The sequence below is a fragment of the Diadema setosum genome, chromosome 12, assembly GCF_964275005.1.
Source record: "Diadema setosum chromosome 12, eeDiaSeto1, whole genome shotgun sequence".
In the NCBI taxonomy this organism is placed as follows: Eukaryota; Metazoa; Echinodermata; class Echinoidea; order Diadematoida; family Diadematidae; genus Diadema; species Diadema setosum.
The window spans coordinates 31,821,993-31,894,081 of NC_092696.1; the positions used below are offsets into that span (position 1 = coordinate 31,821,993).

The 72,089-nt window shown below is 36.9% G+C and overlaps 1 protein-coding gene and 1 pseudogene across 1 annotated transcript; one reads left to right on the forward strand and one right to left on the reverse strand.

The window, feature by feature from the left end:
- The first annotated feature begins 7,814 nt into the window (after window positions 1-7,814).
- LOC140235890 (uncharacterized) lies at window positions 7,815-47,582 on the forward strand. Its single transcript, XM_072315882.1, has 11 exons — window positions 7,815-7,887; window positions 10,365-10,676; window positions 17,394-17,735; window positions 19,445-19,576; window positions 20,067-20,141; window positions 20,510-22,056; window positions 25,910-26,071; window positions 32,997-33,182; window positions 40,807-40,992; window positions 45,711-45,779; window positions 47,481-47,582. Exons 1-11 carry the CDS (start codon window positions 7,815-7,817, stop codon window positions 47,580-47,582), a joined length of 3,186 nt encoding a protein of 1,061 aa, XP_072171983.1.
- Window positions 47,583-51,597: 4,015 nt separating this feature from the next.
- The window catches only part of LOC140235891 (uncharacterized), a 22,478-nt pseudogene continuing 1,986 nt past the window's right edge, over window positions 51,598-72,089 (reverse strand).

Sequence of the window (72,089 nt, forward strand, 5' to 3'; positions counted from 1 at the left end):
CCTCAAGGGCCATGCTGACCGCTATGGATGTCTGCTTCTCTCTTTTTTCTTTTCTTTTCTGGAAATATTTGCTAATTTCAGAGAGAAAACCAAAGAAATTTGTACATTCCTTTGTGTTTAAAATCATATTCAAAAGAAAATAATAATTATATGAGTTCATTACAAATGGCACCATCAACGTCCATGGCAGCCATTTTCCAAATGACCACTATAGATGCTATCTATTTCTTGAAAATATGATAATGCCACAAGAAGACAATATAATTTCTTGTGCAAATTGACAAAAGACATTCAAATAAATTCAAGTTTGAATTTGAATTTAAATTTAAAATGAAGATATTGAGCCACCATTTAAACATCGTCCCAACGGCTATGGCAGCTCTTCGGCAAAATGGCTTCCACACAATCCTTATTCTTATTTGCTTATTCCAGAAGGAGAAAGCAATAGAATACTGCTAAACAGCCATTATATCTAATGCAATCTGGTGTTCAAAGAAATTTGAATTTTAAAAAAGGTTTTATTGATGTGTTAGTTCTAAATTCATGTTTTCAGTTTAGTCCTAATTGCAGTATTCGTGTGTGACGGCTAACAGTATGGATATCAAAGGTATGTGTTTTATGGAAACATAGCAAGTAGATTAACTTTTATCGTAAAGTAAAAAGCCACTTTTTCGTATCTGTTTTAAGAATATTTAGGAAGTTACATTTTAGAATAGATACACGTCATATATCCCATATGTGACCGTGCACCTCAAAACGAACATAAAGTCGCACACACTGATTTTGCGTGAGGACTGAAAATAAGTGAAATGGGTCAACCTAGCCGATCTTGACTTTTTCATATTTTCTGAAAGAGCGGATCTTCTTTTACATTATGCTAAAATTTGGTATCATAAAACGGGCAGGAAAGTGTGTTTTTTAAGCAGTTTATCTCGAACATTTTTGGTAGAATAGAGTGGTTATGTGTGTCTTTAGAATCCTTTTTTCATTTCTGAAAACCCTTGTCCACACTCTTCACTTCCAACTCTAGTAACTTTTGAAAGGATAGTGCTACTGCTTTGAAAGTTGGCATTGATTATGGACAGAATGTGTTAATGAGGCATGCTCAATTTCAGTTCAATCTGATAATCCCTTCATTGTTGTTACTCTGGTGGTTTACTTCCTGTTTTTTGTCCCATTCATCGCACAGCCAGCACGGTTTAGTTAAGATTAAGCGCTTGAATAGACACTGTACTTCAGAGCCTCTTTTCTCAGTTTACACTTTTCCTGAGTTTGTGCTTTCTTTCCAACATTTAGATAGGTTAGGAGAGTCCATTTGATTTGAGTTATACATCATTTTAAAGCTTAAAGTCTGCTCTTTCAGAATATGGACTTAACTAAAAATTCATGTCTGGCGACTTTTTGTTTGTTTTGAGGTGCACTGTCACATATATTCAATGATATGGTGTTACTGTCAAAGTTAACAAATGGCGCCATTATCCCTGGATATTCATATTACTCTTTTTTGGAAATCTTTTATGTTTGCCACCTAAAATATGCATTCATCATTGGTGAGATATAATTGCTAAGCATTTGCCTTGTTTATTTCAAATGTTCCTCAAATGATTTCCGTAACACCATATTTCAGATTATATAATGTCTCTGTGAGTATTCTACTGTCCTCTCCTTCTGAAGTTAAAGCAAATTTTCAAGACGAAAAAGAAGATGACTGTATTGTAGCCATTTTGACAAATAGCTGAAATAGCCAATGAGAACACAGTTTATGATGGCCCAATGTCTAAACTTCTTTATATGTATTGTCAACTTGCGCAAAAAAAAATGTTAACTGTCTTCTTCTGGCATTAGGACATCTTCATTAAAGAAAAATGGCATCTATGACAGCCATTTTGGAAAATGGCTGCAATTACCGTTATAAGCATTTTTTTTTTTCCTTTTGAAAATTTGCGAAGGAACAATTTCTAGAGTTAATGCAATCTAGATATATTGTTTGTTTTTAATCATGATTTTTAATTTATGTACACATTTGTTGACTTTTCTTCCTGAAATTACCATTTACCATTAAAACAAAATGATTATGACAATGGCAGCAATTTTGGCATATCGCGGCCATTGCCGTTGACAGCAGTATTCATAATAATCTAATACAAATATCTATTTCAAACATAGTTTTCAAATTGTGTGCAAAATCTTATTGACTTTTCCTTTTGTTAAATCAGGAAACAAAAGAAAATGGAATCCATGGTGGTCATTTTGAAAATGGCTGCAATGGCCATTGAGGGCGCTATTTACAATAATGTTATACATAGGCGCAAGATATATTTCAAACGAAAATTTTAAATTGAGTGCAAGATCTCACTGTCTTTTCCTTCTGGAATTAGTAAATTCGGAGAAAAAGGTGGTATTTATGGCAGCCAATTTTAAACATGGCTGCCATTGGCGCTGAGGGTGCAATTTGCGATGGCCACACATCTAAATATATTTCGAATTCTGTTTTCAGCTCGTTTGCAAAATCTTGTTGATTTTCCTTTCTGAAATGTTTGATTTTTTTTTTTGCGAAAATTTGCGTTTATGGCGACCATTTATGAAAAAAAAATGGCTGCCATGACCGTTAGGGGGCGCAATTTGCGATGGCCCAATATCTAAATTTATTTAAAATGTTATATCTCACTCGTTGGCAAAATCTTATTGATTTTCCCTTCTGAAATGTGTAAAATTTATGAAAACTGGCATTTATGGCGGCCTTTTTGAAAAATCCCTGTCATTGCCGTTGAGGGCGCAATTTGCGATGGCCCAATATCTGAACTTTTTTTTAATGCTATGTATGACACGTTTGCAAAATCCTATTGATTTTCCCTTCTGAAATTTGTAAATTTTTACTAAATAATGGCATTTAAGGCGGCCATTTTGAAAAATGGCTGCTATTGCCGGTGAGGGTGCTATTTTCGATGGCCCAATATCTAAATTTATCTGAAATGTTATTTTCCACTTGTTTGCAAAATCTTACTGATTTTCCCTTATGAACTTTGTGATTTTTTTGCGAAAAATGGCATTTATGGCGGCCATTTTGAAAAATGGCTGCCATTACCGTTGAGGGCGTAATTTACGATGGCCCGATATCTGAATTTATTTTGAATGTTTTTTCCCACTTGTTTGCAAAATCTTATTTATTTTCCCTTCTGAAATTTGTAAATTTTTACGAAAAATGACATTTATGGCGGCCATTTTGAAAAATGGCTGCCATGGCCGTTGAGGGCGCTATTTTTGATGGCCCAATATCTGAATTTTTTTCTAATGTAATTGTCAACATGCGTGCGAAATTTGGTGCTTTTATCATAAAAGGCACAATTCCTCTAATTGTTCAAGCTATGCCGCTCCACTAATTTAATGTATGGGTCGCAGGAAGTTAATTTTGATTCACACATGTATAACCTCTGACATTCTTTACACCTTTTACATTTTTACCTGTGTATTTCTTTTAATTTAACCTCTGACATCTTTACACTAAACCAGTTAACATAATTATTTTTTGGAAAAAGCTTCAAGATCACGTAGGTCATGATCATCTATACAGGTACATTGTATTAGCTGATATGTGATGGAATATAACATTCTTTGGACCGCCAGGGAGTTACATTTTCCCAAGGGAAAACAGTCACAACCAGGGAGAATATGACATTTACGATTCACGTAAACAGTAGCCTTTGACGATTTGTTGACAAATCACATCCTAGTAATTGTAAAAGCCATCGAATTAACTCTTTCATCGCTATGGACATATTATTATTTCTGCTTTGATTTATGGTTGAAATTGACTGATTTTAAGTCAGAGACTGAGATTATTTAACTTAAAGTACATGTATAACATCTCCTTTATTGTTCACATGATAAGTTTTGCATATTATTGCCATATCAAAATGTTATTGTGTATACATTTCTTAGCATAGTTCCCATGCAATAGTAGCTCACAGTATACTGAGTTAACATTTTTTTTCCAGAAACAGACTTTGTTTCTAACTCAAGCTTGTAAGTTCTTAATAGGCATTTTCACATCAGCCCGATAAAAATCCAAGCTAGAGATATTTTTCGCAGAAAATAGTTAGCAAAATAGCGTGCTATTTCGAAATATCAGGCTGATGTGAAAACGCCTATTGTGTGCAGCTACCCTTGCATCCACATAATTTGCACAATCAGTCTGATGTAAAATGCCTCTTATTCGCTTGATGGCCTAGAAAATTAGAATTCACACTTTCACTATGGTAGTATTTTTTGTAATGATTTTCTAACCATGACATCAGTTGTGTACTGTTTGCAAGGGAAACACAGTCCTTTTGTAAGCAATATTGTTCCAATTTGCATCTGTTCATATATAGGCTCTACTGTTAGATTTGCATAATCATATTTAAAGAGTGTCACTATCGATTGTTATTTTTCCACCCTGCAAAGCATTCATGCAATGAGGGAAAGTTGCTAGCAAAAATCATTTCAAAGATCAATATGTTTTGAAATTTCACGTGTGGAGTACTTATTTACATAATTTATGCTTAAAATGCCTAAGTTAATTAAACATCATGGAAACAATTTAAGCAACTGAAAAGTGTTGCTGTGAGAATATTGTCTTATTCTATTAGCTTTTTGGATATTAAGTTCAAAGCGATTTAAGACATTGTCACATTAAGGCTTATTGTTTGTTCTGATTATCTGTAGATGTGTAGGTGTTGATATGCATATTATGCAAATAACAGGCTGTTTGCATAGAGACAGTTTGTCTCTTCAGATGAATCGTTTACTTTTGACCCAAGGAACATCCATCCCAGGTTCAAACTTTGTACTACAAGATCCAGTGCTTAATAGTTTAGAATTTCTCTCAAAAATGCAGATTTTTGCACAATAACTTGCGTAATTATGCAAATTTTATGTTGATTTACATAGGTATGAAATCAATTTTAGCAGGAATTGTTTCCACTTACTCAATAGAATTTTTTTGCCAAACTAGATATTTCCGCTGGATGCACATATATTTTTAAACGATTTTTATATGTAATTTTGCATAAATTATGCAAATTAAGGCTTATTTGCATAGATACAGATTGTCTCTTTAGATGAAAATTTTTCAATTGCCCTAGGGAACATCTGTGCCAAGTAGGACATTTGTACTAAAAAATACAGCGTTTATCCCCTTAGCAAGTCTACTACAATGATTATGTCAAGAATAATGTTACCACCAAAAATTTGCTTCGAGGGCGGGCTGTGCCGTCAGCCCCATGCATAGTTTGTCGTCTGTTTCAGGTGGCAACAATTTGTGCCGGGGCGAAAATTTGTCTCATCCATACTGCCACTACCTGGTATGGCATGGAAATTAGCTAATCGAAACAGTGTTTACTCCAACAGAGATTTTTGTTTCCCCTGAAATGGCCCCATCAGATAGATTGTGTGACGTTATTATATACATATACCAACCTTTTATTTTTCACCTGCTCCAATAATTCATAACGTTTCTGGGTCTGACATTATGGTTTCATGACAAAATAGAAACAAAAACAAAACAAAACAAAACATAAAAACTCTTGGAGTTCTACATCTTTCTCACGATATGCTTGCGTTCATGTAAGATTATTAAAGGGGATGGCTAGTAATTGATCAGTGGGGATCAGTGGGAATGCTGGGGGACGATTGTTCCAATCCTTGTGGGATTCATTTAAGAGTATACATTATATATCTATATATCTATATTCAAGTAATGTGCAGTTTGATGTTTCCAGATTAGCATGCCTGTACACTGGTGGGGCATTAAACTGCACATTTCTTAAATATGAGACGGTTCTGAAGCAAATATTTTTCACACAACAATAGATATGTAAAGAACTCACAAGAATTGGAACAATCATCCCCCAGCATTCCCACTGATTCCCACTTATCAGTTACTAGAATTCCCCTTTTACTGTTCTATCGGTTTGGGCATTTGATTTCATGTTGGCCCTAAGTCAATCTGACATGGATTGAAGTAGATAATCCTTTAGTTCCTTATTACGCCCTGTGATCACATGACCACTGAGACGACTCTCGGAGCTCCTAACGGATAAGAGGTTATGATGTGCACGCTGTTAGAAACCTGTTGGTTGATTCGATTCAAAATCTCTGATGTTATTCAAAACTGTGACAACCGCTGGGTACAAAGTTCATGCAGGGATAATACATCTTTGTATTCGTTATCATCCTGCCATTATACAAACGTAAATTCAAGGACCTCTTCTTCTTTTCTTTTTTTTTACCTATTACCATGTCACACATATTCAATTCAATTCAATTCAAAGTTTATTTCATTTTTCGACAAAACATATAAGTCACACTTCTTTTGACAACAGAGAATAAGGTAAACAGAACATTATGTATCATACTTTACTGCTTGGACTTTTCTACACTCTGTAGATATGGGACACTTATACATAAAGGCATTTGGTGTTGCCTATACCCACGCATGCTCACAATTAATGTAAAAAATATTTCATAAAAATTGTTTATGTCAATGTCAGTACTAGGAGCAAGCTTGAAGTAATCACTGCGTTCCTATCCATTTTCTCGTTTTTAAGATCTCGTCCATTTCCTCACTGATCATCCCCCTCTCGAGTGTGTGAGGAAAACAACAAAGGAGACGAGTGAAAGTTTTCCCCGAAAGACGCTAACGCAAAATATGCATATTAATGACAATGTCACTGGAAATGTCACGAGCGATTGGTTATTATACCTGTGGAGATTCAGGAGTATTTATATTACTTGTGGATAAAACAGCAACAAAAACGACAACGACGACAACAACAACAACAACAACAACAACCACAACAACAACGACGACAACCACAAACCAAATGGCATACTTGTCTACCAGGCTCCTTATTTCATGACATGGCATATTTTCTTTTTCGATTTCGTTAGGGTTTTATCCGAGGACTAATCCTATAACACGTGTTATGAGGCAACATTTGTGAAATGTGTTTATAAAATGTGTTTATAATGCCCCTAGCAATATCATATCAATTGACAAATTGAAGCCATTTGATTTGTTTCAATAACATCATGTCGGCCAAAACATTATTTCTTCTTCCGTAAAAAGTTTAGGTTCAATCATTTGTATGAATGATGAAGTGTGTGGTGAAGATACTGTCGTATTCGTTACATGTGGATATGATTTGCTATCAGATGAGCCACGGTTATGCCAGTGTCCTGTTCGGGCAAATCTGATTCAGAAAAAAAAAAAGATGAGTAAATGTGTATGCATGATATTTCCGTTGTAAGCCACTGAACCTCTACCATTACATTCATCATAACTACTATAGTAAATTGGATGCTGAGGTGCCCTGCGCTAAATTGAAGACTCCACGCAATCCAATTGTACAGATAGCACTTCTGTATATTCAGATTGGAGGCCTGCCTTTGGATTTGGGAAAAGAATGTGTGTATTGTACAATGTCATTCATGCATGATATGAGCAAACAGTCATGTCTCCTACGAACTGAATTGTGCCAAGAGTATCAGCGGTAAAGGACATAACATGCGAGACATGCTAGTATAAAGAATTCACAAACATGTCAGCGAGCAAACGGCTTCCGTCAAAGGTAGGAGCATTGCACTATTAAACTCCCACGCACTCACTCAACAAAAGAGTTCGGTCCGTCTAGCATTAAGTTGGGTGTGTGTGCAATCGTCGCCATTTTTAGTAGTATGAGTGTGATTACCTGCCAGTCTGCTGAGACAGTACGATAATAACGCGCATTCAATTAATTATCTTAATTAATTATCTCAGTCTTTGAGTACCTGTGATGGATAGAAGATACTGCCTCGTCCTCCTGTCATCATTGACTACTGCTGTGTTCCGTGGCCACTCTGGAGAAGGTAAGCGCTTGGACCTGCTATATAATTACACTGCATATAAACACTAATCGCTCGTAAATTAATTCGTGCACATGTCCTGTTTCTATAGTAGTGCAATAATATGATTTTCCTACTTTAATCTCATTATGTCCACCGATGTCCAGTCTTGATAAAAACAAGTCGGCTCTTCGAGAACTGTCATTTTTCTACATTTGCAGAAGATCATTACTCACCAGCATAAACCATAAAAACCTTTTAGGCAGATACAATTTGGGTATTGAGAAATAACCTTTCGGCGATATTTCATATGCGAAATGTAGGTATTTTACAAGGGAATACATATAATCAAGCAGTTCAGAGATTGTAAGAGGTAATCTTTCTGTTATCACTTTTCGTTCATTGTTTCAAAAGCCCCGTGCCTTTAAACAAGGCTAAAATGGGGATACGATACTTTTTTCTCTTTTTTTTTTTTGGTACAGTTATGACCCAAAAATGCCTGATGTTTGTTTGGTTTTTTTTTTTTCACTCCATGTGCCATCATAACCTGACACATCATAAAATTCCAACAAAACCGTCACTACTCCAATAGCATTTGCTAAGAAGCGTACTAGTTCAGCAGACATCTATCCATACAGGTCCAAGTTTCTACAACTTCCTTTTTATGGACAACAAATATGCGCCTTCATTGAATTCGTTTAAAACAAGATCGAAACTGTTTCATTGGAAAAAAAATGATGTAATGGAAAGAAATACATTTTCATTAACGGGCCGTTAACGATCGCCACGTCACTGTACAGGCATGCTTACCTGGAGACATTAATCTGCACATTACTTGAATATGAGACCATTCTGAAGCAAATAATGTTCACATAACAATACATATAAAATATACACTTAATTGAATCATACAAGGATTGGAACAATCACCCCGAAACATTCCCACTGATTGTCACTGCTCAGTTACTAGCCATCCCCTTTCAACCATTTGAAATTCAGCCAAATAAAGACACAACCCTCGTGTTGTAGACTTAAATAATAAAGTTTCTTCAGTTCAACGTATCAAATTTAACTTGAACAATGAGTGTGTTCGCTTCAATTCTTTACCAGGTATCAGTCCTAGATAAAGGCGAACAGCAATCTATTCAAAGTTACATGTTTATCACGTTTGGGGCCCAAATGTGGGCAAAAGGGACAGTCCTTAAGCCTCTGCTTGCTACATGTGTGTGAAATTTGTGCATATTTTACTCATTAACACAGAAAGGGTTAAATGGTTTATATTATGACCATAAGCTGCTTATGATTATAAGGGTAAGGATTAGAGTAGAATGTAGTTTCATGATTTCCAGGTAAACGTTCGTGGTGTTTCAACGAAAAATTATAACATTATTGACTTTAATTAGGATTTACCTTTACCTTTTCAATTACGTCACGATTTTTACTTTTTTCACCGGACAATATTTCAAATTTTATTTGAGGACACTGTTGGTTGATTTCAAATCGTGCAAGAGTAGATTGGTAACATGACTATCTGCTATGATGTCATTTGTGTCGTATTATTCTTATATCATATCCTTATGATCATTATTCACTTTAATTAGGATTAAACCTGTTACCATTTCAAATGGAGAGGAGAAAAATAATGTTTATATTCATTAGGACAACATAGATTATTTAGATTTAAGGTAAGATTACCTATTATTTTCCATTCTTACGGACAATAATGATTAAATTTGAAATTTATCATCTGTATAGCCTTTACATTTAAATGATTGAAAGAGTAAGGACATTGAGTGAACCCCTTTTCACTAGTTTCTTCACTTTAAGTTGTCTCCCTCTACAAATTAAATTTGTTAAGATCGCAACTGCTGATCTGTAATTTAACAAACCAGTGGGACTCGAACTTGTCATCTACTGCTTTCCGGGCAGCGACACTACCACCAGGCTTTCCCTGATTGACGGCAGTGACACGATGAATATGTAACAAATACCCAAGCTCCGAAACTCGCACCTGAACTTTCACCCCTCCGAATGATCTGTCTTTCATTAATATGCCTTCTTTGCCTTGGACTACTAAACATGACAATGTCGGAATTTCGGAGCTTGGGTATTTTTTCGATGTTCATGTGTCACTTCCGGCAACCAGGGACGGCCTGGTGGTAGTGCCGCTGCCCGGAAAGCAGTAGATGACAGGTTCGAGTTCCACCGGTTCCTTTTTTCGACATGTTTGTCGGAAAAACTCGCACCTGAACCTTCACACCTCTGAATAACATCCTTCTTTCAACTTTTCACTAGTTATACCAGACAAACTGGGGTATCAAAATAATAGTAATAATGATAAGAAAAACAATCTGATCTCTTTGCGGCATCTCCCCGAATTTTCTGGTGGGGGGGGGGGTGAAGACAGGCATCATGCATACAACACGTTTAGAGTAGAAAGCCGTATGTATGAAGTTCAATGCATGCATACAATCACGCGAACTCAAATTTCTGCCGTCTAGCGTCAGTGGTAGGCACTGCCCCCAACGTTCAAGGATGGAAAGGAGAAGACATCCTATTGCCGTGTGACATCAAGGAGGAGCCCCTCACAGTGTACTGGGATAAGGATAGCATCTTACATCCGGACCAGAAGACGCCTAAGGCTGAGTATTTCGATGGAAATTTTGAGAGCTTGGAGGAACGGTTCGACATAGACAAGAACTTCAGTCTCGTCATCACCGACTTGGAGGTGGCGGATGAAGGTCGTTACTATTGTCAGGTGCTGCTGAAGAACACTCAAAGTTTTGACAGTTTCACTATCTTGACGATTAGCTGTGAGTAACATCTGTCTCTATTCATGTCATAATTAGTGAGATGGAAAACATATTGTTATGAATTATATAGGTAACCAGTAAATAGAACAAAGAAGAAACTTTAGACACTCAAGTTACCTGAAACGAAGGAGACGAATGAACGACATGTCAGTGACAGTTCATCACAACAAGTGCCACATTGACTTAAGATAATGCTACCAGTTAAGCCAATATCAAGAGAAATCGTGGTGATAGATAACTGAGACTAATTGCAATCAAACCTTTTGCTTGACAGAAATGCAACACGACACATAAAGTATATAAAAATTGTTAGAACAGGTTTGCATATTGTGCATTTTTTCACAAGGACACTGAACCTTCCGTTTAGTTTCTTTTTGATAAAGCATTACATTAACTATCAGATTTGCTCCAACGACATATCTGAAGATTTTCATATCACAAGTTTCACAGCAAACAGATAAATCAAGATAGTAGAGACTTACTAGAACTTTGTAAAGAAAAGAAGTATACATAATAATTGTGTGTCAGAGAGAAACAAATTACATTAGAATTTTTTTAAGCAGGTGGACCTTGTCTTTATTTTTTCTATTTTATATATATATATATATATATATTTTTTTTTTTTTTTTTGGTAGGGGAACACATTTCCACATTGTGATGTCATTGCAACTGTCCTATTTGACATTACTGTTATGCCTTAAAACAAAACAGATGTAGTCTCCGAACAGTTAAGCAACGTTTACACTTTGGCGAGTTGGAGTCGCGAGTCGTGCGCGAGCTGTGCGAGCTCCAACTCGCGTTAACTCGCACAAACTCGCGCGAAATGTATCTTTTTTTTCTGGAATTTGCATGAGTGATATAAGACTCAACGCCGAGTTCACTACGCTCGCTGTACGAGTAAACCGAGCTTGAAACGAGACATACCGAGCTTAGTATGAGTTGCAGTGACCTTTATACGACTTAAAGCGAGCTTTAAACGAGTTGTCAAGACTTTATTACGAGTAATAAGAGTTTTATACGATCGAGGGGCGGGAAATGCACATTTTTGGCGCTCAAAGATGGATGCCAGAAGCTTTTTCGCTCTGCTTGAAGAAGAAGAGACCCTGATCTTCTGCACGATTGGTGCGATCCTGTTGTCAAGGAGGCGCCGCAGAAAAAGAGATGCTCAAGAGAGGACCAAAATGCTTCAAAGGAGGTTTTGGACAAGTCCCTGGTTGTTGAGGAGGCCAAAGTACGGACACTATGAGACGCTGATGGCGGAGTTAGCTGGTGAAGACCTGGACGGTCTTGCGGGGAGAGATGACAAGGCGAAAGAAGACCTTCGTAGATCTCTGACCTCATCTGCTCGCTGGAGGAGCTACAACATAATAAAAGGATACCAGTCACTTCAATACTCATAAGGGTACATCGTTTATATTTCATCATGTTGCACAAAAGTAGTATAAGTTATTGAGCAGTTAACCAGGGATTATACGGTATCACGAAATTATCTCGAGAGTACTGAAACAAAAACAAAAAATCACAGTTAACCAAAATGTTCTGCACACGTAATAAAACATATTTTGAGATCTTGAGATTAATGACAGTAATGTAACACTTTACTGTTCCTTTTCTTTAATACAGAACAATGTTCATTATCATAATGTTTAATCACCTATTAATGTATCCCAGAAAAACCTCAAGAACTGAATAAATTTAGTAATAACTTTGTGCGTTATTTTAATTCATGTTAGTGTATGGGACAATGCCGGATCAAAATTTTTGTTTACTGCAACACTTAGTGTTCAAAGCTTGTTTTAATATCGAGTGTTAAAATGTACTTGCGAATCTTTATTCCTTAACATCTGCCATATTAATTCAAACATAATTATGCAGGTGAATAAATACAAAACTACAATATCAGCGAAATTGAGAACAGTTTGAAATTCACATGTTAAAAGTAAGTAACTCCTTTATAACATTGAGAATAAATATTTTCAATCACTCGGATACAACTGGTTGACGAAAATGTAAATTTAAAGAAATGCCTATCGTGAAAGCATGCATATAATTTTACCTTGACGGAGTTAACTCAAACAAATAAGGTTTGTGTATGGTCGAGATGAAATGTCCAAATCGCAATTTACGTGTTTAATCTCTTGTTTTGATGTTAGAGGTAATACATGTATTTAACATTATGTTCAGTTAAAAAAATGAGCTGCATGTAAAAGTGCTTTCAGAATATATGTTTGGATGTAAAAGTTAACTTTAAACATAATTATGCTTCACAGTAAGCATTCTGTCCTTCCAGAGTGAAAACCTAAAACTTCACTTCATGGACAACTGTACAGGAATTATCATTCTAGCAGATGATAATTACAATTTTTATTAAAAAAAAATCTGGGCTGCACGTCCTTAAATGTTTTCAGAATATATGTTGGGATGTAAAAGTTAACCTTCGAAAAAAATTATGCTTCACAGGAATCATTTAGTGCTTCAAAAGGTGAAAACCTAAAACTTCACCCCAATGTGCTGGAATTATTATTGTAGCAGATGATAATAAAAAAAAAAATATATATATATATATATATATAAACATCTTGGAAGTGAATGTGTGTCGTTCGTTATTTTCCTATTCTTGGTTGTTTTTTATCAATCTGAACATAATTAGACAGGCCATGCAGCTCATTTTAAGAATATTTTTAAAAATCGATCAACCACAATGTTGCAGTGGCCTTAATGTACGCGTTGAGTATCCTTTTCATCGGTTTTATATCATGGCGTTATCATGATAAACACACAGTTTTACCCTCTAACAATATGGTGGATTAGTCATTTTTGTTATTCGTGCATGTACATGTATTAAAATATAAGTGTTCATAAAATACATGTATTACTCGATCCGTACTGTCTTTTCTTTACAACAATTCACATTCACCTTTTCCAGCAGTTCTCTGTCCTTGGCTTCTTCAGAGGCCACCTTGAGGGTTGTACACCTCCCTTTCATTTTGCCCTTGCCCTTGCCAACAATTGATAAGTTGGTGTGAGGAACCAGCTTCATGCTCTGCTGGGGGTCATCAGCTTCTTGGGTGGTCTGGTCATTCTCACTGCTGTCATCATGCCCATCAGTCTCAGTATCCTGGTCGGGGGAAGAGCATATAATTCGTCTTCTCTTGGTTGGGATGCTACTTGTCCTTCAGAGGTCTGCAAAAAATAAATAAATCACTCGATCAACACCTTTTACAAGAAAGACACACGATGGCGATTTCTATATTTTGTTTAAATGTAGCTTATTACAGATCTTAATAAAATCAAAATTAGTGCATATTTACCCTTCCCAATGTTCTTCCTTTCATCCTCACAATATGTCCCTCCAGGAAGCGGAATGTATTGAGAATCCACTGATCTCTCTCACTATAAGGTGTGTCTCTGGTCCACTTTCCAGACTTTGGGTTCGTCAGACGGCTGTACTGTGTCCTCATAGACTTGAGGAAATTGTTCAGCTGTTCAACTGAAAAAAAAAAAAAATCGAACACTGGGAATTTAGATCACATAAATTAATGGAAAGAAACAAACAACTTTATCAAATTCTTGTTTCTCATACAATGAAGTATATAGCTAACGGGATAAACGAAATGTGGGGGTCAAAATTTTCAGGACTAAATATTATGCATGTCATGTAGTCATTTGAAGACCTGAATATGAAAACGACCCAAGTCCAATTTTTGGCCAAATTCAGTTTGACATGGGAAATTGTAGCTTATGCATGGACTCATCTTGTGTATAAATGATAAATCCTAATTACCCCCGGAAGTGCCTGAAATGAATGAGTTAAGAAGGACTTGGGTCATTCTTACTATAGTACCGCCCTCTCTCATCCTTCTCTCATCTCTATAGCAGAGTATCATGTATATGAATCAAAGAACGACCCAAGTCCATATGAATCAAAGAACGACCCAAGTCCACCACACAAAATGGCCTCTCCACAATTAATGTAAATGTTAATTGTCATAAATATGTTTTAATTTGTATATACAATGTTGCCTTCCCATCACAGTTGAATAGAATATTAATGGACAAATAAAAAATATATGAAGATTTCTTTAGTTTACTCGAAATGGTCTTCCATGGACTTGGGTCGTTCTTATATTCATATACTCAGTTGTTGACAGGATTTTCGATAATTATGGCAATCATAATCATAGTAGTAATCATGGTAATGAATTCAACAAAAATATATTTAGCGAAACTCCGTTTTGCCGCCAGAGGCCCCCTCCCCCCACCTAAATAATAGATATTAATATTCATCTTCACTTACCGAAGCACACCGGATCGTACTCCTTGGCCTTCTCTTCGATTAACCTAATTGTCTTCTTTGCAGTATCCTTGTATGACTTTAGTCGCCTGTTCTACAGACAATTGTGATCTATGTACCACTCTGCTAATTGAGTATATGAATATAAGAACGACCCAAGTCCATGGAAGAACATTTCGAGTAAACTAAAAAAAACTTCATATCTTTTTTATTTGTCCAATAATACTCTATTCAACTGTGATGGGAAGGCAACATTGTATATACAAATTAGAACATATATTATTATGACAATTAACATTTACATTAATTGTGGAGAGGCCATTTTGTGTGGTGGACTTGGGTCGTTCTTTGATTCATATGGACTTGGGTCGTTCTTTGATTCATATACATGATATTCTGCTATAGAGATGGGAGAAGGATGAGAGAGGGCGCTATTATATGAATGTAAGAATGACCCAAGTCCTTCATTCTTACATTGATATAAGATTTAACTCATTCATTTCAGGCACTTCCGGGGGTAATTAGGATTTATCATTTACACACAAGATGAGTCCATGCATAAGCTACAATTTCCCATGTCAAACTAAATTTGGCCAAAAATTGGACTTGGGTCGTTCTTATATTCATATACTCAATTCTACTTCTTGCTCTTCAGTGAATGTGTATGCAGTGAGGTGTTTTTCGTCTCTTCGGGGTGGACTTCTTAGGGGTGGACTTCTTTGTTCTTTTTTTCGTCTTCCCTGGGGTGCCAGACGGAGAACCTTGCGAGTTGAGAAAAATGGGTTCATTTTCCTCCCCAACCAGTTCGACAGGCGAGGCCTGATGCTCAGTAGTTTGAGCTTGGACCTGGTCTAGTTTGGTGTCTTGTTCTTTTACCTGATCTCCTCTTCCGTCTCCATTCTCTCTTCCTGCACTTCTTCTACTTCTACCCTTGTTTGAATGACATTATTCTTTCGGTGTTTAACTACCTGAATGGCCACAACTCTTGGATCTCTTGGGTCGGGGCATATTCCTCTCCTATTTTTGCTAGTTGTAATAGTACAGTGACAATGGCCGTTTTAAAAGTACGTTTACATGCGTGGGTCGATTAAAATGTGCTCTCATTTTAAAATATATATGGAAAAATATAGAACACTGGATATTTAATATTCAGCTGGCATGTCAATGTGCACTTGCAACGCAATCTGACTAAACTCATACGAAACTCGCTGTAACTCGGGGTGCTCGATCTGAACTCGCGCTAATCTCGCGGGCACCTCTCCATCACTCGTAATACGATCGCAGTGCTCGTATCTCGCTCTAGTAAACTCGGAATGCACTCGCGTATACTCAAATATGGCGAGTTATTACGAGTTATTACGAGCTTATCTCGAGCTTCTTTCGAGTTATTGCGAGTACCGCGAGTATATAACGAGTCTAGCTGAGTTCAGCACGAGTTACAGCGAGTTAGCAAAAAATTTGAACATGTTCAAAAATTTTGGGACTGCTCACGACTTCAAGGAGAGTTGTCCCGGGCTTGAACGAGCTCCGCCGAGCCGTGCCGAGTTGTCGCGAGTTATCCCGAGTTACATGGTGAGCTTCACGCGAGTTATCGCGAGTGCCTCATTTTGGCAACTCGCCTTAACTCGCCATAGCTCGCCATGTAAACTCGCCAAAGTGTAAACGCTGCTTTAGTGTGTAAACCTTCTGTACAAACCAGTCATGAATAATGTTTTCATACAAATTATATTAAGGTCTTTTCCCTTGAAACAGCAGTTTCTACAAAGGCGTTACCATAGCAACCACTAAGTCTGGAACAAGTCAGACATTTGATGACCGAGTTTTCTATGACAAACGAAATGTTCACTTGTAGAAGACACACATAGACAGGTTCGGTCATTTGTTTCACATTTGCATTTCGCATAATTGGAAACATGTTTAATTTCTACTAGATTTATAACTACTCCATAAATAATGATTTCTTTCTCTCTCATTTGTAGCGCTGTTTCTTTTCTTTTTGCGTTTATCATATAACGTCGTTTCTTTCTTTTTTTTTTGGGGGGGGCGTTTATCATATTACATAATATGCTTTTTTATGTATTATCAACAGTGATTTTAGTATTAAGTCATACATCTATATAAATGTAATCATACTACATTTCAAATTCAAATGAAAACAGGTGAGTTTTCATCCAACTGTCAAAATTATATTTCTCCATCTGAGCATTTTTCAGGTTGTAGTCGCATTTGTAAAATGGCAAATCCAAAGGAAAAACAAACACTAAAAAAAAAGAAAAAAAAAACACGAAAACAACTCTTTGTTACATCTGCGCAAAGTATCAGGTGATGTCATGTCATGTCAGTTATTTGCTGAGTAAAGTTTAGGATCCGTATATAAAATAATAATTATACGTCATTTCAAAATAATTTCCTTATTTTCTTAGCTATAGCATCAGGACATACGATTGAGGAGTGTGCTGATAGAAGTCAATCTCGTCAAAGCCGGTGTACATATCAATCTCCCTCCAACCCCCCTTCTTTAAATCTTACGTGTGTCGTGAGTGGATTCAAACCCAACGTTTCCTTGCTATGGACGGAGGAGTCCGGAAAGAGACTGAATTCCGTGGTTTCACAACAGAACACACTTTCTGACGGCACATACGAGAGGTTCGAGACAATCACTGTTTCAGCCAATCACGGGACAGGGCAAACCTTCATGTGCGTGGCTACCGGTGACTCACTGAATGGAACGTCGATCCGAGAAATCACAGTTCTGACTTCATCAGGTTTCGTGAAATGTCGCCAATTCTATGTTTCTGAATAAAAAAAAAATGGCAAAGAATCGATATTACTTAAAGGGGATAAATAGTAACTGATCAGTGGGAATCAGTGGGAATACTGAGGGATGATTGTTCCAATCCTTGTGGGATTCATTTAAGAGTACATTATATATCTACTGTTGTGTGAACATTATTTGCTTCACAACGGTCTCATATTCCATGTAATGTGCAGATTAATGTCCCGTCACTGACCTGGCACGATAACCTGGAAACATGAAACTGCACATTACTTGAATATGACACCGTTCTGAAGCAAATAATTTTCACACAACAGTAGATATACAATGTACTCTTAAATGAATTCCACAAGGATTGGAACAATCATCCCTCAGCATTCCCACTGATTCTTACTGATCGGTTACTAGCCATCCCCTTTAAACCAATGTTCTTATTGAGATTTGTAACGTTCAGGTTTAGGTTAAAAAAAAAAGGTCCAAGAGTCCGACACCTATTCTTGTCATAATTATGCATTGTTGGTCTCCTGAACCGCTTTTTTGTTATTGTTTTCTTTCTTTTCTTTTCTTTTCTTTCCTTTTTTTTTTTTTTTTTTTTTTGCCTGTTAGTGTGAGACTCGCAGGCCTTGTTTACCTAGTGCCGGACTCATTACCTTTTTAACCTAATATCAAGCTCGCAGACTGTATGACTGGTGAGCTGTGTAACTCATGGTCATGGACATTTCATCAATGTCGAGCTCGTTGGTCGTATGACTTGTGGGTGTTGGTCTCGTAGAATGACTCAATTAGAAGTGTGTCTTTTGAATGATTTGTTTTGTCATCATAATGGTGATAATGATTGTGACTCTGCATATTAACAAAACCAACAAAATATCGCACCCCTTGATTTAACTTGAGAACTCAAAAAAGGTGGAACATGTCAATCGAGTCAAATCTAAGTTTTTCTACTTTCTGTAAGAGCTAGTCTGTGTCTTATTCGGAAGTTTTGGATCATAAAATGAATGGGAAAGTGTTTTCCAGCAGTTTTTCTACAACCATTTCTTGGAGAGTATAGTGTAAGCAGGTACGTCTTACAGGTCACTTTTTATTTCTTGAAAATCCTTTGCACACTCTTCGCTTTTCCAACTCTAATAACATTTGAAAATAAATGATACTGCTTGGAAAGTTTGCATTGTTCATGAACAGAACGTGCTGATAGAACATGCTCAATCTCAGCTTAGTCTAATAAATTTTTCATTGTTGTTGCTCTGAAAGTTTACATTCCGTGTTTTGTCCGGCTAGCAAGGCTTGATAAAGATTAAGCGCTTGAATAGACCTTGTGATTTAGAGCTCCTTTTCTCAATTCATACTTTTCCAGAGTATTTGAATTGAATTATACATCATTTTAAAGTTTAAATTCTGCTCGTTGAGAATCTGCCCTTAATCAAAAATCCATATCTGGCGACTTTTTGTTGGTTTTGTGATGCATGGGCAGACATGTATTCAGGCAATCAACCAATTCGTTTTCACTATCAAACATAAATTTTTCTCTCTCTCACACAAACAAACACACACAAACACACACACACACACACACACACTCACTCAAACACATATAATGTTAACATTGTATTGTATATCCCAGTATTCCTATGTGTTCATTTTACTATCTTCTAAATGGAGTAATGAATAAAAACGTGTTTCATTTGTGTCTACATCAAGTTTCAGGAAAACGTGTTAATTTGGGTCTCATCATTGGACTCACCATTGGTGTGCCTGTTATTATAGTCATCATATTTCTTTCTGTTGGGAAATATCTGCAAAGCAAACATCCGGACTATCTACCGCAAAAAGGTATTGGTTTATTTTCTTTATGGTTAGATATTTGCATTCATTGCGTTAATGATTATTCGCGTGTGTTTTTCTGTGTGTTTCTTTGTGTGTGTGCGCACGTGTGTGTGTTTGTGCGTATAGGAGTGCATTTCTTTGGTTTTATCTATGATATTTTCGTAGTTTTGATACAAAAATTGAAATTATTACTGATATTCATCAACATTACGATGACCAAAAAATGTCTCATGTAAGTAGAACTTGCAAATCTATTACCAACGATGACTACTCTAATATGTCAGATATAACAAATGATATTATTCGTAAAGAGTGAATGCATCAGACCACAAATCGAAAGCGTATATGCTTGAAATGATGGCCTGAGAATCTGGTAGCGAAAAGAGGGGAAACGAGAAAGGTGTTGAAAATAAGTTGTGCCCCTGATATATTGTACTTGAAAATGTTCATTTACAGTGATGCTCTTGTTGTTATTGGTGGTGATAATATTTCACAGGATGTGGCTGGAATTCCTGCTGGCGAAGACCAAACATACCAGAGCGATTTCAAGAGGAAGAAGAACTAATACTGAGTAAGAAAAATATGTACATAATCACAATCTAATTCGTGCCTGAAAAAGTGCATTATTCCATTATGCACAATGACTTTTATATTTTCAAATCAATGAAATCTCATCATTTATGACTACATTCTTTGTACCATGATAAAATTGTATAACGTAACACGGTTATTATAAAAAAAACCGATATAATTATCACATTACAGGCCTTCTTTCTCCCTCTCTTCACACACACACACACACACACACACATTCTCTCTCTCTCTCTCTCTCTCTACATGTTATTCCTACGTGTCTGCGGGTATTTACGTACACTCTTATATTTATGATATTGATTTTATGTTTTTGCTTTTTCCTTTTATTTTCGTTTCTCTTCTAAGAACCACCATCGCTTACAAAGAAACAGGTAGAGCAATGTAAGGAAGATCTGAAAGAGTATTACCGTGTGTCACGAAGCAAGGTCATGGTGGATCCACTCAACTTTATGGAACGTGTTGAATTGGATGATATTTATACGAATTTAAGTATGATAAACCAAAGTAGCAAGTTTAAGACACAAATAACATACGACGATCTTCTAGTCTTTCTAAAAAACAATAAAGAGGGATATGTTTCGAAGCGACTTCTGATCCAAGGTGAGGGAGGTGTCGGTAAAACAACATTTTGCGCTAAGATTGCCTGGGACTGGTGTCAGGGACGGATTCTCCAAGATCTGGACATGGTGCTCCTAATACCTCTTAGAGATATTAAGAACGCAATAAGTATTGGTGGTATAGTCAAGACGTACCTCTCGCATTCAAATACGGCAACAAAGACGAAGATAGATGACTATATTTCAACAAATCTGAGTAGGATTCTCATTATATTTGACGGTTTCGACGAGTTTGACGAAAAATTAAGTGAAACGAGCAGCAGTGAAGTCATTCGCATTCTACGAAGAGACCAATACAATTCATGCAAAGTAATTGTCACAACACGCCCTTGGAGGACAAATGAATTCATGACGGACAAGAGTCTTGCCGAAACTTACATTTTTCTTAACGTCGAAGGATTTAACGAGGAGAATTTATCGACTTATATCATAAGGTACTTTCGGATTAGAGAGAAGGACAATCTTGCAGAAAGCTTAATCAGTTTCATGCAGGAAAATGATGTCGTCCAGTCAAACATGGCCCCGTTTCCTATTTACTGTGCCATGCTTTGCCTCATGTGGAACGACTTCAGTGAAGAAAGACGAAGAGAACTCCAAAAATTGCACACTTTCTCCCAGATTTTTGGAGAAATGATATCTTTCCTGAAAGAGCACTACGCATCAAAAGTTTGTGAAAATCTACAAAATCAGAAGATTGTTAAACAATTAAAGGAAGCTAGTAGGGCAATTGAAGAAATAAGTGAGATAGCGTTGGACGGTTTATTTGACAAAAATCTCCTATTTCCTGAAGAACAATTCAGAGAGTGTCATGATGCCATGGTCACATGCTGCAGAGTGGGTGTTTTGACTATAGAAAAAGATGTCATCCCAAGGGAACGTCGGCGCGATGTCAACATTTCATCCTTGGTTGCATCAACTGTTTCTTTTCCCCATAAATTGTTTCAAGAATACATTGCAGGGATATATATTAAATATTTATTCGGCAATGATCGTGCTAAGTACGACGAGGTGAAAAACAAACTTCTTCGTCACCCTGAGGAGTTCCGCTACGTACTCTACTTCACCTCAGCTTCAGGGAGTGAACTCGGCCTGGATATCATTAAGGGCCTGGTGAAGTCTTCTGACCAGGATTTCTGCGTTGACGTTGCGTTTGAGTGTCACACTGAGGAGGCAGCAAGGGCAGTGGGAGAACAATGGACGGAATATACACTAGAGTCCTTTACACCAGAACACACAGTGTCAGGAATGGTGTTCATGGTGTGCTACAACCAAGTGGTGAGTGACACAACTTGAATATTGATATGAAATAATTATGTCAGAAAATATAATGACGAACGAAAATAACATTCCTTGTGTGTGGGGGTGTGTGTTTGTGTGTGTGTTTCCCCTGTGTGAATTTGAGTGCATAATCTACAACCTCAACAACTTTATTAACATTCTTTTTACACCTGGAACAGGCCCTATTATTTAGGGAAATCGTTTTATATAACATTATGTGCAATTTTATTAACGTTTTAAGTATTATTGTTATGTAAAATAATTGCCCTCCTCGCGTGATACATTATGATGACTTAATGTGTAAGTTTAATCTGACTTGCCATGGCACGTATTTCATGTCTTGTTATCAATTAGAACGTTTGGTGGTAAATTGTATGAAACGTTTTTCGTCGTGGCTTTTTGAAAAAAAAAAGTGTTATGAGGAGTCAAGCAAAATGTTCTTATTGCAAAATAATTGGACTCCACGGAGTTCCAACGTCTACTGAAATTTCAATTTCAATTTCAATTTCAATTTATTTTCATATTTCTCGATGAAAAATTACATCAAATATAACAAAATTGAATGAAATACATGACGTACATAGAATATTGCAAATATGTAAAACATAATAGTGGTCGATCTGTTCAGTTTGGAATCTGTGAATGAATGCTAAAGAAATATGAAGGAACCTACTTAAAAAGCGAGCTTGTTGAGCGTAGGTTCCGGTTAAAAACGAGTTTAAGATTGAGAAGGGGAGCACGGGTACAACAATGACCGGAACATAAGAGAAAAACAAAAAAAAAAAAAAAGTACAAATATACAGTTATATAACAACATTCTTCTTTAGTGCAGGTTAGGGATCGGAAAAGCCACATGCTGTATATAGGCGGATGAACCATTGTCGTTCTGGCAATACGATATGACTTAATATAGTTATGATAACAATGATACCGTTCAGACAGTATTAGAAATGTGTACATTGCGTGTATTGAGAAGGGGACACATGCACCTGCAAATCCATTAAAAAAGACATCGAACAACCAGTTGCAGTGCAGTGAGAATGTGAAATACCAGCTGTTTCCTCGTCCCAGCTATCTTTAAAGAAGGAAAAATATACATAGACCCAGTGATAGAATTTAAGGGCGCAAACAGCTGGGCTCTTAAAGTCTGGTTTTACATGACAACAACCCTGGAGTACAGTATAACGAGATAGTCCTGGACAGCACAAAACAGAATTTCAAAGAGCTGATGTAGCGTAATTATTCAATAAATACTGTCTTAATTTGCATTTGAAGGATGATAGTGATAAACAACCTTTGAGTTCAGGGGGGAGGTCATTCCAGTATTTCGGTCCCGCATACATAATTGTTTTCATCGCGAACATTGTGCGAGTACGTGGAAGGTGATAAGCGTCCCGTTGGCGGGTGGGATAATTGTGAACTGAGTAGTTTCTTTTGAACATGTGAAGAAAAACATCAGGAAGATCATTCGTTGAGTACTTATACATGAAAATACCTAGATTGTAATCAAACAAATCAATCAATTTCAGAATTTTGTTCTTGTGAAAAAATTCATTTGTATGAGATAAATATCCGGCGTTATTGATAATTCTGATGGCGCGTTTTTGAAGAAGGAATAGCGAATCAAGTAAAAATTTGGACGAATTACCCCATGCTAAAATTCCATAGTTGAGGTAAGGGGAAATCATTGTTGAGTATATAATTTGTAATATACGTATGGGGAAATTATATTTCAGCCTGTTTAAAATTCCAATGTTTCTGGACAAAATTTTACTTAAATAGTTAATATGGGTTTTCCAGGATAGATCACTATCAATGTAAAGTCCCAGAAACTTGATACTATCTACCTGGTTTAAATTGATACCATTGATCTTAACATAATCAGAAACAGAGTTCAGAGAATTGCTGAAAAGCATATAATGCGTCTTATCAATATTTAGTGACAACTTATTTGCGTGAATCCAGGACTGAACAAGTTTCAGTTCATTGTTTTACATATGTATAAGCGTGTTTGAGTTACGATGTGAAAGAAATAAATTTGTGTCGTCGGCAAAGCATATGAAAGAAAGAATCTGGGACGAATTTTGGAGGTCGTTTATGTACAGGATAAATAATAACGGGCCAAGTAGGGAACCCTGAGGGACACCACAAGAAGTTGTTTTCAAAAGAGACTCATATCCATTTACATAAACATATTGCTTTCTATTAGTAAGGTAGTCTTTAAACCAATCTTGAGCTGTCCCACGAATGCCGTAATGGTTAAACTTATAAAGCAAAATATCATGGTCTATCGTATCAAACGCTTTCGAGAAGTCGAGAAAAACACCTATAGTATGGGAAGCGTCGTCTAAAGCATGTGCTACTTTATCAATGAAAGCTAACAAAGCGTGGGTTGTGCTATGCTGTTTTCTGAAACCAAACTGAAAATTCGAAAGAATATTGCAGTTGATAAGGAATCTAAGAGTTCGTTTGTGAACAAGCTTTTCTAAGATTTTTGAAATTGAAGTTAAAAGAGATATTGGACGATAATTGCTAACCGATTCTTCAGCACCCTTTTTGAATATGGGAACGACTCTAGCAATTTTCATCTTTTCAGGGACCTTTCCAGTCAACAAAGATTGATTAAAAATATAAGTAAGGGGAGTAATTATTTCAGTTATTATGTTTTTTAACAGAAAAACTGAAATTCCGTCATCACCTGTACTTTTCTTGTTATTTAGTTTGCGAACAATTTCTTTAATTTCTTCCTCAACAATGGGAACAAAAAACAAAGTGTGTGCATTCCTATCCCTTAGAAACGAATGAAAAGGTGTCCCGGAGCGAGGTATTTTCTTGGCAAGATCTGGCCCAAGGTTAACGAAGAAGTCATTTAATGCATCTGTCATCTCCTCTGGATTGTCTATCAGGCGACCCTCTTTCAGAATACGATTTGGAGAATTCGCCTTAGTGCTGGATTTTAAAGCTGTGTTAATCACCTTCCACGTATTCTGTATATCAGATTTGCATCTATCGAACTGTCGGTAAAAATACTGTTGCTTAGCTAAGCGTAACGTAGAGGTCAGGGTATTTCGATAACAAACATAACGAGATTTAGTTGAAACATTTGGGGATTTACGGTATCTACAAAATAATCTATTTTTCTTATTAATAGACCTAAGAAGAGATTTCGTGATCCAAGGCTGTCTTGGTATTCTTTTATAATTAGATTTAGATCGTTTTAACAAAGGTATATGATTATCACAAGTTTCTATCAAAATTTTCATAAAAACCTCAAAGGATGAGTTTACATTTCCTGCGTTGTAGACAGGAGACCAGTCAACGGACCCAAATCCCTCCCTGAGCCTATCTAGATTGCGTTCAGACATGTCACGAATACCATGGTTAGATGTTGGAGTTTTTCTTGCTGTAAACTGAGGTACAAGGGTATAAATCGGGAAGTGATCAGAAATGAGACCCTTTGCGAGAGTTGCAGTTGTCAAACTGCCCTTTGTCGTAATTACCCAACCTTGCCTATAATAAAGATGCCGTGTATATTAAAGGGAGAAATCAAACTGAGTATCATGTACAGTGTTTTGAACATACAGCTACTTAGGGCACCTAACACGAGTATTGATGTAATGCAATCATATTCATCGCCCCACTACCTTTCTCATCAAACTGAAAATGCATTCTTTCCTTCCCGAGTTGTGATTAGTGAAAATGACGATATGAATAGAACCTGTATAGAATGATCTTTTTTTTTTTCTCTCTGTGAGTTTCAAACCTCCAGTCAACTGCGAGTACTTTATCAACCTTATTCTTCTGAGAATAACTTATTTCCTCTACTGTCAATTCATGTTCGTTCTATCAGCAATCGCTCTATATGGACGAAGTGAAGTGCGGAAGAACTGTGTCACGTGACTTGGCGGAGGGCATGTGCTCCAGCAGTGTACTCCGTAAGGTATTGCTATTGGACTCACAATTTCACGTGGAATTCTACAAGATCCTCCGGGCAGAGGCTTCAAACTGTCTGGTAAGAACTTACATGTATTATCATGATCTACAACACATGTCTTTATGTACAGACTACAGATGAAGTGTTACTAAGATATTTGAAATAGGAAATACATTAAATGGATGATAATAAGAAATGTAAAGAAAACAATCTTAGGTGCAAACAATGTCTCCTTGCATAAAAAAAAAAAAATCTCCTCGAACAAAGAATCCAAGTTGAAAAACATCTGAAAACATATACTGATCATGTTATAGTAGGTATTTCAAAATATATATATGGAGAGTTTGTTTGCAAAAACCGATAAGTCCATTTTCGAAGATTTCGAAGTACGGTCTCTGTGATAAAGTACAAAATAATACCTTTTAAATGATATATTGGTCACTACGGTACATATTTGAAGTTATGGTCAAAAGAAGCAAACATTTTTTTATTATTCTCTTTATTTTTTTGACCTTTAATTGCACATATCTCCATTTGGCAAATATGGACTTATCGGTTTTTGCAAACAAACCCTTCATATATTATATATTTTGTGACCATTCAGAGGGAAAATCCTTAACTACTCACGAAGAACATAATGCGATCTAAATTATAGTATGCAAGTTTGAGTGAAATTAAGGTCAAATTGTATAGAATAAAAACATCGTTAAAAATATATGGAATGTTTCTAGATATGCATTTCACCGCAAAAGTGATGTTGAGGGCATCATAAATCAACACAAAATTGACATGCATATAGATTTCAGGGGCCCTTTAAGGTGAAGGATTATCCCTATTTTTGGCTGCAGCTTTTCAACTCTCCCTCCCCCCCCCCCCAAAAAAAAAAAAAAAGGCGCTCGAAGCATCGCGGTAAACTATGACTACTTTTATAGTCACTTCTTGTAGATCGACGCAAAATGCAACACAGAAACAAGGCTGCAATAATATATTATGGTCAATAGAAAGGCGCACCTGGCATCCTTTTCAATGTCGTCGTCTTTATCGTCAAGTAAGCTTGTTATTAGAATTAATTGAGTAATATGTTGTTTTCCCATCTTCTTTGTGACCAACAGCAATAAGCCCTCAACATATTCTTGTCCTCGCTATTCTGCTGAATATCTTTGCAAAGACATACACGAAGTGGATACTATAAGATTAAATCTACTTTATTCATTTGCGTAACGAATGACGATCATCCAGCAAAGTCGATGAAAACCAGGTAATTATATGCAGGGTTCTAGAGGAGCCTTTACAGGGATTTTCACTCAGTATGGAGCTGCTACAAAGATGGGGAGGAAGGAAGGCTTCTGTTAGATCCGGCGTCCGGGGACATGTAGGCGAAGGTACCTCTCCATCTAAGAGTGCCTCACAAAGTTGACAATTACATTCGAAACGCCTGACATATATTCCGCCTTAAAGCATATATATACTTCATGCATAACATTACATAGCGACGAATGAACCCCATGATGATTGTGCACATAAGTATATAGGCGATTGTTTACTATCATGATTAGGACAATTGATGTTCTACTACAATGGGAAGTTATATCAGAAACCGAATGGATTATGACGTGCAGTGAGTATTTCTTGCGGCAATCATGCATGGGTAAATACCTCTTGTCGAAATGAAAACTAAATCCTAGCCTCGCCACTGTGTCCGTGTAGAAGTGAATGAGTGAAAAATAATTCCCCCACCCCCACTTACCCCAAATGAAAGGCAAAGTTCAAAGCCTGACGTTAAAATGGGCGTTTATAAGGCAATCCAGGGATAAGACAATAATATGCACAAAGTGTCCGTTTTGGAACTAAGTCATTTCGTAAATAGTAATAAAGATGATTTTCGTATGGGGGACTTTGATAGAAAAAAAAAAGAAATGTAAACGCAATCACCTTTTATCATTTTTTAATATTTATTTTCCGTATAAAAACAACAACAAAACAATAATCGTACAGTCAACATAATTATTTTTCAAAATACGGCTGGATTGCCCTACTCAGCTGTGCCTACACGATACAGCTGTTATACCGAGGGGTCCAGGAACAGAGTAAATTATAAATGCAATAGAAAACATTGAATGCGAAAAACAAAAACCCCAAATCAAAAAAAAAATAAATAAACATTAGCATAACTTTACAACAATTTCTGAAAAGAAGGGAGCAAGAATTAGGCCTAAGTACCTCCCCAACCTCCCATCCTATTTTGTAAGCTTGATATTTATCTTAATATGAACATTATGAAAAGGGAATACAAATTACAGGTACAGTTTATTTTATGCCACATTTAAATCAAAAGTATTTCTTAATAACCTCATCATCTTTTAATTAAAACTGGTTACACTCAAACAGCCCTTGGGCTCTGAAGGTATAATTCATTATAACTGAAAGCACCTCTGTACGAAGATATTCTCCGACAATATTCGGTCCTGGGTTTTGGCAGTGAGAGGGTACCATTTGAGTGGGGAGAGTAATTTCGGAACATAAAGTGAAATGATTCTTTGAGATATGGGGCACTGTAGTCATGGAGACATTTGGTAACCATGGAAGTTAAATGCTTTTTGCGCCTTTCATTTAAAAAATTCCAGTTTAGAATTTGATGAATTTCATGATTTGATACGTGCTTATATGGATTTATCCCAAGAATTATCCTACCCGCCCTATTTGTAACATTTCTATTTGCGAAGTATAATTTCAGCGGGGCCAAGTCATAAATTAAATCGGCATAAGCAAACAGAGGGAGTACAAGAGAATTATATGATAGTTTTAAGCATGTTTCATTAACAATATGACGAAGTCGACTAAAATATTTTACGTTTACCAGCTTTACCAAGTGATGTATTGATGTGAACATCCCACTTTAATTGCTGGTCAAGTGTAACTCCAAGATACTTAACTGTTTCTTTGTGTTTGATCGCCTGCCCGCATAACTTTATGCGAAGGGCATTGCGGCGTGATAATAAAGAGCGAGAACCAATAAAAAAAAAAACCCTCAGTCTTTTGGAGATTTAGAGTAAGTTTGTTAACGCACATCTAATCGTGGTATTCTTTTAAGATCGTTGTTTAGAACGTTTTCAATATGGATTGGGTCATTATGTGACAAGTGAATGCGACAATTCTTTACTTGACTGACAATGTCATTAATATAAATCACAAACAGAACTGGCCCCAGGATAGAGCACTATTGGACACCATGGAGTATATCTGAAAAATCTGACATAGAAGAATTTAAAAGTGTTCCGACTTTTCGATTTGTTAAATAGCTTCTAAACCAAGCAAGACAAGCGTCAGACAAACTCATTCGCTTTAGCTTTTGCAACATTATGAAAGGATCCACCGTATCGAACGGTTTCTTCAAATCAATAAAGATTGACCCTGTGTAAAGACCTCTGTCGATGGCGACCAAAAAGTCATCCGTGACTTTTAGCACAGCAGTGATGGTAGAATGTTGCTCTCGAAAGCCTGAATGTGCTGTAGATAGCAGATCGTTTGTTTTTAAATAACTTGTAAGCTGCTTTTGTACTATATGTTCAAGATCTTTTGAAACATAGGGTAAAATCGCAATGGGGCGATAATTTGTAGGACAAGATTTATCACCTGACTTGAATAAAGGAATGAGATTGGTCATTTTCCACTGAATGGGGTTGATTGATTGATTTTATTTCTAAATTTCTTTGTCATATATAAATGAAATACAAAGTCACTTGAACAAACTAATTGAATACAGTGTAATTTGAATCTTACAGTTAAAACAAATGACTAATTCAAATATTTTACTTTTTCCCCTTACACGATGCAAAATAGAACTAAACAAACTATTTTGTGCATACATTTATGCAAACATACGTCACAGTATATTTATTGCTCAAAAACAAATTATGCAATTATTATTCTTGATGTACAGAATTCAGGAGACCATTATCATACTAAAGCAAACGCTTGACGAGGACAATAGCCTCAGAAATTATTGTCTACGTAGAATACAACATTAACAATATAACATTTAAATTACAACTTACTGAGTGGCGATAAAGAGAAAGAAAGAGAAGAATGAGGGGACAACGTGCAATGATGCATTGTGCAAGATGTGAAGTGTTTGAAAAAAAAATTATATACGTTCTTTTCTGATGCTTTGGGAACGATAACTTGTGCGTTTATATGGTAGCATTATCATTATAAGAACGTGTAATATCAGGAAAAAAGAAATAACAACATAACATGTTAAGCGGATTTTCTGACTGCAAAATCAAATTTTATGCTTTGGGGATATCAATGTGAAAAACCTCATTTTTAGAGAACAACCAACACTGTCGGCAGCAACTCGATACCATAGCACAACAGAAAGATGAGAGTGGGAAGAAACATTTTTCTTTTTATCTCATCGTAACATACATGGTCGATGTTCCACACGTTTTTCAATTATGCAAAAGAAGAGCAAGTTACAAGTAAAAGCGTCTTTATGCAAAGGTCGATACAAGTGTGATATCTTTTATTCGTAGTATATCTAATCTCTTGTTTTGATAGTCATTTGCAGGTCAAGTATCTCGCCATCAAGCAGAATGGTATTTTAAGTTGTGACTAAACTACAGTCAAATTTGTCTTAGCGGCAACCTGTCTATGGCGACCACCTGCTTTATAGCGGCCACTGAAAAATCCCCCCCCCCCACGAAATTTCTGTATCAGAGCGTTTATATACTTGCGGTCACCTGCCTAACGCGGCCAGCCCCACAAAAATTTAGCTGAACCGTTGAATCAGCCATGAATATACGTTGCCTTTCTCGTTCATTGCGTGGCTTGTACCGAGTTCTGTCTCAGTCACAACCACACAGACATGATTGACAAAATTAATGCAGCTCTTTGCCGTGAAAAGCCGTCTTTTCAACGAATACCACTAATTTGACTAGAACTAGGTTCTAGTAATGTCGCTCTAAATAAAGGCTACAAGGACAAATACAGCTCCTAATAACATCGTAGAATTTGAACAAGATTAAAATACGTCCTTTAAATAAGGGCAATATGTTACTTGTCTGGGTATTGTTTGTTGCTTACGTCACCTTCGCAGACATCAATTCCTCACATTCATTCGTGAACCCCTTTCATGTAAACCGGCACGAGCCAGTGCAGTTTCTCGGGTCCGAAATGTTGTTTTAGAAATCAAAAGAATAGAAATAGGTAAAAAAAAAAAAAAAAAAAAAACTCCAACAACAACAGCAACCAGAAAACAATAAAATGAAGCAAATTGTACACACACACACACACACACACACAAATCCAAGCTGCACATGCAAACTTATTTGCTTGTGAATTTTGTTAGAATAACACGCGGTATCTTATGCTATGATACAATGCAAGTGTCCACAGACCTGTCTATAGCGGCCACTTTTGTTGTTTCCCTTTGAGAGCCCATGTAGACGGGTTTGACTGTATCCGTAACTTCATATCATACTCAGCAAAATAATTTATCTCGCCACAACGACATATACTACCTCGTCAGGTCGAGTTGACTGTATGATTCATGTACATACGACATTCACATTTTGCGAAGGGTACATGTTGAAAGAGTGTAAGTGCCTCTGCAGGTATACACCTGTGCATGCATTTGGAAACGACTTTTGTATAGCAAGATTAATTTTATGTCACCATGACAACTATTCTTTTTCAGGAAGCAGACTTAAGATGATTTGTATGTCATCATGACAGCATGAGTTTTCGGATGTCACTTAGCAAGAAACGACAGGCAGCCATATCGACATAATATACTTTTTTTTAAAGAAGTTGACCTGGCATGATGAACTGCTGAATAACGATGATAGTTTATTAGATTTATATACCAGGAACCTAGATCGAAGCTTGCTAGGGAGCAGGGCACTGTACGAGTTTGACTGCAGTCACAGACAGACAGAAGTGATCAATATACAGCGTGAGGGCGCTATTATGTGGGAGTTACTTCATGTGGAGACAAACATTGTAGATGAAGTAGAAGGAAGGAAATTAGAAATGTTGCTTTATTGTTCTATTCCTTTGATGCACTGGTTATTTGCTCGAAAGTTTTGATTCTCTTGAAAAAAAAAATTTGATGTTCTCACTCTATTGTATGCATCACACTTTTTTTTTCAGTTAAAGTCGGGGAGCCTGGTTAATTCGGTATAATATGATGCTTCGAATAACGAAATGTAATAAATCAGACAGTACGTTTTATCCTGCTTGCATTTTATAGCTACATTACAGTGTTAAATTGTCCACTAACAATATATTTCTCTTGATAAGGCAACAATAATGTTCAATAACAATGTTCAACAAATGTTATATCCTTTGGAGATTGCCTTCATAAAATATGGCGCGACTTTACTCCTCTAACATGTCTTGTTACTGTTCAAGGAGATTTTGTCACTATTTCGTCCAGTTTTATCTCGCCTTGTTTAGTGCACACGGGTCATCTTATCTTTTTAATAATTGCACCCATTATTCATTATGTTTTATGATATCATTTGATTCATTGGGTGTACATGTGGATCGTTATGACTGGCAATACATGCATTGATCCGAACCTGACCAAGAACGGTAGAAAAGTATGTGATATTAACTGCCATTAAGTATGAGGATCACGGACTATAGGGAATGACGAAGCCATCTTTCATCCACTGACTCAGCTGGTAGGGTTTGTACACTCCCATGCCTGTGTGTAAAAGGAGAGTACATTATACTGCTTCCAATAAATGTGTTATTCATTCTTAATATTGAAACATAATCATATGGCGTGTTGATTAAGAAGAAAAAAATAATAATATGGCTTGATCTTAGGTCCATAGCTTGAAAATGTCCGCACATTACATCATATCATGGTCTTCGATCCTCCTCTACAATGGTCTATTTTCTTCGTGTTCAATCATTCCTTCTTCCCATTTTCGAAAAATTTCATTAATATTTCTTTTTTAGTTTCACACTTCGATTCCGTTATTTTCTTCAGATTGAATATCTGGACTTGATGATGTCTTGTCTTGATGATGATGATATCCTAAATCAGTCCTCGGTGGGAGAAGACTTGGCCCAGTGGGTGTGTACTATGCCACGTCTTTCGAAGTTCACTCTCGAATGTCCCTACTTGCCCAGTAGTTTCCTCTCAGCAGTCGCCACCTCAGCATCATCATGCCAGGTATGTAGTATTTGACTATAATCATGGGCGTCACGGGGGGGGGGGTGCGCTGGGTGCGGACAAACCCCCTTCAGACCCTTAAAAAAAATACCACTTCAGTCTGCGAGCGACCTCAACGCCGGACTCTAAATAATTGTTCTTTTTTATTATCTATATTATGTGTTTTTTAATATTTTGCACCAAGGACAAAAAGAAATCGCACCCCGGGCTCTGGCAGCACTGATTTTCCTTTAGAAACTACACTGTTTACTATCTATCGACCGTACTGTATCCGTAGGTATTTTACTCATTGTGCAACAGATTATTTAATTTCAATTCTGAAAATACAAAAGCTCCGTCGCGTGGGAGGGCGATATCCCCCGTTAGGTTTCCAACCATACACTTCGCAAACTTGGGATTGACAAATTTAAAATATTTCATCAAAAAGCATGCTTAATATCTGATACCTGAATTCAAATGTGACCGTGCACCTCAAAACGAACATAAAGTCGCACACACTGTTTTGCGTGAGGACTGAAAATAAGTGAAGTGGGTCAATCTAGCCGAACTTGACTTTTTCATATTTTCTGAAAGAGAGAGTCTTCTTTTACATTATGCTAAAATTTGGTATCATAAAACGGGCAGGAAAGTGTGTTTTTTAGCAGTTTATTTCGAACATTTTTGGTAGAATAGTGTGATTAGGTGTGTCTTTAGAATCCCTTTTTCATTTCTGAAAAACCTTGTCCACACTCTTCACTTTCAACTCTAATAACGTTTGAAAGGATAGTGCTAGTACTTTGAAAGTTGGCATTACTTATGGAGAGAATGTGTTAATGAGGCATGATTAATTTCAATTTAATCTGATAACTCCTTCATTGTTGTTACTCTGGTGGTTTACTTCCTGTTTTTTGTCCCATTCATCGCACAGCCAGCACAGTTTAGTAAAGATTAAGCGCTTGAATAGATACTGTACTTCTGAGCCTCTTTTCTCAGTTCACACTTTTCCTGAGTTTGTGCTTTCTTTCCAATATTTAGAGTCTATTTGATTTGAGTTATACATCATTTTAAAGCTTAAAGTCTGCTCTTTCAGAATATGGTCTTAACTAAAGGTTCATGCCTGGCGACTTTTTGTTTGTTTTGAGGTGCAGGGTCACATATATATTCAAAAGTTCCCTCATCCTCTTTGATTTATGTATCCCCCGCTCGGTTCCTACCCACAGATTAACAAGACTCGACACATTTGGGGACTTACAATTTTTCGGAGTACTTGAAAGAAGTGTGCATCAGATTGTTCTATTTCAATTCTAGAAATGCAAAAGCTCCGCCGTGTGGGAAGGGGCTACCCCTCAAACACCCTCCCCCTGTCAACTTTCATGTATTACTATGCCTATACACAGTGATGTTGCACACGTGGAAACAAGGGCTGAGATGCCGCGAGTTAGTAAAGCAGTTAACTTTTTCCTCTTTTTTGTTGTTGGAAAAAAACCCAACAAATTTCACCAGAAGTGTGCACTAGAACGTTGAAATTCAGGTCTGAAAATGCAAAATCTTCCTGTCGTGGGAGGGGGATACCCCCCTCCCACACCCTCCCCAGATCGGTCGGGCTCCGCTCCCTCGCACTGATGCTATACTCCACCTTCAAGTTGCCTCCCACTCCCCCCATCATGAAAACGGATCGACGCCGCTGGAGTGGCTTATGCAGAGAAAGTCATGTGCTATTAAAAAAATTGTTAAAGTGAAAGGTTCATCATTGATTATTGTGCCAATAATTATCATTAGGATGAGAAATAACTTTTGAAGAGCGATCCCTATTCACGAAAACACCACGATACCAATTAGCAGCCATTTAGACCCCGTTTCGAGTGCGAGGCTTGGCCGCGGCTCGGCCGCGGCCGTGCCCAGCCCCGTTTCAGTGTAAACGCGCAAAAGGCCAAATGCGAGGCCCAAATTGGCCTCGCATTTGGACTCGCTCTGGAGGTGGTCTCGACCTTTTCTCAGTGTAAACGTAAACTGGGCCAAATGCGCGGCCAATTTTAGTCTGGCTTCCAAATCCTCTGCCCGTACTATTTCGCAGTTCAGGATATTAACCCCAGCAGTGTAAACGGACAAAATTGCGGGGCTCGGCCGCGCAATTGAGGCCGGGTTCGGCCGCGGCCGAGCCGCGGCTGAGCCCGGCCCCGCACTGTAAACGGGGTCTTATACTCTGTGTCTGGAAACTTTGACCCCGTTTACAGCCCGGCCTCAATTGCGCGGCCGACCCCCGCAATTTTGTCAGTTTACACTGCTGGGCTCGGCCGCGCTTTTGAGTCAAACCTTTCAATATTTTGTCGTAGTGGCGCTCTGCTTAAAAAAACAAATGCAATTTGGTATTGTCTGGTTTTCCGACCCTTTGGCAAATGAATTCCGTGGCGACGAACTCGCCGTTCTGGCAAAGGCCTTTGCCGAAGGAAAGAATCCTTTGCAGGATAAAACGACCTTAAACTATACTAGTTTTCGACGTTGAGGGGGTTAATATCCTGAATAGCGAAAGATACAGGCAGAGGGTTTGGAAGCCAGACTAAATTTGCCGCGCAACTGGCCGCGCATTTGGCCTAGTTTGCGTTTACACCAAAAAAGGTCGGGCTCGGCCGCGGCCGCGGCCGAGACCACCTCCAGAGCGAGGCCAAATGCGAGGAAATTTTGGCCTCGCATTTGGCCTTTTGCGCGTTTAACTGAAGCGGGGCTGGGCCGGGCCGCGGCTCGGCCGCGGCCGAGCCTCACCCTGTAAACGGGGTCCTAATCAATAATTACCTCCGCCAAGGGAGGAGGTTATGTTTTCGTTACCGTTAGTTTGTGTGTTCGTTCGTTCGTTCGTTCGTTAGTTAGGTAGTTTGTCCGTGTGCAAAATAACTCAAAGAGTAGTAAACGGATTGGGATGAAACTTGCAGGAAAGGTTGAGAATGACAAAAGTAACAAACGATTAACTTTTGGTAATGATCCGATAATTTTTGGAGAATTTATGAAGGATTTTTGATATTTTGACAGGTAGACAATGAACTTGGGAGTTCAGGCTAGGCGTATTTAAGGTTTGCATGCTCGCACTAAAGTGCGTGCTCCACTTTCTGCGCCAGGCTAGAGCGAGGCGCGCCGGTCATCTGAGGGTTTATGACGTAACAAAGGCTTCTATACTAGTATATTTTCAGTATGTACTAGTTAATATACCTATGGGTAGAAATGACTGAAGAGCCCAAAGAGCTTTTCCCAGTGGTAGAAGAGGAGAAAAATCTCTTTGGGAAGAGCAAAATCATCGGTGGAAAGTAGCTGCTTGGCGGAGGTCTGCGCTCTCAGAGTGCTTTTCTAGTTTCTTGTTAGTCAATTTGTAAGGGCAGTATTATATGCATGATGTAGGGTGCCCTTTACATTACCGTATTCATCTTGCCCCCAGAACCTGTACGGTTAAAAAAAGATCATATTGGTGTGTTTTATTTTGTTTCTTCGTTGTATGATATATTTTCGTTCAAAAGTCAAATTCCCTTAAATCTCCCTCCAGTCTGTGTGTGTGTGTGGGTGTGTTTGGAAGCGGGGGGGGGGGGGGGAGGGGCACTTGCCCCCCCCCCCCCATATTTTTGTGCCCCTGTAACAAATAATTTATTAATTATTAAAAGACCAAAATGAACAATAAAGGCACTTTTCTCGCCTAAAACTTGTCAATTTCATAACTGAAAATGCGAAATTTATCGCAAATAACAGGGCGAATAATACACTAAAAATATACATTATTGCACTATACACTAATATTCAATTGAGTGTATAGATGGCAGCCTCACGAATCGAGTGTGCCCCCTGAAACATACCTTTAGTAAACCTTAACTTAAATGTTTCCTTTTCTTCTATGCTTCTATACAAGAACAAATTGTATTGCTCAAACAATGTGATCACTTTTAAGTTTTGAATGAATACATTTCAGACGAATGGCAAAGTAAAAGTAGCTCACTCCCCCTGCCCGTACTTAGTGAAATTGATATAGTTTTCAAAAGTTATGATCATAGTCCTTCGCAAAGATTTTTTAGTATGTTTTATTCCCGAGGAATTTGATTAGAAATGCTCTATAAACGCGAATATAAACACTCTTGTTTTACAAAATGTCCCTACCGTGGGAGACACCCTCCCCCGCTCGGTCGTTTCGCTTCATCGCCGAGGATCTCACACCGTCGTACCCCCGTATATTATAATCATATTAGTCCCTCACAGCGATTTGCTTTTACTATGTTTAATTCCCCAGAAATTTGATTTCAAATGCTCTATAAACGCGACTTTTACACTCTTGTCTTTACAAAAAATCCCTACCGTGGGAGGGAGTATCCACCTCTCACACCCTCCCCCGCTCGGTCGCTTCGCTCCCTCGCCGAGGATCTCACACCGTCACATAATGTACCCCCGTATAGTTCTTCATAGCGTTTTTGTGTGTGTGTGTGTGTGTGTGTGTGTGTAATGTTGAATTCCCTAAAAAGTTTGATTTACAGATGTTCTGTAAACGCGACTTTTATACTCTACCGTGGGAGGCCCTATCCCCCCCCCCCCCCGAAGATCGCCGAGGATCTCACACCGTCACATAATGTACCCTATAGTCCTTCATAGCGAAGATTCGTACATGTATACAATCACATGTATGATATGTACAATGTATAGTGTACATTATGTAAATGTACATGACACAGGAGCCAATAAACCAAATAATGATAAATAAATTTAAAAAAAAAAACTCACAGGCTACATTCTAGTGTCAAAACGCACCCCCTTGACAAAGAGCTGGTGACGCCCCTGATAATTAATATGAGTCATGTAGTGTTCGGAGAGGACTGCATTTTTTTTTTGAGAAATGAAAAAAAAAGAACCTGTATTGTAGGGTAGTAAAGAGACTCCTTTTAGAGCAAATCAATCCTATTTTACTTGATATTGACATAACATTATCTGTAACTCCAGTCCTCCTCAGCATCATTGCATTCAATGTATGAACAAAAGCATATGTATAAACACTATTTATGTAGTGACAAATATAATGTACCGAAACTGAGTGCAATGCGTCTCTTCCGTTTTCCGGTTGGGCTTTACACAGTGTTTTCCTTACTGACGATACAATGTTTCTCTCCGATAAATGTGTTTATTGAATTTTTGCCATGAAACAAACATTACAGAAGCAGGCAGAGAGGAGTGGGGGGAGCTGGAGAAAAAGAGGGAGAGAAAGATAAAAAGGGAGAGAAAGAGAAGGATATAGAAAGAGTTTCAATATATATATATATATATATATATATATATATATATATATATATATATATATAAATAGAGAGAGAGAAAAAAAAATTGAAAGAGAGTTCAGTGGGGGATCCCTAAATGCAGTAACGTTGTGCAGAACATGGCGCTGTACTATTCCCAGGAAGTAAATATTGTACACATTATTTTTCTTTCTTTTAATAGGAAGGGATAAGGCAAAGAATATCGTTATTGAAACACAGACACACGTACACTCATACATAACATAATTATTGTGCCGGGTTAACAAAAAAAAAAAAAAGATTTTGGCAAATTCAATTCAATTCCATTCAATTCATTCATAATAAAAGAAAGAACTACACAAAACTAATAATGATATGTTAATTTTGGCTTGAAATAAACAAATGTATTGTTTTACCCAAATAAAGAAAGATCCTTACAGCAAATTCGTTTTTAGAACAACCAGCGACGTCTGTTGCGACACGGATTGTCGAACCTACACGGATTGTCACCTCCTGCTCAGGGCGATAATCCGTGACGGGCGTTGGCGGCACAGATTGTCGCCCCCATCACGGATTGTCGCCTGGCGACAATCCGTGACGAGGGCTGGCGGCACGGATTGTAGCCCGCCCTTGAAGCACATTTTGCTGGGTAATATCGTTCTGGACATAATCATTGAAATACTAACACATAACTTACATGGCTACTTCCATGCAAACATGCCGTGTAAAACGTCATGGTGAGGTTTCAAGGAAGTGTGTATGTGTGCGTGCACATGATAATTTAGTGTCCGTTTGTGTGCGCGCGCGCGTGTGTGTGTGTGTGTGTGTGTGATGGAAAAATGTGTTTATTATGTCATTTTTTTTTTTTTTGCGTATATGTTTTTTAGCTGCGCATGGGGAGGGATACCTAGTCAGCTGTTGTTGGCATAAACGTTGATATTGATTTTATCAGCAGCTTTGAATTTGATGAGTTTGTTTGGCAGATTTGTATATGAATTCGGAGTGGAGCTTGCGTGCGGGCGGATGCTGCTTTTCTGCACACGGTCCATTATGTCTTCTTTGACAACATTGGGAAATTGTTTCATCAGGAAGGAATGTGGTATCGGTTCGGGTGTGCGTCGGTATGTGGGAAGGGGGTTACATTTCGTTATTGCAAAAGTTTGTTATTCTGAAGGCCTTTTCGTCCGAAGGCTCATTCGTCCGAAGGCTCATTATTCCGAAGGTTCGTTATTCCGAATTTCATTTTTGGATCAACGAACCTCTAGGTATAGGGAATTGTGTGTTTCGGATAAATGAAGCCTCGGAAAAAAACGAAACTTCGGAATAACGAACCTTCGTGTGTGTGTGTGTGTGCGTGTGTGTGTGTGTGTATGAGTTCACTGTGCCAACATGATGCAAATACATAGCTTACGCATTATGTCAGGAGCTTTGATCTTTACAGCAAATTGGTTCTAAAAACAACCAACGACGTCACTGGCAGTAGCTTTTTCACGTCTTAAAGGAGCGTATAAGGCCTAAATAATAATCACAATATGTTATAGACCGGTAAAGCTCTTTTTAATAAGGTGCTCGGGATCGTGAGTTTTGTTTCTCGTATAGTACACTTTATATTGAAATCTTGGAATCCCAAACACTGCACGCTACGTGTGCGACTTCACAATGCTACAGTTTGTAATGCGGCACAATGAACCCTTCATTTACGATAAAATGGAGCAGAGTAAAGATACTAAAAGATATTCTAATCGAGAATGACACTGGAAGACTCTGTGTGCAAAAATGTGAACGTATTTGTGATCACGTCCTCGCTGACAAAGACCACAAAAAGCAAGGCTGTGGAGCAGTAATTTGCAATTCGTAAGTCACAAATCATTATTTGAATCTAGACGGAAACAATACATCGTAACGCGAAGGGTACTCCGGTGTCTATGACTCTACGATGACGTCGAGTCATACAGTAACAATGATACACCTTCCTATCATCTGTCAAACGGTTTATTCTCTCCAGGCTTTACATTGTTTCATGCTGCTGTCATTGACGAATAGTCATAGGAAATGTTACCATGTCGCATAAAAATTGCTTAATAAGGTATCTCAATACTAAACATTGCGATTTTTGTTTGTTTGTTTTTATTGTAAGTTAATGTTATAAACTGATAAACATTATTGCGACGTGTTCCACCGCGAAGCTCGTAACAAAGACCCAACTTAGTGGATTCCATAGAGCAATAACTAATTAATTTTGTAACACAGTAACGTGTACGATACGTTACGAATGCTCAGAAAATTTCAAAAGAAAGAGAGAGAGAGAGAGAATCAGAAACGGACGAAGGAAAATGGGTCGGTAGAGTAAACGATTTGTGGCTGATATTTTTTTTTTCCTCTTTCTGATACAGATCAGCGAACTTTACATATTTAGCATATCTACCATGTCAGAGGGGGAATTCGTCTCAGAATCAGCAGCAGAAAACTTGACTGAATTTCTATGTCGTCTGCCACATCTTACATCTGCCAGTATCAAAGGGGTGAACCTGCCAAGGACATTCTTCACGACAATTGCCTCCCAGGCTTCACGCCATAGAGTAAGAATCAGTCATTTTCATCTGTCCAACACTGTCGTGTTCAAAAGGTGCCAGGTAAAAATGGCAGAGGTAAACATGGCAGGGGTAAAAATGGCACAGGTAAAAATGGCAGAGGTAAAAATGGCAGAGGTAAAAATGGCAGGGGTAAAAATGGCAGGGGTAAAAATGGCAGGGGTAAAAATGGCAGAGGTAAACATGGCAGGGGTAAAAATGGCAGAGGTAAAAATGGCAGAGGTAAAAACGGCAGAGGTAAAATGTTAGAAGTATAGTGTGAGAGCGATTTCGTCAGAGATAAACGTATGAAGAGGTTTTGAATGATAACCTAGCCAGAGCAAACTGTATTTATCGAATTATCAAATCCAAACTGCAGATTTGAAGAATGTTTATTGAATTATGTTTTTTTTTTTTTTAAGATTGGAGCACTCTCATTATTCTGAGTTTGATTCAAGTGCAGGGGCGTAATCTGTCTGTTCAGATGAAGGATAAACCAGCTAAGAGCCTAGTATAGGCCCATGGAAATTATTTTTATTATTTATTATTGTTATTATTATTATTACTGTTATCTATCATTATAAGGGGGGTCCAACTATTCTGCAAAGCCTTTAAACAGTATAATCCTACGTTGCTTCACCCAATGAAGTTGTCACACACACACACACACACACACACACACACACACACACACGAACCCACTTTTGGTATAAACATAATGACCACTTCTATACGCAGATATACATACTCTCACATACACACTCTTACACAACAAACGAATTCCGCTCACGTCCAGGCTAGTATTTTGTCATTATTTCTCATTTTTGAACTGTTTAGTGTAAAGAAGTGAAGGAGACATAGTCGAAGCAAACCGCTAATTTTTCACCTGTTCTATGTTATTTTCTCACATTCAGGTTTCGTAGGAGCCTATTTATCTCACAAGGCCTGATCACGAGATAATGTAGAAGTAAAAATACAAAACGCAGAAAACAAACTGCAGCAGATGTATCGGCAGACATTAAGTAAGCTCTTGCAAAATATTTTATTACATTGTTCAAGTATCACATGACGCAAAAACTAATATCTAGACGTTTAATAAACACTTTGTGGTCACTTTACATACTTATGCCTATTAAAACTGGAGATGAATTTTAGCAACAAACTGTTCTAGTGAGAGAAGAAACCGATAGTTTGCCATGGGATTTCTTTCAATCATTATTGAACGAATCCGCAGGCGAAAAAAAAACGTAAATGTTTGATGCCATTCAAACTTAGCTGTTGCCCCAAAGCATGGGCGTAAATCCCTGAACAAACCAGAATCAGGTCAATAGCACCATTAGACCCAGATATAATCGCAACTGTAGATTTCAAATGGCGACCATTTTAAAATCCAATATGGCGGACATAAAGAGAGAATTTCAAGTGGCCCAATATCTGAAAATGTTTGCAATATGTTAATGTACATTTGTGCCAAATTTGGTGCTTGTATCACAAAATGCACGATAGGTTTGCTAAGCTGCCCCACTAAGAGTATTTAGTGATACCCCTTTATAAATAAAACATTTTCGTGTAATTAATGATTTGTTTAACCCCTTATTTTGGGGGAATGGGACATCAAGCGGGGAGAAATGAAACAACCTGGAGAGAAATTGAGTATATGAATATAAGAACGACCCAAGTCCAATTTTTGGCCAAATTTAGTTTGACATGGGAAATTGTAGCTTATGCATGGACTCATCTTGTGTATAAATGATAAATCCTAATAACCCCCGGAAGTGCCAGAAATAAATGAGTTAAATCTTATATGAATGTACACATGAAGGACTTGGGTCGTTCTTACATTCATATTATAGCGCCCTCTCTCGTCCTTCTCTCATCTCTATAGCAGAATATCATGTATATGAATCAAAAAACGACCCAAGTCCATATGAATCAAAGAACGACCCAAGTCCATCACACAAAATGGCCTCTCCACAATTAATGTAAATGTTAATTGTCATAATGATATATGTTCTAAATTGTATATACAATGTTGCCTTCCCATCACAGTTAGATAGAATATTATTGGACAAATAAAAAGAATATGAAGTTTTTTTAAGTTTACTTGAAATGGTCATCCATGGACTTGGGTCGTTCTTATATTCATATACTCAATTGCATAACCATCATGACCAAAGTAGTAATTACATGTGCCGCGGGGAGAAATGTAACACTGCCCTATTAAATTTCTCCCAGTGGTAACAGAGACAGTAAAAGATCCCTGCCAATTTTTCATACCTGCGTGTCTCTTATCACGCAATTTTAGTTTCAGAAGTTTGCACACTTATTAAAATACCTATTAACATAGTATAGGACCTACCAGATCTATGGTAAGTTTGATATTTTACTGACAAGATACCTGTAGAGCTGTACATATAGTGGTTAATATGTCCATTTTCAGGTGTACCGAGGCTCATCTTTTTACTGATATATAATTGGATTGTTGACTGGCCAAGCATTTTTCAAGTTACTTGAGTGTCCCATATTTCTCCCCACGTCCCATTTCTCTCCGGTCTTCCCCGTGCTTTATTTCAGAAGGCACCAAAAGGGCGTATTGCGAGAAAGGTGTCAGAAACATGAAGAAAAAAATCCGTCACTTTTACCTCGTCCTCTTGCATTTCAACGACTAAATTTTTATCAATGGCATTTTTATCTCTAGCATTTTGACCACTGACATTTCAACCATTGACAACTTTACCTTTGACATTTTGACCACTGACATAATTATTTACCTGTGACATTTTTACCTCTGACATTTTTTCCTCTGACATTTTACCTCTGCCATTTTTACCTCTGTCGTTTTTACCTTTGCCATTTTTACCCCTGCCATTTTTACCTCTGCCATTTTTACCTCTGCCATTTTTACCTCTGCCATTTTTACCCCTGCCATTTTTACTTCTGCCATTTTTACTTCTGCCATTTTTACCTCTGCCATTTTCACCTCTGCCATTTTTACCTCTGCCATTTTTACCCCTGTCATTTTTACCTCTGCCATTTTTACACCGAACCGTTCAAAATGGGGGGGGGGGGGTCATCAATTACCTTGAGCGCGATATTTCGATTTATTTCACCATGCAGTGTACTAATGTCATTCCGGTTGCATTAATTAACGAAATCTACTAACCCCATGAAATATAATCGCATACTTCCCCAATTCCAATATAAGATGTTGTAAAGGTTGACAAAAGAAGGAAACGTCTCAAGCGTGACATTTTAGTCTTGTGTAAACTCAATCAGTGCCAACGTTCGACAATCAAAGAAAGTCTGTAAAAGAATAATGTATCAAAATAAATACTTCTTTGCAACGAAGGTGGATGTTCAAATTCGTGATATTCTTCCATTAAGGTCTTTTTAATGCAATTGATTGTTCTTCATCGACGTAAATAAGCAATGAATAGATCATTGTTCAAGTAATAGCCATAATAATAAAAAAAACTCAATGGTGTATGTACTCGAGTATTATTCGAACCTGCGAATCTTGAATATTATTACGCAGTACCCGCTTCATGCCATAAGGATAAGAACCATCACTTGGTGAAAGCTCGGTTGTCTATAGTGGAGATGACGCCTGTCCGGAGATCAGGAGGTCGTAGGTTCGAATCACCTGCCCATGACTTTTAATCATGACTACTACTAAAACACTGATCAATTCAGTGCTTATTTACGTGGATGTATGGCAATTATTTTGTCAATCAATTGCATTGAAGGTGGATGTGTCATTCCATATTGGTAAAAACACGAGATTCAAATATTCAGTATGCTGCCATGAAACGATTTCCTTCAGAGAATATCAAAATCTGTATGAATAGCGTGCCTCCAAAAGGCGCTTAACCCATTGAAAAATGATGGATTCAGCTCCTTTTGGAAGCAAGCTCTCCCTCTCTTTCTTACTCTCTCTCTCTATGTATATATGTATATGTATATATATATATATATATATATATATATATATATATATACAGGGTCGCCCAAAAAGAACGGAACACCTAAGATCTTTAATTTCAGCAATGTTGTTGCAAATATGTCATCATTTTGCATACTATTGGAAAGGCCATTCTTTTTCCTATACAATGACACCAAGATCTTAAATTTTGGTTAATGTGTTATGATTTTAGGACCATTTTTTGTCAACCCTTGCAATTTTCAAAATGTGATCATTCAAAAATGTGATTCACATCTAGAGATACCGCAACCAGCGACAATTCGGCTTGTCATAGAACCAGTAGCGTTCACTATACGTGGAATGTGGGGCGAACAATGACAATCACACCGTCCGCCCCACATTCCACACACTGTGAACGCGACTGGTTCTATGACAAGCCGAATTGTCGCTGGTTTCGGTATCTCTGAGAGTGCAAAATGATCACATTTTGAAATTTGCAAGGGTTAACAAAAATGGTCCTAAATCATAACACATTAACTAAAATTAAAGAATTTGATGTCATTGTATTGGAAGAAGAATGGCCTTTCCAATAGTATGCAGAATAATGACATATTTGCAACAATGTTGGTGAAAATAAAGATCTTAAGTGTTCCGTTCTTTCTGGGCCACCCTGTTATATATATATATATATATTATATATACATATATATATATATATATATATATATATATACATATATATATATTATATAACATATATCATTCATTATTATGTGCTTTTTTCATATTGGTCATCATGCTATAGGTGGAATGCATCAGCATCAATTGCTCGCCGTTAAGCGAGTTGCTGAGTGACTATCAAGGAGGCACAGAGGTATACATACATGTTTTTTTTTTTCATTTCATCAATTAGTGATGAACTAGCATTGCCTAGCCGGAGAAACAGAACAAAAAGATATCAAATCGAAGGCTCTGTTAAATAGTGCACACATTTATTAAAACCATTTCATCTTGCAACCCCTTTATGAGACAGTTTCGTGCATTTTACTTTTGATAGCCATTTTTTTTTTTCAGTAAAGATTTTATGCTGTGTCATGCTGTGATGACGACATCATGTTGGTACTAGTATACGTCTTGAAGATCCCGTCCAATAAATTGATTTATCTTGCGTTGCTGTCGATCATAAATGTGGTCCGCCAATTTTTATTCAACACTTCATTTTTGACATAAGTTGTCCCCCAGATTGCACGAAGACAGTATCAAGATTTGGCCAGTGGCTTGTTATGCACCTTTGAGATTTTCATGTCAGGGCAGACGTTTAGAGGCAACTTCGAAAATGTTTCAACATTAAGTCAAAATGGGTACGAACATGACATAAGGAAATACGGGCGACTTCAAAAGTGAATTATTGCAAATCGCTACCAAACACGTGCTGAAGCCATAGTCGGCCAAAGAAGAATAGTTTATATTTAATTGCATACGAGTTGTATACGCTTCCCAATCAATTTAGACCGTGTATTCTCAGTAGCATACTTTCCATTTGCTTCTGGATAATTTAAGAAATCCCATTTCGATTTGCAGTCTTAACCCAGTACAATTAGTTTTTTATTATATATATTATATCATTACCGTAATGGTGATCAGTGAAGTGAAACAAGAGGAAGTAAAGGTGAGAAAAAAATGAAAAAAAAATACATCAACGTTGCGTTTTATGGCATTACATTACATATATCCGTCTCATTAAAAAAGGTATACTATAATGACGTAATGTCAGCAACTTCAGAAAAAAAAATTAACGTAAGGACACAATACACTTCAGTTCAAGAAATTTGTTCCATTCCAAAAATACCGAGTACTAGAAAATAAATTCTTAGTATGAATTGGAAAAGATGTATTAAACAATATAGAACGAGGGAGGGCGATAAAACATTTCAATCAGTTGTGTATCGTGGTGATTTAGAAACATTAATGTAAAAGAAGACCCGCTCTTTCAGAAAATATGCCATCTCTAGCCATGTCTAGTTTAGGAAATGACGTGAGTTACCCTAAAACGATGACATCGACGTCAACTCGCACGTTACGAAGATCTCGAAAAGTAATTTCAGCAGCGGCATGCGAGTTGACGTCGCTATCATTTCCTAAACTAGACATTGCTAGAGATGAATGTTTCTATATCACCACGATACACAACTGATTGAAATAATATGCCTGCGCAAAATGTAAATGGAAGTAGCCTTCTTATTATGGTGCTTTCAGATTTGCGCAAAATGTAGGTTGCTAACGTCAGTGTCAGATATAGTAGGCCGTGTATTTAGTGAAGGCGAAGTTATTTTAAGCGACGACATGAAACACCGCATATTTGCCTTAAACGTGCAGAGCGAAGTTCCATAGGCGAAAAATTGGCTGAACTTTAAAGATGATATCACACAAGTTGCAAATTAACACTGACGATGCTGACGATAAGAGTTCATGTCAACGAGGTATCTTATTTGGATCAGACAAAAATGTACAAGTCATCTATAACTAACTAACAAAACTTGGTCATTCTATTCAATCTCCTCTCACTCTCCAATAGACACTCAGTGATGGGAATGCCTCAGAAGGCGACAGCAGCCGCGAAAGTGACCAGGGTTCTTGGCAAGAAAATGTGCACTCTCCGGATGAAACAAACAGCTAAGGAAGCATATTCATATTCACGGAGTTGGTTTCTTGAGAGGACCAGAAAAAAAAAAAAAAAAACAACGATTGACATGCAAGAGGAAGAAGAGAACAAGCCCAGATAACAAAGTCATTGTCGGAGAGATGTACTAACCAAGGCTAAACGTCATAAAGTAGAATCACAACGCTCTTAGAAATTGATAGACATGAATCGAAGGGGGGGGGGGCGCAAAGAAGTGAAGAAAGGAACTAAGGGAAGGGAGAGGATGAGAACATGGACCAGAAAGAAAGGACGCCAGCAGAAAGACATAGAAACAATGTTCGAATCGGGAAAGATAAGTAAGATGGGACAAGAAATGGACAAAGGGAGGACGGGACGTATAGCACTGTATAGTGAAAATATGGAAAAAGAAATCATTCTAGTGAGGAATTCACGGGCTGGACGACGCAACAACCAAGATTCAGAGAACCTCAGTGAGCTGAGCTGAAATACAGTCAACCCCCGTGATAACGAACTCCTTCGGACCAGCAGTTCTCTCGAAATTTCGAAATTTCTTTATAACCGAACAAATAAACAATACAGAATAAAATAGAGCGGTTAGGTCGGAGCCTGAATTTTGTTCTACGTTGTAACTGGAATTTCGTTATGACCATGTTTGATGTAACGGGAGTGCATTGTAGTAACAATTGATAGCTCTTATCGATTTACTAGAGGCATGTGCATGTAAACTGACGAAAGTTGAAAAAAATATAGAAAACGCTCACGAAATTAAATACGACAGAATATCATCTTGAGTCATTGCTCCAACATTGTGACAGTAACTTGGGAAGATGCTCTTTTATGGCTGAATGATTTACCTTATTGACCGGTCTTGTACATACATTTGTGTTTTATGTTTTTCCTTTACTTGGTGTTGTTTTTATTAGTTTTCCTGTTAAGTACAATACTTCTGTTTTAATGAACTTTGTATTTGTGTCATGCACAATGATAAATATAATAAAATCGGTTTTCGAGGAGCAGGAATGCTAACAGCAAGCAAGAGTTGGAGCTAGTAGTTCCGTGGCTATAAGTATACTGAAAAAAACCCCACAGTAGTAACAACAACATACATACACACCATGCAGCGTACTTAACAAATTCATTGTTTATAAGAAGAGCAATGTGTATGGATGATGTCTCACTATGTTCAGTTCCCTATGTTTGCTCGTGTCCACCTGTGAATACAAGATCGACATATAGTACAACTTTTACATTGACATCAAGAAGCAATGTCAACACTCCCACAAAGTTGTAAGAATGTTTGTAAAATTGTAAGCATTGACTCATGGATTTGCATTCTACATTATGTACATTTTTTTTTTATTACAACTTTAAAGCGATCTTCGAATTACTTCTGATGAGACGAATATTGTATTGAAAAAAAAAACAATTACCCCCAAAATACAATAAGTCAGAAGGGGATGAAAAACCAGGGCGTGACACACACACACACACACACACACACACACACACACACACACAAATGATTATATTACATTGCACACAGGAGCTTCCGCACAACATTCGTTTGGTACATAAAAAGAGGAATATAAAATCATTATACTACTCCAGTCATTTCCTACTCCGGTGGTCCATACAATTCAGAATAACATGTATCCTATCGTACTGGTAGATTTTGAAATTTGATTGTCACAGTCACTGTCATAGTTAAGTGATTGACATATAGCTATCAGTAATTCAATGATGATACATTTAGTGTCTAGACGATTTAACATGCTCAGGAATTTGTAATTGAGCTGCCTATAATACATGTACATAGAAAAAAAAAAACAAGGTGTTGTTGTTTATAGACGACAAATACTGTGTGTACAGTTTATATTAAAGAATGTTTAGTGTAAGGATTTTCCCTCGATGTTCTTGAAAATTCCATACCAGGTGTCTTGTAATGGGACTCTTCGTTATCATTCTATAGCTCATAGGATGTTATCGCCTTTTGTCTTCTTCCTCGTTATGTATCATTTTGATGGAGACTCATTGCGTTTTGAAATGTCATTGATATTGCTTTCTTTATGACGAGGTTCCAGTCCTCCTTCGGGATTAGACTCGTTATTTTGTGACTTGATGACCACCCCTATGATGAGACAGTGAATTTGACCCAAGTCGAAAGAACCCAATCAAATCTACATGATTCACGGAAGTGTGCAGTCATGCAGGAGTGTAATATCATGTATCGTGCAGTCTGCATGAGCAGTGGGATTGGGGTTACCATCCTGATGGAGAAATGATGATGGGTTTGTACTTTTCTCGCTTAAAGAAACTGAGTTTGGCCCTCTCTCCATTAATGAAATTAGGTTGGCACCCTGCTCGAGAAATGAAGTTGGGTTTTAGCCTTGCTAGACAAGTGAAATTAGATTTAGACCCTGCTCGAGCAGTGCATTTGAATTGCACCTTACCAGGACGTCAGACTGGCTTTGCAGAGTGGCAGAGAAGTAAACTTGGGTATAATACTCATTTTAGTCAGTGAACCTACATTTCATTTCAATTCGAGTCATATCCAACTCGGGTCGCCCACTTGCTTCATCGAACATCTGGATAACTATTTTCCTCGTGAACATTATTTTTGGTACCCGTTCAATCATGAACATTTCAGTATTGCAGTTACTGTACACCATTCCGATGAAACACTGTAATTAAATACATTCAGAGACATTATACGCGTTGCTAAATTAAGCTTTGGAAAAATACACAATCTCAGGTATATTTCAGTATTGCAGTGTTACGGTACACCATTCCGATGAAAATGCTGTAATACAATCTGAGTCATGCGTTGGTGAATTAAGCTTTGGGTAACTTGTTCCTAATGACTGGGACGTCGATGTTTCCGGAATTTAACGTTGCTGTTAATAATGCGTTGTTTGTTTAAAAGAAATGTACAGAAAATGAATGTTAGTGTGTATGTTTGTTATTCTATAATTCCATGTGATCAAGAAAGTCTGTATATAGGACTTTTACCACATGCAAAATTGACATTGTCTATCACTTTGTTGCTTCAGTCGTATTCCCGAATGTAGCGTTGTCTCTCTTCAATGTATGTCCGAAATTCCTTCATTTCCCTTTTCTTCTGCACATTCAAAAACACATTGTAGAGCTGCAGCTGCACTTCCCGATAAACATTTCTCTCTCTCTATGTTTTCTTTGTATGTCACTGATGTCTCTTGTAGTCCTGTTAACATATCATTTTTTTTTTCTCGGTATTGGGCTTCCGAAATCAAAGTATGTTGTATTGATAAAGTTATTAAGAAGGGCCAAAATTATTACACGGGCTGTTCCGTAGGTCCATCCATTTTTTATACACTACGCATCTGTTCTCCTAGGTGATGTATTACAATGTTTTGTTATGTCAATGATGTATCATAATATCTTGCTATTATTTTACAAAGAGTCTTTACAAATTTGCCGCCTATAATACGAATGTGCATGTTTTGTCGAAAAAAAAAATGAATAAATGTCCACTGAATTGAAATGAATCTTAAAGAACTCGTATCATATGCATGTCTAAAACTTAGTAAATCTCACCTCATTATGTTGTAAAGAAATTAATATCGGCTGCTTCGAGGCAGTATGGTTAGAATAAGAATGAGTATGGTTAGAAATTTGCACATAGGTGATTCCTCAACTAATGCAAAAACTGTGTCAATACTATAACTGTATGCCAAAACTGGTAATACCCCATTTACGGCGAATCAATGCCAGTCTGGTGAAGTCTGAGCAGAATTCAGTCGGCGGAAACTATATCATTCTTACTGAAGGAAATGGGAAAAACTAGTGACCACACTTGACCAATCGGAATGGAGGATTCATCGTATGACGCATTAAACATATCATATTATAATAGGAAAAACAGTACGGCACAACATGTCAATTAACACGTCATCAGTGAGGCACAGCCCCGTATTTCCGACATCAGCATGAATCTCGCTTTCGCGGAATTCCAAGAGGAGGTGGGGCCTGGCATGTGTAGAGTGTGGATGGATCACATGCTTTTGGTGCCTTCATGCCCATGACGTGGGTTCAGGAAGACAGTTTGCTGGGGTAAAGGTGGGGGAAGAGGGGGAGAGGAAGAGGAGGATCCCGTTCGCCCTGATGACGTAAAAAGGAGGGGGATTCCACTTGTATCACTCGTAGTGCAGTATTTCTAAAAACCTGTACATTTACACATTGTTATTGCCATTCTATTTCCACTAACCTTATCATCCCATCAATATTCTTCATCACACATTATCACTGTCATCTTCAGCAGACTGAAAATGCAAATATACCTATTCCTAAAATATTATAATCTCCAGAATTCACTCAATCATACAGCGACCTGAGACATACATTACCTGCATAATACTCTATACTTTATAACCCTCCTGGTTATCTCTGTATTTCAATAAAACAAAAAATCACATTAAGAAAACATAGACTAACCATAACTTTGAATAGCCATTCCCCCCCCCCCCCCAAAAAAAAAAAGAAAAAAAGAAGAAGTGTGCAAAACTTTGATTTTCGTGTCGCCAGCATGTTCATACAGTTTAAACTGATATTTTGTTCCTTAAAAATAATATTTTTCTTTTTTTAGGAATATCCATCCGAGAGGTTAGACCTGTAAAATACATATCAATGAAGCTTTTGGGACATCCGGGATATTATAAGAAATACGAATCGAAGTTTGATGTAACTCTTAATACCCCATGTTAGGAGCATGTGCCAGACAAAGAAGCGCTCATATAACAAGTTGTTACTTGTTTAACATACCATTGAAATCAAATCTTTTGTACCTCATTCCATTGCCGCTGGAGTGCCTGAATGAAAAAAGATATTACATAACAATAATATTATGATGATTTGATATTTCTCTAAGAGATCATTTACATCATGTCGCCAAATCGCAATCAGATACGTATCCCCTTTTTCAGACTCTTGAGAGAAGATCAAAGAAATGCCGTATGGCAATGTAATTTCATGCGTTAAATAAAGTCAACCTATCGCAAACAAGGAAACATGATTTATTCATTGAATATCTCTTCACACACAAACAAAAAGTATACTGATCCGAAGCCGCGGAAGCATACTGTTACGATGAGCTGATATCGGATACGTTACTTTATCTTTGCTACATTTAGAAAAAAAAAAGAAAGATACTGTAAATAAAAACAAAGCTCGATGCTTTTAAATATTTAAGGTAATGATTAATCACACAACATGAATTGTTGGAGAAAATGAATGTGTGTGTTTGGTTTTTTTTTTTTTTTTGGTAGATAATAGTGTGAGAATGGTAATGGCACATCAGATACGTTACCAATAAAATGTATCGTGCAGCAAGGTTAACTGCGACGTGCTTTTGCGCGGGGATTTACGCGGTTGACAACGTGCTCTATATGACTTGCTAAGGTGACATACAGTTCTGAGAGGAATTATAAGTTTACTTGATAAAAATATTGATTTTGAAATGGCCGATAAATCCAAAATAAAGTGTATAAAAAATAAAAATAAAATGTGAAAGCTCATATTATGTGACCCGCTACAACAAAAGGATCCGAAAGTCGGGGGAGGACAATTTTCTTAAAATCGCATGACATTATTCTATTCCCCTACTCTTCTACTTTAATTTCGTATATAGCACGACTCATAAAAGTACTCGGTTGCAGAGATATCGATGATTTTATTAAGGAAATCAGAGTTTCGAGAAAAACGCCTTCAAAGTTTTCCTTCCGACACTATCATGATCAATGGGGCCCATTATATATAGAGTAAGACGATGGGGATACCAGAAGAAAGTAGTGATGAAGAAGATGGAGATGACACAATAAATGATGACAAAGTGATGACAATGATGTTTCAGCAATGATGATTCCTCACTGGTAACATGGGGGGGGGGGCGATGAAGAGGGGTATGGTTGCTTGGATGTGCAAATGATTACTAGGATTATGATCATGATGGCAATGTGACAATATTATGCCATATAATTTGTATGCCAACCAAATTCAATAAATAGAAAGGGCCAGTGGTAAACTCAACGTTGATATGCAAGGAGTAGGCTAGAGCAGGTGACCAAATTTATGGATGATGATGATGACAATGATATTGATGTTGATGAAAACACGACGACGACAACGATGATGATGATGATGGTGGTGGTGGTGGTGGTGGTGGTTGCTATAGACACTTAACTCCCGAGATGCAATGTAGATACAAAGCAAGTCAAAAGCACTAGACACTATAAACTCTTCATTCACTCATTCACATCTGACTTCACAAGTAGAAGTGTATTTGAAGCAAATTTTGTTTTCATTAAAATTCAACCTACACATTTGTATCTCCAATATTGTTGACCTCTGTGAACTGAAAGGGACAAACATGTATGGCATCTCAAAAATTCTTAGACATTTTTTTCACTGGGATGTCATTATATTTCAAATTAGTGAAAGGACAAAACAAAAGGTGAAAATGTTGTGACAGTTTCAGATTATTATTTTTTATTCAGATATCTTCTAACGCATAAAAACAATACTAAAGTCGGAAAGTATTTTTTCAAGAAAAAATACAAGTGTACAATAGACAATATCAATAGCGGTATTGTAGGTTAGTGGGTTTTCACCTATTTCCCACATCAAATGCCATAACAAAGATTTGCAAGACAACAAGGCAAGTCAAATACAACAAATTATAAAAAAGAGTTGCAGAACAGAAATTATTATTTGTGTTTTGAACATTTTTCTCTTTGGTGCAAGGAAATCAAGACTTAAAGAATATTCACTTGAATCATCTTTCTATGGGCATTGTTTCTCTGTCGGGATGTTGTGTGTATGTTTGTTACTAAACTAGATTGTAGTTTAATGGGAAAGGGCGGGCAGGCTGGGTGTTTGTGTGTTTGTCTTGAGTAATGTATTGTATTCACATTGGTGACTTTGAGTGATGTGAATGTGTAGTGTACGTACACCTGTTTTGTGATTTGATGATGTGTTTCTCTGGCAGTGCACTGAAGTACTCCCATGTCAAAATGATAATGATTTGATTTGATATTAATTTGAAGATTATATAACAGAAATAATCATGCAGATAACTCAACTGCCTATGTGCCCATATTTACGACTATAATATTACTCATATTAGTAATGAATGGTTTAACAATGGATTGCGCAAAAAAAAAAAAAAAGATTAATGCTGTTGTCTCTATATTCGCAACGTTTGACTTCTGAAGATGATAAACTAATGGAAATTTGGCCTATAATATCAAAATTTATTGATTGCATTTTTCGTAATAATGCACTGACTGTATTTATGATTAATTCATTGTTTGTTGAAACGTATGTACATGTATGAATACCCTTCAAATGTGTTAATATCGCCCAATGATTCTTTTTTATTTGAACAACATTATTTTATTATTGGTTAGACCTGGCTGAACTGTTCTGATCCATAACTTTGCCTGATTTCTGTTCGAACATAGATCCGTCTTTCATTTCATGTTATTCCTCCATTTTTTTTTTTCTTTTTTAATCTTGTGTCCAAATGCATTGCATGCACACGAAATACACAGTGTACACAAGTGTAGTGCATGAGGGCGCCCTACTAGTTGTTTCCTTTATCGTAGCAGTTTCCTTTGATGCTAGCCATAGATAGCCTGTTGCTGTGTGTAACCATTTTTCCTTTTTATTTCGGACTTTATTCTTAATGTGACACAAAACATTCTTCATGAGCCTATTTCTAGAACTACTCTGTGACAAGAATTCACATAGAACCGCTTTTAGCAATCCACGATAACGTGTAAAATGACACCCATCTTCCCCCTCCCTCCCCCCCCCCCCCAAAAAAAGGGGGGGGGGGGTAAGAAGGCAGATTAACAAAAATATCTTGAGGTTCCCTTTCAGAAGACTATCTAAAACCCCAAAAAAAAAACACCTTATACTCACAAATAAAACAACTTTTTTTTTTCTCAGAGAGAGAGAGAGAAAAAAAACCTGTGTGCAAGAATCTGTTGAACACATAACAATAGACAAAAACACCAACCCCCACGAACACTGTCCATTAACTAATCAATCACTAATGATAATTTGAATGATGAAACATGACATAACCCAGTCCCTGCATTTGAATGACTTTAATACTACTTTCGAACATATACTGTAGCTTTGTCAAGCTCACTTTAGATGTACCTTCTCTCTACTGGAAATTCTTTGTCTATTTCCTACATTTAATCATAGTTTATACTTTCCTGCATTACAACAAGTCTATTCCACCTCTCTCTTGCATTTTTAGACTCAAACAACACTGGGAGGTACATGTAGCATGTCATTTGCCACCAGTGGTCCCACATACTGACAATAGCGCTTGTTTTCATAGTTGAGACGATATGAAAGCTACTTGAAGAATTTGAATAGCAAGACAACACACACAACCTAAATGGGTCAATTCCTGGCCTGACTAGCATTAAACTAGTCGAGCACGGTTAGTAAAAATTGCTATACGAACATGATGATAGTAAAATGCGGCAATGCAGCTAGTAATGCTCTGCTGGATTAAATCAGGCCATGGTTTACTAACCCAAAGCTAGTCAATCAAGTCTGACTAGCATAAAATTGTATGCTGTACTAGTTTGCAGTGTATACGCCAAGAATTAGTCAAAGTGGAGGAACTAGTGTAAAGCTAGTCGAAGTGGAGAAACTATCATAAACTCGTTGATCTTACGAAAACAGCGCATGTTTTAACGGAGAGAAACATTTTATCGTCAGTAAAGAAAATACTTTATGTGTAAAGCCCAACCGGATAACGGAAGAAACGCATTGCACTCGATTTCCATACATTTGTCAGTGCATGAAAAGTGTTCATACCTATATGCTTTCGTTTATGCATTGAATGTCACAATGCTGAGGAGGATTATAGTTACAAATAATGTTATGCCAATATCAAGTAAAATAGGATTGATTTGCTAAAGGAGTCTATTTACTACCCTACAATACAGGTTCTTTTTTTCACTTCTCGAAAAAAAAAAAATGCAGTCCTCTCCCAACACTACACGACTCACATCAATTATAGTCAAATACTACCTACCTGACATGATGATGCTAAGGTGGCTGCTGTTGAGAAGAAACTGTTGGGCAAGTAGAGGTACACTAGGGTGAACTTGGAAAGACGTGGCATACCACACACCCATTGGGCCAAGTCTTCTCCCACCGAGGACTGATTTAGGATATCATCATCACTGCTGCTAAGATCGAATTTCAGATCTTCAATCTGAAAAGAATAACGGATTCGAAATGTGAAACTAATAAAAGAGAGATTAATGGAGTGGTGTGAAAATGGAAAGAAGGAATAATTGAACGCGAAGGAAAGAGACCATTGCAGAGGTGGGTCGAAGATCATCATATGATGTAATGTGCGGACATTTTCAAGCTATGGACGTAAGATCAAGCCATTTTTTTTCTACTTAATCAACACGCCATATGATTACGTTTCGATAAGAATAAATAACAAATTTATTGGAAGCAGTATAATGTACTCTCCTTTTACACATAGGCCTAGGAGTGTACAAACCCTACCAGCTGAGTCAGTGGATGAAACATGGCTTCGTCATTCCCTATAGTCCGTGATCCTCATACTTAATGGCAGTTAATATCACATGCTTTTCTACCGTTCTTGGTCAGGTTCGGATCAATGCATGTATTGCCAGTCATAACGATCCACATGTACACCGAGTGAATCAAAGTAAAAATGATATCATAAAACATAATGAATAATGGGTGAAATTGTTAAAAAGATAAGAATCAATCTGATGACCCGTGTGCACAAAAAAGGCGCGACAAAACTGGACGAAATAGTCTCAAAGTCTCCTTGAACAGTAACAAGACATGTAAGAGGAGTAAATTTATGAAGGCAATCTCTAAAGGAAAGAGCATTTGTTGAACATTGTTATTGAACATTAATGTTGCCTAATCAAGAGGAATATACCGTTAGTGAACAATTCAACATTGTAATGTACAGTCCTGTAGCTATAAAATGCAAGCAGGATACAACGTACTGTCTGATTTATTACATATCGTTATTCGAAGCATCATATTATTCTGAAATAACCAGGCTCCCCGACTTTAACTGCAAAAAGCGTGATGCATACAATAGAATGAGAACATCAAAATTGTTTTTCAAGAGAAACAGAACTTTCGAGCAAATAGCCAGTGAATTAAAGGAAGAGAACAATAAAGCAACATTTCTAATTTCCTTCCTTCTACTTCATCTACAATGTTTGTCTCCACATGAAGTAACTCCCACATAATAGCGCCCTCACACTGTATATTGATCACTTCTGTCTGTCTGTGACTGCAGTCAAACTCGTACAGTGCGCTGCTCCCTGGTAAGCTCCGATCTGGGTCCTGGTTTATAAATCTAATAAACTATCACTGTTATTCAAGCAGTTCATCATTCCATGTTAACTTCTTTAAAAAAAAAAAAAAAAGTATATTATGTCGATATGGCGTTCCAAGTCTGCTTCCTGAAAAATAAAAATTGTCATGGTGACATAAAATCTACCTTGCTGTACAAAAGTCGTTTCCAAATGCATGTACACGTGTGTTATACCTGCAGAGACACTTACACTCTTTAAACAAGTACCCTTCACAAAATGTGAATGTCGTCTGTACATGAATTATACAGTAAACTCGACCTCACGAGATAGTATATGTCGTTATGGCGAGATGAATTATCTCGCTGAATATGATATTTAGTTACAGATACAGTCAAATCCGTCTACAGGGGCTATCCAAGGGAAACAACAAATGTCACCGCTATAGACAGGTCTGTGGCCAGCTTTAATGTCAACACTTGCATTGTATTATAGCATAAGATACCGCGTGTTATTCAAACAAAAACCACAAGCAAATTAGTTTGCATGTGCTGCTATTATATGGAGTGTGTGTGTGTGTGTGTGTGTGTGTGTACAATTTGCTTCATTTTATTGTTTTCTGTTTGTTGTTGTTGTTGTTGTTTTGTTTTTTTTTTTGGCCTATTTCTGTTCTTTTGATTTCTAAAACAACATTTCGGGCCTGAGAAACCGCACTGGTTCGTGCCGGTTTACATGAAAGGGGTTCACGAATGAATGTTAGGGATTGATGATGTGCGAAACTGACATAAGCAGCACACAATACCCAGACAAGTGACCTATTTATTCAAAGGTATTTTAATCTTCTTCAAATTCTACGATGTTATTAGGAGCTGTCTTTGTCCTTGTAGCCTTTATTTAGAGCGACATTACTAGAGCCTAGTTCTAGTCAATCGTGTCAAATTAGCGGTATTCAAAAGACGGCTTTTCACGGCAAAGAGCTGCATTAATTTTGTCAATCATGTCTGTGTGGTTGTGACTGAGATAGGACTCGGTAGAATGTATAATACGCAATGAAAAAGAAAGCCAACGTATATTCATGGCTGATTTAATGGTTCAACTATTTTTTTTTTTTTTTTTTTTTTTGGTCACTGGCCGCGTTAGGCAGGTGACGGCTATATAAGGGCTCTGATAAAGAAATTTCGTGCGGGGGATTTTTCAGTGGCCGCTATAAAGCAGGTGGTCGCCATAGATAGTTTGCCGCTAAGACAGGTTTGACTGTAGTTAATTACAACTTAAAATAGCATTTTACTTGATGGCGAGATACTTAACCTGCAAATGACTATCAAAACAAGAGATTAGAAATACTACGAATAAAAGATATCACACTTGTATCAACCTTTGCATAAAGACGCTTACTTACTTGTATCTTGCTCTTCTTTTGCATATTGAAAAACGTGTGGAACATCGACGATGCATGTTACGTTGAGATAAAAAGAACAATGTTTTTCCCCGCTCTCATCTTTCTGTTGTGCTATGGTATCGAGTTGCTACAGACAGTGTTTGTTGTTCTCTAAAAATGAGGTTTATCACATTGATATCCCAAGAGCATCAATTTTTCCAAATTTGATTTTGCAGTCAGAGAATCCGCTTAACATGTTATGTTGTTATTTCTTTTTTTCCTGATATTACACGTTCTTATAATGATAATGGTACCATGTAAACGCACAAACTATCGTTCCTAAAGCATCAGAAAAGAACGCATATAATTTTTTTTAATACTTCACATCTTGCACAATGCATCACTGCACTTTGTCCCCTCATTCTTCTCTTTCTTTCTCTTTATCGCCACTCAGTAAGTTGTAATTTATATGTTATATTCTTAATGTTGTATTCTACATAGACAATAATTTCTGAGGCTATTGTCCTCGTCAAGCGTTTGCTTATGATAATGGTCTCCTGAATTCTGTGCATCAAGAATAATTGCATAATTTGTTTTTGAGCAATAAATATACTGTAACGTATTTTTGCATAAATGTATGCACGAAATAGTTTGCTTATTTCTATTTTGCATCGTGTAAGGGGAAAAAGTAAAATATTAGAATTAGTCATTTGTTTTAACTGTAAGATTTAAATTACACTGTATTCAATTAGTTTGTTCAATTGACTTTGTATTTCATTTTTATATGACAAAGAAATTTAGAAATAAAATCAATCAATCAACCACATTCAGTGGAAAATGACCAAACTCATTCCTTTATTCAAGTGAGGTGATAAATCTTGTCCTACAAATTATCGCCCAATTGCGATTTTACCCTGTGTTTCAAAAAATCTTGAAAATATAGTACAAAAGCAGCTTACAAGTTATTTAAAAACAAACGATCTGCTTTCTACAGCACAGTCAGGCTTTCGAGAGAAACATTCTACCACCACTGCTTTGCTAAAAGTCACGGATGACTTTTTGGCCGCCATCGACAGAGGTCTTTACACAGGGTCAATCTTCATTGATTTGAAGAAGGCGTTCGATACGGTGGATCCATTCATTATGTTGCAAAAGCTAAAGCGAATGGGGTTTTTCTGACGCTTGTCTTGCTTGGTTTAGAAGCTATTTAACAAATCTAAAAGTCGGAACATTTTTAAATTCTTCTATGTCAAATTGTTCAGATATACTCCATGGTGTCCAACGGTGCTCTATCCTGGGGCCAGTTCTCTTTGTGATTTATATCAATGACATTGTCAGTCAAGTAAAGAATTGTCGCATTCACTTGTCACATAATGACCCTATCCATACTGAAAACGTTCTAAACAACGATCTTAAAAGAATATCATGATTGGATGTGCGTTAACAAACTTAGTCTAAATCTCCAAAAGACTTAGGATATTTTTTTATTGGTTCTCGCTCTTTATTATCGCGCCGCAATGCCCTTCGCATAAAGTTATGCGGGCAGGCGATCAAACACAAAGAAACAGTTAAGTACCTTGGAGTTACACTTGACCAGCAATTAAAGTGGGATGTTCACATCAATACATTACTTGGTAAAGCTGGTAAACTTGTAAAATATTTTAGTCGACTTCGTCATGTTGTTAATGAAACATGCTTAAAACTATCATATAATTCTCTTATACTCCCTCTGTTTGATTATGCCGATTTAATTTATGACTTGGCCTCGCTGAAATTATGATTCGCAAATAGAAAAGTTACAAAATAGGGCGGGTAGGATAATTCTTGGGACAAATCCATATAAGCACGTATAAAATCATGATATTCACCAAATGCTAAACTGGGATTTTTTTAAACGTAAGGCGCAAAAAAGCATTTAAATTCCATGGTTTCCAAATGTCTCCATGACTACAGTGCCAAACATCTTAAAGAATCATTTAACTTTATGTCCCGAAATCACTCTCTCCGCTCAAATGGTACCCTCTCACGGCGAAAAGCCAGGACCGAATATTGTCGGAGAGAGAGGTGCTTTCAGTTATAATGAATTACCTTCAGAGCCCAAGGGCTGTTTGAGTGTAACCAGTTTTAATAAAATGATTAATGTTATTCTGAAATACCCTTGATTTAAATGTGGCATAAAATAAACTGTACCTGTAATTTGCATTCCCTTTTCATAATGTTCATATTAAGATAAATATCAAGCTTACAAAATAGGGTGGGAGGTTGGGGAGGTACTTAGGCCTAATTCTTGCTCCCTTCTTTTTAGAAATTGTTGTAAAGTTATACTAATGGTGTTTTTTTTTTTTTTTGATTTGGGGTTTTTGTTTTTCGCATTCAATGTTTTCTATTGCATTTATAATTTACTCTGTTCCTGGACCCCTCGGTAGAACAGCTGTATCGTGTAGGCACAGCTAAGTAGAGCAATCCAGCCGTATTTAAAAAAAAAAAAAAAAAAATCATTCTGTTGACTGTACGATTATTGTTTTGTTGCTGTTTTTATTCGGAAAATAAATATATAAAAAAATAATAAAAGGTGATTGCGTTTACATTTCCTTTTTTTTTATCAAAGTCCCCCATACGAAAGTCATTTTTATTACTATTTGCCAAATGACTTAGTTCCCAAACGGACACTTTGTGCATATTGTCTTATCCCTAGATTGCCTTATAAACGCCCATTGGTTCAATATTGACTTTATCGTTCGCCATTAAAGGGTGTGTACAGTTCTGGTCGGGGTGAGGATTTAGCTTTTAACGTTTTGCGAGATATTCAGAAACCACTCTATGAGATGTCAAAGAGCATGCAATTCTAAGGGGGAATCAAAAGTTTATTTGATGAAAATCGGTTTTGAGATGTCTGAGATATTATTTTTCACTCATTCACTTCTACACGGACACAGTCACGACAGTGGCGAGACTAAGATAGTTTCCATTTCGACAAGAGGTATTTACCCATGCATGATTGCCGCAAGAAATACTCACTGCACGTCATAATCCATTCGGTTTCTGATATAACTTCCCATTGTAGTAGAACATCCATTGTCCTAAAATCATGATAGTAAACAATCGCCTATATAATTATGTGCACAATCATCATGGGGTTCATTCGTCGCTATGTAATGTTATGCCTGAAGTATATATGCTTTAAGGCGGAATATATGTCAGGCGTTTCGAATGTTATTGTCAACTTTGTGTGCACTCTTAGATGGAGAGGTACCTTCGCCTACATGTCCGCGGACGCCGGATCTAACAGAAGCCTTCCTTCCTCCCCATCTTTGTAGCAGCTTTATACTGAGTGAAAATCCCTGTAAATTCTCCTCTAGAACCCTGCATATAATAACCTGGTTTGCATTGACTTTGAGGGATGATTGTCATTCGTTACGCAAATGAATAAAGTTGATGTAATCTTATAGTATCCACTTCCTGTATGTCTTTGCGAAGATATTCAGCAGAATAGCGAGGACAAGAATATGTTGAGGGCTTATTGCTGTTGGTCACAAAGAAGATGGGAAAACAACATATTACTCAATTGATTCTAATAACAAGCTTAGTTGACGATAAAGACGATGGCATCGAAAAGGATGCCAGGTGCGCCTTTCTATTGACCATAATATATTATTGCAGCCTTGTTTCTGTGTTGCCTTTTGGGTCTACAGGAAGTGACTACATATATAGTCATAGTTTACCGCGATGCCAGCTTCGAGAGCATTTTTTTTTTTTTTTTTGGGGGGGGGGAGGGAGAGTTGAAGAGCTGCAGCCAAAATTGGGGACAATCCTTCACCTTAAAGGGCCCCTGAAATCTAAATGCATGTCGATTTGTGTTGATTTATGATGCCCTCAACATCACTTTTGCGGTGATATTCATATCTAGAAACATTCCATTTATTTGTAACGATGTTTTTATTCTATACAAGTTGACCTTGATTCCACTCAAACTTACATACTATAATTTAGATCGCATTATGTTCTTCGTTAGTGGTTAAGGATTTTCCCTCTTAATGGTCAAAATATGAAGAGTTTGTTTGCAAAAACCGGTAAGTCCATATTTGCCAAATGGAGATATTTGCGATTAAAGGTCAAGAAAAATAAAGAGAAAATAACAAAATTGTTTATTCTTTTGACCATAACTTCAAAAATATACCTTTATATGTAGTAACCAATATATCATTTAAAAGGTATTATTTTGTACTTTATGACAGAGATCGTACTTCAAAATTCTCAAAAATGGACTTATCGGTTTTTGCAAACAAACCCTTCATATTATATATATATATATATATATATATATGACGGGTTTGTTTGCAAAAAGTCGATAAGTCCATATTTGCCAAATGGAGATATTTGCAATTAAAGGTCAAGAAAAATAAAGAAAATAATAAGAAATTTTTTGCTTCTTTTGACCATAACTTCAAAAATGTACCGTAGTGACCAATATATCATTTAAAAGGTATTATTTTGTACTTTATCACAGAGACCGTACTTCCAAATCTTCAAAAATGGACTTATCGGTTTTTGCAAACAAACTCGTCATATATATATATATATTTTGAAACACTTACTATAACATGATGAGTATATGTTTTCAGATGTAACTTGGATTCTTTGTTCGAGAAGATTTTTTTCTGCAAGGAAACATTGTTTACACCTAAGATTGTTTTCTTTACATTTCTTATTATCATCCATTTAATGTATTTCCTCTTTGAAATATCTTAGTAACACTTCATCTGTAGTCTGTACATAAAGACATGTGTTGTAGATCATAATGATACATGAAATTTCTTACCAGACAGTTTGAAGCCTCTGCCCGGAGGATCTTGTAGAATTCCACGTGAAATTGTGAGCACCATAGACGTACCTTACGGAGTACACTGCTGGAGCACATGCCCTCCGCCAAGTCACGTGACACAGTTCTTCCGCACTTCATTAGGTCCATATATAGCGACTGCTGATAGAACGAACATGAATTGACAGTAGAGGAAATAAATTATTCTCAGAAGAATAAGGTTGATAAAGTACTCGCTGTTGACTGGAGGTTTGAAACTCACAGAGAAATAAAAGGACCATTCTATACAGGTTCTATTCATATCGTCATTTCACTAATCACAACTCGGGAAGGAAAGAATGCATTTTCAGTTTGATGAGAAAGGTAGAGGGCGATGAATATGATTGCATTACATCAATACTCGTGTTAGGTGCCCTTAAGTAGCTGTATGTTCAAAACACTATACACGATACTCAGTTTGACATCTCCCTTTAATATACACGGCGTCGTTATTATAGCCAAAGTTGGATGATTACTACAAAGGGCAGTTTGACAAATGCAACTCTCGCAAAGGGTCTCATTTTAGTAGGCGTTGAAACTCCGTGGAGTCCAATTATTTTGCAATAAGAACATTTTGCTTGACTCCTCATAACATTTTTTTTTTCTAAAAGCCACGACGAAAAACGTTTCATATAATTTACCACCAAACGTTGTGATTAATAACAAGACATGACATAAGTGGCATGGCAATTCAGATTAAACTTTCACATCAAGTCATCATAATGTATCATGCGAGGAGGGCAACTATTTTACATAACAATAATACTTACAAACGTTAATACAATTGCACAGATTGTTATATAGAAACGATTTCCCTAAATAATAGGGCCTGTTCCAGGTCTAAAAAGAATGTTAATTTCATTTTCATTTTTTTTTCATTTCCGGCCAAAACATATAATATGACAATTTCATATAAACAAATTAAGTACAATGTAACTATTACATTTCCAAATGAAATTTAGATACACGTCATTTGTTAACATGACTCAATAAACATACTAATTGAAAAAAAAATACATGGGCAAAATGTGACTGAATCATAAGAAAGAAAAGGTCGGAAATGGAGGGTACTGCTAAAAAGCCAAGCTTGTAGAATGCAGTCGACTCGTGAGTCGTGAAAATTATTGTAATAATGTAACAAGACAATTTGACATAGTCCTCGGGAAACAGAAAATAAAATAAGTATACGCACACAAAACGCACACACAGACAAAAGCAAAGCTGCTCTCTTACATACGCGAGGAAAGAATAAATAGGAGGTCAAAGGCCATAGGGGGACAGGAAGACAGAGGAAGAGAGAGAGAAAAGGGCAAAGGAGGAAGAGTTCAAGGGCCAATGCCAGGGCACATAAGACTTTGGTCTTTAATACCAAGAAGTGGACTATCTATAAGTAATATATATAACAGTTATGAAATAGATTAAACAAAGTAAAGACATTGACAGCAAAGAAATCAGTTAGCAACTTTCGAAATGCAAATCCAAAGTGATATAAGAATTGCTAAACATTTTCTTTAATTTCAAAGTAAAAGTGTTAAAACTTAGAGATTATTTTATGCTGCTGTCAAGGGAGTTCCAAAATTTACTTCCAGCGAAGGAGGATACATATGTATAGACTTTGCAAAAACCGTCCTAGAGAGTGGTATTTGGAATTCATTGATTTGTCTCGTGGGGTATGAATGTACAGTTTTATTTTGAATAAACATGGAATCAAACGCAAAAGGAAGGCAATTATTTATCAATTTGTACATAAACTGACCTAAATTCAAACAATACAAATGTTAATAAAGCTGTTGAGGTTGTAGAGTATGCACTCAAATTCACACAGGGGAAACACACACACAAACACACACCCCCACACACAAGGAATGTTATTTTCGTTCGACATTATATGAAGAGTTTGTTTGCAAAAACCGATAAGTCCATATTTGCCAAATGGAGATATTTGCGATTAAAGGTCAAGAAAAATAAAGAGAATAATAAGAAAATTTGTGCTTCTTTTGACCATAACTTAAAAAATATACCTGTATATATAGTGACAAATATATCATTTAAAAGGTATTATTTTGTTCTTTATGACAGAAATCGTACTTCAAAATATTCAAAAATGGACTTATCGGTTTTTGCAAACAAACCCTTCATATTTTCTGACATATTTCAAATCAATATTCAAGTTGTATCACTCACCACTTGGTTGTAGCGCGCCATGAACACCACTCCTAACACTGTGTGTTCTGGTGAGGCGGACGATAGTGTGTATTCATGCCATCGTTCTCCCACTGCCCTTGCTGCCTCCTCAGTGTGACACTCAAACGCAACGTCAACGCAGAGCTCCTTTTGAGGGTAAGACTTCACTAGGCCCTGAATGATATCCAGGCCGATTTCATTCCCTAAAGCTGACGTGAAGTAGAGTACGTAGCGGAACTCCCCAGGTCGACTAAGAAGTTTGTCTCTCACCTTATCGTACTTAACACGGTCATTGTCGAATAAATACTCAATATATACCCCTGCAATGTATTCTTGAAACAGTTTGTGGGGAAAAGAAACAGTTGATGTAACCAATGATGAAATGTTGACATCGCGCCGACGTCCCCTTGTGATGACATCTTTTTCTATAGTCAAAACTCCCACTCTGCAGCATGTGACCATGGCATCATGACACTCTCTGAATCGTTCTTCAGGAAATGAGAGATTCATGTCAAATAAACCATCGAACGCTATCTCACTTATTTCCAGAATTGCTCTACCAGCTTCCTTTAAATGTTCAACAATGTTCTCATTTTGTAGATTTTCACATTTTTTTGATGCGTAGTGTTCTTTAAGGAAAGAGATCATTTCTCCAAAAATCTGGGAGAAAGTGTGCAATTTTTGCATTTCTCTTCGCCTTTCTTCACTGAAGTCGTTCCACAATAGGCAAAGCATTGCACAATAAATAGGAAACGGGGCCATGTTCGAGCGGATGACATCATTGTCCTCCATAAAACTCATTAAGCTTTCTGCAAGATTGTCCTTCTCTCTAATCCGAAAGTACCTCCCAATATAAGTTGATAAATTCTCCTTGTTAAATCCTTCGACGTTTAGAAACGTGTAAGTTTCGGCAAGACTCTTGTCCATCATAAAATCACTTGTCCTCCAAGGGCGTGTTGTCACAATTACTCTGCATGAATTGTACTGCTCTGCTCTTAGAATACGAATGACCTCACTGCTGCTCGTTTTTCTAAATTTTTCGTGAAACTCATCGAAACCATCAAATATAATGAGAATTCTACTCAGATTTGTTGAAATATAGTCATCTATCTTCTGCTTCGTTAACGTATTTGAATGAGAGAGGTACGTTTTGGCAATACCACCAATACTTGTTGCGTTCTTAATATCTCTAAGAGGTATTAGGAGTACCATGTCCAGATCATGGAGAATCCTACCCTGGCACCAGTCCCAGGTAATCTTAGCGCAAAGTGTTGTTTTACCGACACCTCCTTCACCCTGGATCAGCAGTCGCTTTGAAAGATTTCCATTTTTATTGTTGGTCAGAAGATCGTCGTATGTTATTGGTATCTTACGCTTGCTGCTTTGGTCTATTATACTTAAATTCGCATAGATATCATCCAATTCAACACGTTCCATAAAGTTGAGTGGATCCACCATGACCTTGCTTCGTGACACACGGTAATACTCCTTTAGCTCTTCCTTGCATTGCTGTATCTGTTCCTCTGTAAGCGATGGTGGTTCTTAGAAGAGAAACCAAATGAAAGGAAAAAGAAAAAAAAAAATCAATAGTGTAAATGTAAGAGTGTACGTAGATACCCGCAGACACTTAGGAATATTGACATGTATACAGAGAGAGAGAGAGAGGGGGGGATGAAGAGAGAGAGGGAGAGAGAGAAAGAAGGCCTGTAATATGAGATATCGTTTCTTTTCTAATAACTGTGTTACAATAATACAACTGTATCATTGCACAAAGAATACAGAGATGAGTTTTATAACCTTGAAAATGTAAAAGTCACTGTGCATAATAGAATAATGCGCTTTTTCAAAACAACGAATAAGATTGTGATTATCAACATATTTTTCTTACTCGGCATTAATTCTTCTTCCTCGTGAAATCTTTCTGGTATGTTTGGTCTTCGCCAGCAGGGGTTCCAGCCACATCCTGAAATATTATCATCATCAATAACAACAAGAGCGTCACTATAAATAATAATTTTCACACACGGTATATCAGGGGCAATCTTATTGTCAATACCTTTCTCGTTTTTCCCTTTTTCACTACCAGATTCTCTAAAGAATATACGCTTTCGATGTGTGGTATGATTCATTACTTCATGAAAAATTATGTGTTTTATTTGACATAGAGAGATCATCGCTAATAATAAATTTGGAAGTATTACCTACATGGGACAATTTTTCGGTCTCCGTAATGTTGACAAGTACATGTATAAGTAATAGTTTTTTTATATTTTTTGTATCAAAACTACGGAAAATCATATATAAAAACAACGAAAAACACACTTATACGAACACACACATACGTACACACACAGGCACACAGACACACAAACATACAGACACACACGCGCAAAATCATATATAAAAACAAAGAAAAACACACTTATACGAACACACACATACGTACACACACAGGCACACAGACACACGAACATACAGACACACACGCGCATAATCATTGACGCAACAAATGCAAATATCTAACCTTGAAGAAAATAAACCAATACCTTTACGAGGTAGGTAGTCCGGGTGTTTGCTTTGCAGATATTTCCCAAAAGAGAGAAATAGGATGACTATGACAACAGGCATACCAACAGTGAGACCAATGATGAGACCCAAACGTTCTCCTGAAAGTTGATAGAGACACAAATTAAACACGTTTTCATTCATTACTTCATTTAGAAGACATTAAAATAAACACATATGAATCTTAGATATAGAATCCAAAGTTGATATTTTAGTATATGTGTTTGAGTGTGTGTGTGTCTGTGTGTGTGTTTGTGAAGGATTATGTTTGATAGTGAAAACAAAGTGGTTGATTGCCTGAAAACATATCCTCACTATGATGACAAAATTACTCAAAGGACACACTTTTAATTTAAAGATCCTATCAGACCGACACCCGTGAGTCATACGGCCAAAGAGCTCGATACTGATAAAAAGTCCAGGTCCACGAGTCACATAGCTGACTTGTCATATACAGCCTGTCAGCTTAACATTAGGTGAAAAGGTCAAGAGACCGGCACTAGGCAAACAAGGCCTACACTTCATACGCAAAAAAAAGAAAAAGAAAGTAAGTTTCTTCTTCTTTGTTCTCTTCTTGTCCTCCTACTTTGTATTCTTTGTAATTGGTTAACATTTCTTTTGAATGCATTTTTTTTTATAGTAAATTGGAGACCAGCAAAATAGACACTTTTGTGCGGAAAGGTTACTTTGGTCAAGATATGAATGAGCGAATTATACTTCCACGTTGCAAATCTCAACAAGAACATTGCTATAAGTAATATCAATAATTGTTTGCCACTTATTACTCAGGAACGTAAAATTAGCAACGTTTCAAGAACCTGATAAAGGCAGAACTGTGATTTCTCGCGTCGACGTTCCATTCAGCGAGTCACCGGCAGCAACGCACATGAAGGTTTGCTCTGTCCCGTGATTGGCTGAAACAGTGATTGTCTCGAACCTCTCGTATGTGCCATCAGGAAGTGTGTTCTGTTGTGAAACCACGGAAATCAGTGTCCTTCCCGACTCCTCGGTCCATAGCATGGAAATGTTAGGTTTGAATCCACTCACGACACACGTTAGAGTAAAGGAAGGGGTGTTGGAGGGATATTGATATGTACACCGGTTTTGACGAGATTGACTTCTATCAGCACACTCCTCAATTGTATGTCCTGATGCCATCGCTAGGAAAATTAGAACATCATTTTGAAATGACGTATATGTTATATACGTATCCTAATCTTTACTCGGCAACTAACTGACATCACATGATTTCATCTGATACTATATTTTTCCGATTGGATTTGCTATTTTACAATTGAGACTAAAATCTGAACAATGCTCAGGATGAAGAAACATAATTATGACAATTGGTTGATAACACAAAATAAACAAAACTCACCTGCTTGCATTCAAATTCAAAATTTAGGATGATTACATCTATATAGCTTTATCGATTTGACACCGAAATTACTGTTAATGTGTCTAACAATTCATAAGTAATAATGATAAACGTAAACAGAAACAGCGTAACAAATTGAAACGAAAAGAAAAATCATTGTTCATAGTGTAATCAAGCTGGTAAATGTGCCAAATGCAAATGTGAGACAAGTGATTTAACCTGTCTGAGTATTTCTTTTACAAGTGAAAATTATGTTTGTCATATAAAACTCGGTCATCAAAAGTCTTTGTTATAAAATTTGTGGTTTCTATTGTAACTCTTTTGTAGAAACTGCTGTTTTAAGGGAAAAAGTAATATTTTGTTTCAAAACATTTTTCATCGCTGATTTACACAGAAAGTTCGCACACTTACTGCCCACAGTCTACATCTCTTTTGTTTTAACCCTTTAAAGCCCAAGCTATTTTGACACCTTCCAGGTCCAAGGGAGAGGGGGGGGGGTTCACATTGTGCTCCCTCTCCATATATAACTCCTTAATTTTTTGATTTATGACCGTCATATTTCACACATCGGGGAAAGCAACTCACACTCTAAGTGACCCAACATTTGGAATTTATCAAGGGAATCCAGTGAGGGCGCTATTTACAAAAAAATATTAAGAATTACATGTCAAACACGCACAATCTTTTGTTTGATTTCTTTATCCACGGTTTTATGTTTCTATTTTATAGCGACCATTTTCATATTTACGACAAAGGAACAGCAAGTCAACCTTAACAATTTGTTATGGTTGAAATTTCTCAAGGTCAACATATGGTGGCACTATTTATTGAAAGAAATATATGAAACCTGTGATGTATTACTTGAACTGGGTACATATATTGGTATCACATTTCATATTTCCAAAATACTGAAATTTTTATTTTGCAGATTGATGATATCATAAACAAATGTTATTGCACAAAATAAAAGATAAGACGAAATAAAAGGATGGTCTTTCAATAATGCTTTATTTTCGATTATTTTTCAAATATTTAATGTTTGAAGCCTATGTCATATGAAAAATAAAGGAAATAAAAAGGAAAACATTTTTGGGTAATTCACAACCATAATTACTTCACATTTTGGTCCTTCAGCAAATTACAGCTAAATAAGTTCCACTTCGTACATTATTATATTGTTACCAGAAATTGGAACAGAAAATCATGCAAAATCTGATGGATATGGTTGTAAGTTTACTTTTTCAATGGTAACAAGCAACGTCGGATATAGCTAAATTATATATCAAAATGTTTGCAATGAGATTTTAGGAAAAGTCATCAAATGTGGTTGAAATCGAGTAAAGAGTGTAGGAGTGGCAAACGAAAATATGGTAGTGGGCACAATGTACCCCCCTTGGACTTTATAGGATTAAGGCATAAACGTTACTGTCAAATAGGACAGTTGCTATGACACCACAATGTGGAAAAGTTCCCTCTCCCCTTAAAAAAGACAAGGTCTATTTGTTTAACAGAATATAGATACTTTTAGATATTAATCTTCCTCTCTGACACAAAACCATTATACTAATTAGGTTTTACTTTTTTTTTTTACAAAGTTGTCTCTACTATCTTGATTTATCCGTTTGCTGTGAAACTTATGATATAAAAACAGTCCAGATAATTATGTCGCTGAAGCAAATTTTATAAATGATGTAATGCTTTATCAAAAAGAAACTAAAAGGAAGGTTAAGTGTGCTTGTGGCAAAATGAACAGTATGTAAACATGCTCTGACTAACAACA

Coding starts and splice junctions, on each gene's coding strand:
- LOC140235890 (XM_072315882.1), top strand. CDS start 7,815: ATGGATAGAAGATACTGCCTCGTCCTCCTGTCATCATTGACTACTGCT. Junction 7,888..10,364: donor CCGTGGCCACTCTGGAGAAG/GTAAGCGCTTGG, acceptor TCTGCCGTCTAG/CGTCAGTGGTAGGCACTGCC. Junction 26,072..32,996: donor CAGAGGCTTCAAACTGTCTG/GTAAGAACTTAC, acceptor TATTTTCTTCAG/ATTGAATATCTGGACTTGAT.